Genomic DNA, 64560 nt, shown 5'->3' with positions numbered 1-64560 from the left:
CTCCCCAAATGCTGCCTGACCCGCTGTGCTTTCCCAGCACCACATGTTTTGTCTCTAATCTCCAGCATCTGCAGTCCTTGCTTTCTCCTCAGACATCAGGATGAGGGCAGTGCTGGGTACATTGTTTCCCCCTACCCCCGCCTTTCCAGAGCTTTGTACTTGGTGTCCCTGTGGACACAATCCACCTTACGTCTCAAACTAAGTGGAAGGTGGCTCGGGTGACTGCAACGGCACAGGTTTGGGGAATGGACCAGACCTGCACCACATACATCAACACAGAGAGTGCCTCAAACCTGATGACCAGGCAGTGGAGTGGGAGTGAAACTCCCAAGAACCTCAGCTTGGTAATGTGCCCCCTCCAAGTTTTTATGCACACTCTAGACCCTCCGAAACATATTCCCAGCACCTTCAGGTAACCTATCCTGACGGTGAAGGGGAGAAAGGAACGGTCAGACCAAGTCCCAAAGAGCAGGACCTCACTCTTACCTCGATGTATCTTGGCTGCCGAGGCTGGTTCGAACTGGTCAGCAGAGGCTCAGGAGTCTGTGCACTGACAATGGATCTGATCAGAAAATGGTGACGTCATCAACGTACAGGGAGGCTTTGACCTCAGGCCCCTGCTATCTGGAAGAGTCACCCCTCCTAGGCTCACATCCTTCCTGGTGGATTCAGCAAAGGGTTCTATCCAACACACAAACAAGGCAGGGGAGAATGGGCAGCCCTGCCTGACTCCAGATCTGATTGGGAAGCTTTCTGATTCCCACCCATTGATTGGGACTGTGCTAATGATGTTGGTGTGGACCAGTCAGATCCAAATACGGATTCCCTCTCCAAAGTCTATTTTGGAGTGCACATCTCTCATGTAGGTGTGTGATATCCTGTCAAAGGCCCTCTCCTGATCCAGACTGATGAGGCAGAAAGGACTACTACCACCACCACCACTTCTCCATCCCCGCACGTAGGAGAAAATATCCCCGAGGGTCTCAGAGCTCATCCTGTTCAGTACAGCACCGGTTTGGTCAGGGTGAAGCTCTGGTCCTACAGCAGACCTGACCTGGTTGGTGATGACCTGAATCAGGATTTTGTAATCTGCAGTCAGCAGTGAAATCGGTCACCAATTTCTGATTTCCCTGCTCTCCCCCTTTTCACTTGGAGACGAGATACATTTCCTTATGGATTCGCTCTGGCCGGAACCATACTGTCGTATCCCTCCAGCAGGTCCTGGCCTAAACAAGTTCCACAGAACAGAATACAAGTCAGCCAGTAAGCCATCCTTTCCAGAAGTGTTAATCTTTTCAAAGGACTCAAGATGTCAACTCATCTGGAGATAATGGCTGGTCCACCCTCTCCTGTTTGATATTGCCTAAGGTCTCTATGATAGAGGATGGAAATGCATGGGAGACTGCTCTGCCTGTGAGCTTCATGTCATTTAATCTGGCTTAAGTGAAGTTGTTGATCCTCAGGATGTCACAGTGAGATGACGCTACTAATGACCAAATATGGGGCTGACGCTGAATTATTTAGAATACAGGTCTCTTCCCATCCAACCCTCGCCCCACCAAAGTCTTCCACCTGAGGCAACCATCTCGTTTGCCCAGTGGCAGCACCTACTTTGACGGTGAGCAGAATGGGAACATTATTGTTGTTCCAGGAGACCAATAAAGTAACAGTGCTGGTGTTTGAATAGACACTATTTAGGGCTCTGCCAGCTAAAGTAGAGTTTATCACAGAATCCCTACAGTGTAGAAACAAGCCCTTTGGCTCAACAAGTCCACACCAATCCAGAAAATAATTGGAAACACTGCTGCAGATGGTTTCCTCATCTGAGAAAGCATGTTGGAAATGGAGAAACTGGGAAAACGGAATAGTCCTCACATGAAGCTGTGCGGTGATATCACTAGTCCCCATCACACTTCTCATTATCTCCTTCCAATCATTTATGTGTAATGGCTCACTCTAACTATAATATCTATTCCTGCAGAAATAGCTTTTTCACTATTATATTTGTATCCGGTCCATTTGCCTATTACACGTCATATAGAGAAACGTAAGAATGATGGCTACATGCGCAGGCTCTGAGCCACGTCACAGTCAATAGTGGAGAGAGATAGAGAGAAGTTTGATGGAGAGCAGTGACACAGACAACATAGTTCACAATCAGCTTCCTATAAGGACTCCAATTCATTTTCATCACATCTGCTCCAGAAATGTGGAAGCATTGAAAGTAGGATCCGGAGTAGGACACCTGGCCCTTCGAGCTTGCTCTATCACTCAATATGACCATGGCTGATCATCCAACTCAGTACCTTTGATTGCTTTGGCCCTAATAACAATATCTAATTATGACTTATTGAAAACATTCAATGTTTTGGCCTAAATTGCTTTCTGCAGCAGAAATGCCATAGGTTCACCCTTCTTTGGGTGAAATCTCTCTTAGTCCTCGTGCTAAATGGCCTTCCCTGATTCTGGAACCTTCCACACCAATGCTTCAATGTGACTTCACTTCCCCAAGGAGGACTCCTTGATTGTTAGAGACACCAGTCTCATCCATTCCATTATCAACACTTCTGCTCTCACCCATTTCTCTCTCTCTCTCAGAGGCTTTGCACTTCAATCTGCCAGAAGAGAACCATTGGGAGCCATGTCACTCCCCAATTTTCATTATAGGAATTTTTTGCAAATCTTGGTAATGACATTGTTTTCTGGCATATTGATGGTCATCCATATTTTCAATGCTGGTCAATTACTATACATTCATCTTTTGATGTTGAATGAGAAAACAATAGAATTTGATGATTGTATCATTGAGTTGATGTGGAAGACTGTGTGAATTGTTTTGTTCTCTGACAGAAATCATGTAAATCTTGTGTACCACTGATACAGGCCTTATATTCTGGACTGTCATCTTCCTTCATATCTCTTGAGAGTATGAGGTTACAGAGTTCTGTGGATGCCAGACAATATAACCAATGCCCATTCACTCATCCTGATAATTTTCAACCCAGGTGAAGCCACTTGCTTGCTTTTCCTCTATGGATGCATTTATGCCTTGGTAGCTTTTCTGTTAGGTTAACTGGATATCTTTCTACAGCCTGTAATCACTTCCCATTTTGTATTGAACTGCATATTTGCTGTTTTTTCACAAAAACCCTGTTCTAGATCATGTGGTACACATTGGTCTTCTCAGTTGTCTGGGAAATTGCTGCAAGAATTTGCAGAGGGAAATCTGAAGTTTCTACCTCTGTATCTATTTTTACTCTTTTAGTATTTGTGCATCTTTAAATTAATGAACCATAGCGATTACTGGTAAGTAATTACACATTTGCACCATTACACATGTCTCAACACATTTCATTCCTGTGCAGCCAGAGTTAACATCTCCATGAGGTGTATGAAAATCTATGCTTTTGCTCAGCCTGGAATTAATGAAGTTGATTTTCATATCAACTTTCACTTGTGTTGATATGGTGTATCTCAGTCTGGGTACATGTCTGCCCATCTATCAGATGACCTCTCAACAGTGTGTGTTTTTGTTTGTTCAATTATTCATTTCTGATCAATACTTTGACTGCATTTTATTCCTGGAATCGGTCACGATGAGGTTGGAATGTTTCCTCAAAAATGAATTCTGTTTACAGACATGACAGGATTGGGGATAACTCAGTTAATTGTTAATCAAACTCCTGCTTTAAGTCAGCCCTAAAAAAAAGTTAAAAATCACACACAATAACAGGTTATAATCAAACAGGTTTATTTGGAAGCACTAGATTTTTAGAAATTTAAAATTTTTAGAATCACTAAATTCACCTGGAGAACACTAGCCGCCCACTTCTAGAACTTGGATTTAATTATCCCATCACAACTTGGATGAAGCTCCAATCAGAATTGTTCATATTGTCGCAGTCTTTCAGAGCTGGGCCAGATGAGTGAAGCTTGGTTCAATAGCTGTGGGATACCAATGTGTGTCTCTGCACAGTACGTGAGGAGACTGCCAAATGACCTTAGATCCCAGGGAACAAGAGTCCATTTTGAACCCACACAAGCAAATCAATTCATGTTGTTTCACTGTGAGGGAGAGACGCTTGCTGAAATACCTGCACTACTGTGTGTTTTAAAATGCCAATGGAAATGTGGTGAGTAAGAATGAAAGAGGGAAAAATAGAAAGAAAGAAAGAGGGAGAGAGCAAAAGTAAAGATGAAAGATAGCATTAAAAAGTTTGAGTTTCTATCATTGTCCTAACTGAACCAATGGACTATGCAGATTCACTTTCTAAAATATGTTTAATCATTGTTGTTATGTGGAAAATGTGGTAGGTAATTTGCATATAGCAAGATTCCGCAGTTAGTAATCTGACCAGGTAATCCGTATTTTCCCAAGATCATACTTGAGTTTTAAATATTGGCCTCAGGCACTGTGTCGTATTCCCTTCTATGCCTCAAATATTGTCATGAGATTTTTTTCGATGTCTGGATGAAGAACAGATCTGGTGTCAGTTTAATGCTTCAGCTAAAAGCTTGCACATCTGACAGTGCAGCACTCCCTCAGTAGGGCACTCCAATAATACAGCACTCCCTCAATACTGACTCACTAACAGTGCAGCACTCCCTCAGTCCTGACCCTCTGACCATGCAGCACTCCTTCAATACTGACTCACTGACAGTGCAGCACTCCCTCAGTCGAGCACTCCAATAATACAGCACTCCCTCAATACTGACTCACTGACAGTGCAGCACTCCTTCAGTAGGGCATTCCAACAATGCAGCACTCCCTCAATACTGGCTCACTGACAGTGTAGCACTCCCTCAGTACTGACTCACTGTCAGTGCAGCACTCCCTCAGTAGGGCACTCCAACAATGCAACACTCCCTCAGTATTGACTCACTGGCAGTGCAGCACTTCCTCAGTGTTGGGTGGCATGGCGGCACAATGGTTAGCACTGCTGCCTCACAGTGCCAGAGATCTGGGTTCAATTCCCAACTCAGACGACTAACTGTGTGGAGTTTGCACATTCTCCCCATGTCTGCGTGGGTTTCCTTCGGGTGCTCCGGTTTCATCCCACAGTCAAAGGATGTGCAGATTAGGTGAATTGGCCATGCTAAATTACCCATAGTGTTAGGTGAAGTGGTAAATGTAGGGGTATGGTTGGGTTGCGCTTCGGCGGGTCAGTGTGGACTTGTTGGGCCGAAGGGCCTGTTTCCACATTGTAAATAGTCTAATCTACTGACAGTGCAGCACTCCCTCATCACTGACTCACTGACAGTGCAACACTCCCTCCGTAGGGAACTCCAGCAATGCAGCACTCTGTCAATACTGACTCACTCACAGTGCAGCACACCCTCAGTACTAACAGAGCATATGGATGGAAAATAGGGAGACAAATGTTTAATATGTATAGAGCATCAAATCACTAGCAACTAATAGACAACAAGAAAAACTATTTGTGTCCTCAACATTCAGTACAATCACTTTGTGTGTATCTCTCTCTCTCTTTCTCCTCTGCTTCTTTAGGATAATTGTGTCGCTCCTTCTCATGCGCCCGGCTTTCTGCAGCAATTCCCTGGATGGTTTCCACGGACAGTTCACATCTCTCAATTACCCTCAAGGCTACCCTGATAATGTGCAGCAGAGCTGGGATATCCAAGTTCCTAGGGGCTATGGCATCAAACTCTACTTCAGCCACATCAACATTGAGCCATCAGCCAACTGTGCCTATGACTACGTGCAGGTAACCCATTTAGCTAAGAGCAGCCTTTATTGTCATGTGCACTCGAATCAATGCAGTGTAATGTTTGTAATGTCACCCCTTGATGCCATCTTATGTACAGAACACCTAGTTACAGATACTTTAAGTGTTGTTGCACATTTGAAAGAGCGAAAAAAGACTAATACCGGATTACAGTGTTTAAGAGTCCAGAATAAGAATAAAATGTGTCTTTACAGTACTCAGGTTATACTCATTTTCCAACAGAAGTCTGTGCCCGTTGGGCTTCAGAACACAAGGCCATGCTGCCTCTAGGTGCTGGCCTCAGTCCACGACTCTCTCTGCTACCTGCTCCTGGACTTGACCATGACTCGCTCAGTTCCCAGCTCTGGGATTTGGCCCCCACTTACTCTGCTTCCCACTCCGGGACTCAGCCTGCACTCATTCTGTTCCCTGCTCCAGGACTCAGTCTACACTTTCTCTGCTTCCCGCTCCGGTACTCAGCTCACACTCTCTCTGCTCCCTGTTACGATACTCGGCTCACACTCTCTCTGCTCTTCACTCTGGGACTTGGCTGCACTCGCTCTCTTTCCCACTCCAGGACTCGGCCCAAGCTTGTCCATAGAGAGCACAAATTGCCAAATTGTTAATACAGTCCGAGTTGAAGTGATGAACATGAATTCAGTTGCCAGTTTTTCCTCCTAACAATAAGATAACTTGCTTGCCTATCCTTATATTTATTACTGCTACAAGTCTAAATTCTTGGTAATGATCTCTTTGTTTTTGTAACATACATCTCTATTACTTTAAGAACATGGGAACTGGAGTAGGCCATTCAGCCATTGAGCCTGCCCTACCCACTCCAGATTATTGCTGATCAACATCCCAATTCCACTTTAGAACCAGAAGTGGAAGCAGAAGAAGGCCTTTCAGTCCATTGAACATTTACTTTTCTCACAATAACAAATGATTCCCTTAATGGTTAGGAATCGGTCTATCTCAGCCTTAAATAAAAGTTATCGTCCAGCCTCAAGACTCCTCTGTGGTAAAGAATTTCACAAATTCACCACTCTCTAAGAGATACTCTACTTCCTTTTGTTTTGTCCAAGCCCTCTAAATGGAGAATGTTCTTGTATATTCAGTGCCAAGTCTCTATTACGGCAATTTAATCATATCCATTTACCTCAGTTTGCACATTCAAATCATGAACTTCTTTTGTGAATGATGCATGCTTTTATATGAAGTGCTTTAACTCAGCCTTTTGAATATTATTTTCCATTTAAACCTATTTGATTTATCTGTCTGCCTGCCTATCCATCAACTATCTCCATCATCTGTCTAATGTATCTAGAATGTGTTTTTATCTGTCCATCAATTTAATTGTCTATCTTTATGTTTCTTCACAGCCATCATATATTGTCTAGCTGTTTTTATATTTTTACATTGATCTTACGTATGTTTCCATTAGCCTTGCAGTCTATCCCTCAATCTCCAAATTTTTCAATGTAACTATTTCCATTGATTGTAGGTCTCTATTTGAGGGTCTCACAGTTGAAACTATGAAACTAATATTATTGTGTCATTTCATTTTCCCAGATCTTTTGTGATGAAGCTACTCATTCTCCAATTTGTGGCAATAGCAAAGAGGAGGTAGATTTCCAAGTCCCCCAAGAATACCACACCACAGGAAATTGGATGAAAGTCACTTTTAAATCAAATTTCTCCAATGAAGAACGTCATACTGGATTTGTTGCCCATTATGCAGCAGTTGGTATGAAGTTACTAGAAATTCACATACAGAATAGCATAAGGTTATTTGGGCTTTTAATTTGTGCTGATGTGTGTTTTAACATGATCCCTCCTCCTTTCTCTTCATTTCATGCCATCCTTCTATTCCTCTTTCCCCGTGCATTAAAGCAGGATGTATGTCTTGTGTCTGCGCTTCTGAGCATTTCTATGCTATTGAACTTGTGTGTATGAGTGTGTGTGAGACTGTGTGCATGTGTGTCTATGGTCATATGAAGTTTGTGTATGCGTGTAAATCTCTTCATATATCCCAGTCTGTGAATGAGTCTGTATGTGTGTGAGAATGCAGATGGGGGTATTTATGTGTTTATGTGTCTATATTGTTTAATTGTGCGTGTGACAGTGAATGTGTTTTTGTTGGAAACCTCCATTTTGCATTTTTCTGAGTACATATCTGTATCTGTATCTGTGTGCATTCGTGTTTCTATGTGTCCATTTGTCACTATGTCCAGTAATATTAACACTAGACTATTAATCCAGACACCCAGATACTAATCTGGGGACCTCAAAGTAAGAGCCTCTGACATCAATGCCACATTTAATAACGTGAGCAAACCTGGCATCAGTAGAATCAGGGTGGAAACTGTCCACTGGTTGGAGTCAATCTGGCAGATAGGACGATGGTTGTGGTTGTTGGTCATCTTGACTCAAGGAGATCTCTGAAGGAGTTACACCATATAGTGCTCTCGGCCCAATTACCTCCAGCTCTTTCATCATCACATTCTTTCTATTATCGGGTCAGAAGTGGGGATGTTCGCTCTCCACTGGCCTGCATGAGTGCAGATCCAACAACACTCAAGAACCTTGACATAATCCAGTATAAAGCAGCCTTTTGATTGATAGCACATCCATAAACGTTCAGTCATCCCACAGTTTTGAAATTCTCTTCCCAATGGCAATTTGGTCTATCTATAACACATGGATTTCAGCTGTTCAAGAAGGCAGCTTACCACTACCTTCCCAAGGATAATAAATGCAGATGCCACGAGTTATACACTCATCCAAAGATTGAATTTAAATAAAAAATGCATCAAGACCTGAACAACATGCAGGTTTGAGCTGACAAGTGCCAAGTAAACTCATACCAAGTTAATGTCCATCTCCAACAAGAAAGAATTTAACCAATCTCGCTTGACATTCCGTGACATGACCATTACCACTGTCACCATCCTCAGGATACCCATTGACTACAGCCTGAACTGGACTTGGCATATAAATGCAGTCGATGCAAGAGTTTGGAAGCCTGCAGTGAGTAACTCACATCCTGACAACCCGAACCTTCTCCACTCAGCACAAAGCACAAGTCAGGAATGTGACAGAATAGGCCTCACTTGCCTGGATGAGTGCAGCTCCAACAATGTGCACGGATCTTGATATTAACCAGGACAAAAGAAGCCCATTTTATAGACACGATATCCACCATCTTAAATATTTAGGTGTTTATCCAATGTCAACATGGTACACCATCGACAAGATGATCTGCAATAATTCATCAAGGGGCCTTGAACATCACCTTTCAAATGTGAAACATCTCCCACCTCGAACGTGAGCAGCCAATGCTGTTGAACACCACTTCTGTAAGCTTTTTTTTAATTCACTCATGGGACCTGGACATTGCTGGTTGGCCACCAATTTATTGCCCATCCCTGTTTGCCCTTGCAAAGGTGGTGGTGAGCTGAATTTTTGAACCTCTGCAGTAGACATATTGCATATTGGCACATAAAGCCTTTAGGGAGTGAATTCCAGGATTTTGACCCAGTGACACTGAGGGAACAAAGATACATTTCCAAGTCAGGATGGTGAGTAGCTTGGAGGGGAACTTGCAGGTGGTGGTGTTCCCCTTAAACTGCTGCCCATGTCCTTTTAAATGGAAGTGGTCTTGCATTTGGAAGATGCTGTCTGAAGATCTTTGATGAATTTCTGCAATGCATCTTGTTGACAGTATAAACTGCTATTATTGAGTGGCGCTGGTGGAGGGAGTGAATGCTTGTGAATGTAATGCCAATCAAGCGGTCTGCTTTAGCCTGGATGGATTAAGCTTCTTGAGTTTTGTTGGTGGTGCACCCATCCAGGCAAGTGGGGAGTATTCTATCACACCCCTGTCTGTGCCTTATAGTTGGTGGACACTCTGGGGAGTCAGGAGTTGAGTTACTCACTACAGTATTTCTAGCCTCTGACCTGATCTCATGGCCACTGTGGTGGGTCCGGTTGAGTTTTTGGCCAATGGTCACATCATTAGATGTCAAGTGCTAGTGATTAGATTTTCTCTTGTTAGAGATGGCAATTGCTTGGCATTTTTGTGGCCTGGATGTTATGTGCCACTTCTCAGCCCAAGTCTGGAGATTGCCTAGAGCTTGTTGCATTTGAGTAAGGACTACATTCACTATTGACATAGTAACGAATGGTGCTAGAAATTGTGCATCCATTGTTGAAAATCCCCACTTCTGACCTTATGTTGGACAGAATTATTGGTGAAACTGTTGAAAATGGTTGAGCCTAGGACTCTATCCTAACTCCTACGGAGATGTTCTGGAGTTGAGATGATGACCTCCAACAACCACAACCATCTTCCTATGTGCCAGCTATGTGTTTGCCCTCTGATACCCATTGATTCCTGTTCTGCTGAGGTTCCTTGATGTTACACTTAGTTGAATGCAGCCTTGATATCAAAGGTTGTCACTCTGTCCTCAACATTCTCCTTTCTGCAACATAATATCCTGATTTGGAACCATTCCTTCAATGTCACTGGGCGAAAATCCTGGAACGTACTTCCTAAGAGCACTGTGTCCTAACACGACCTGGAATGTAACAGCACGAGAGGGCACCTCACCACCTTTCTCCAGCACAATTGATGCTGACCTATCCAGCAATGCCCACGTCCTTTCAATGATTAATTAAAAGATTTTCACACCTATTTGTGATTCCTAATTCAGTCCCTGCCCAAGCAACATCACGGCAGTACTGTGAACAAAGATCAGACATCATGGCTGCTCACATCAAAATGGTCTCATCTTGGCATGCTGTGAGACCATGTGTGGTCTGAGGCCAGTATTCTTGACTATAATTGTCAAACTCTGCCCAATCAAATTTTCAACTTCACCAACACATCAGTATCTGTGCCAGCTGTCAATAGTGCCTTGTACACCAACACCATCATCACCACCACCATTCTGGCATGTGTCCCTTCCACTGCCTTGTGCATTTGGGATGGGAATTTCAGCATCATTGACATTCTGAGCAGTGGGTACCCTGGCAGTGCCCAACATCTTCTTCCCCCGGCACAAATTAAACTTAACTTGATGCCCCCATCTCAGAGCAGGATGGGTCAAATGGAGCTCTGAGGAAAGGTCACCGGACCTGAAACATTAACTATAATTTCTCTCCACAGATGCTGCTAGATCTGCAGAGCTTTTCCAGCAATTTTTGTTTTTTTTCTGATTTTCAGCATCTGCAGGTCTTTCAGTTTTCATCCAGAGGTTACAGGCTTAGACTGTCTAGTATTTCCTGTTATGGCAACGTGCTCATTCCAGTCTGGGTGTCGAGTTATCAGCCCAAACTCAGCTGCTGGCATAATTTACTGCACTGCTGCAGATGTGTGACAGTGTCCAACCAACCATAACTCCCAAGAATAAGAATACCAAGGAGAGGGCTAATCCTCTGTATAGAAATGGGTTTGAGAGTTGGGAAATTGCCCAACTCCCAGTTATTGTTCCCTTGACAAAAGCCTATATTTCAATTCTTGACTCTGTGTCTTTCCTCTTCCCTGTCCCACCCAACTGTCCCTGGCAATTTTGCTCTGCATCTGCCCAAAGCTCAAGGAGAGAAACCATAAAACTGACAAGTGACGTATACCTGTCTCTATCTCATTGTAGATGTCGATGAATGTAAGGAAGAGAATCCTTGCAACCATTATTGCAACAACTATATTGGAGGATTTAATTGCTCCTGCCGCCCAGGCTACTTCTTGCAAGAAAACCAAAGAACCTGCGGTAGTATAATAAATTTCTGTCTTTCACTTAAATATTTCATTGTGTTATACCACCATAAAGTTGGAATTAGAGTATGGAATGGATCCTATCCACCAATGCCCACATCCTTTGAATGATTAAATAAAAGGTCACCTCTATTTGAGATTCCTAATTCAGTCCCTACCAGAGCAACATTACGGCAGTATTGTGAACAAACATCAGACATCATGAGTGCCTGGCGATGGTGACTCACATTAAAGGAAAGGATCCATTTTGATTCACTGTCTCCATCCCAGTGCACTAAATGAGCCAATCAGCTAAAGCCTCAACCCTTCATCTACAACTTTGCAATGTCAGTTTCTTTTTGGTTGCTTCCTTGCTTTTCTTGATGTCAACATTTCACTGCTTTTGAAAAAAGCAATTTTCATCTGAATGTCAGCCTTGGTTTGTGGAAAGGTGCACACTTTTCTGAGCTCAAGTTAGTTGTGAGTTAGATCCTACTCCAGAAACTGAAGCCCAACAATTTAGGCAGGGAACTCCAATGCAGTGCTGAACTGTCAGAAGTGCTTCTAAATGTGATCGAGTCGTGTTCCCTTCTGTAATGCAAGATAACTGGACTGCCAAATCAGTCACATCAAGAACCTATGTGAAAAACCAGGAGCTCAATTTCTATTTTGATTGAGTTTTTAAAGGATTTAATATTGGCCCAGCGCAGCGGGGAGAACAACTATGTCATTTATGAGAAATAAAGAGCCTTTGGACTTCCTGAGGATGGGTGACAGTATCTTCCTGAGTCAATCCTCAGCAATTCTTATTTTTAAGAATAGGTGAAACTGATGCCTAGACCTGATTACTATCCCATTGAAGAAAGTTCCAATGTTACATCACCCTTGATTTTCCATCAGAGACAAATGTTTAATGACAATACTCTCTAAATGGCTAATAGGGATATAAGCTGAAAATGTGTTGCTGGAAAAGCGCAGCAGGTCAGGCAGCATCCAAGGAGCAGGAGAATCGACGTTTCGGGCATGAGCCCTTCTGGGTGCTGCCTGACCTGCTCCACTTTTCCAGCAACACATTTTCAGCTCTAATCTCCAGCATCTGCAGTCCTCACTTTCTCCTCGAAGATTTTAACCTACTGCGAATCCTCTTGCAAGGATGCCTTCCTTGAAGAAGCTCTCTTCCAGAAGGGCTCATGCCTGAAACATCGATTCTCCTGCTCCTTGGATGCTGCCTGACCTGCTGCGCTTTTCCAGCAACACATTTTCAGCTCTGATCTCCAGCATCTGCAGTCCTTACTTTCTCCCCATTGGGATATAAGACAATATCCTTTGACATTTCAAGTAACCTCCTGAAATACATCTGCTGAATACCAATAGAGATTTACGGTATAAAATGCCCCATGTAGGATATATACACCAATCTGACAGAGTAAAAGAACACGTAACAGAAATGCAATCCGATCTAAAGTAGCACTCCTTTTGAATTAACACTGATTACAGTTGTTATTCTATCAGTCTGATATCCATCCTGTGCTTTTCCAACAATAGTGAACTGCAGTGGGGAAGTGTTCACAAAATTCAAGGGTATCATCACCAGCCCAAATTATCCTGAAGCTTATGCAGAGAATTCCGAGTGCCATTACAGAGTCCAGATCGACCCAGGATTTGAGGTGATCCTGCAATTCGCAGAGGACTTCGAGGTGGAAGGGGATCCTTCAACTGGTTGTTTGTCCGATATCCTAAAGGTATGGCTATCTTTTATAAATGGCAAGTCCCTTAATCCCTACAGCAAGTTCCTAAAGTCAGAACTGGGCCTGTTCAGTCTCTCGATCTTGTTTCACTGCAAAAGGAGGAAGGCCATTCAGTCTCTTGAACTGTATTCAGTAATGGTTTTGAAAGGTTAATTTTGGAGGCGGCATTGTGGTGCACCCAAACTCTAACTCAAGATCCTGATGGGATCAGATGCACCTTCCCCAGCTCCTGATTATCTGAGTAATTATATCCAGCTTCTCATGTAACTTGTGCTGTTGTACAGTAAACTAAATTTCATTGTTAATACAAGTGAATCTTCTTGATGAGACTCACTCACAGTTAACTCATTAACACTATTAATGAAACAGACCCTTAAGGCAGTACAAGAGGAGCATTCTATATTCTCTAATAGTATTTGTTAACATGTATACACAAATAACATGTATACACAATATATTGGAATAATGAAGATGCTGTTACAACATGGCATAAACCCCTCTGCTAATTTTAACCAGCAACACTGGAAAGATTCAGTCTGTGCTATAATCTGTTAAAATTCAAGAGGCAAAGAACTATCTCAAAAGTCACTATTTAAAGTAAAAATTAACAACTTTATTTTTTAAAGTCTAACAGAGAATAATTAACTAATAACTACTTACAACTCCTTTCTCAAAACTATATTTTACCTACCCCTCTACAATACTGGTCCGATAAAAAAATCTGATATACAATTTACAAGAAAATATAATCACATTTCAGCACCAGTCAGCTTTGCCGAGTGTCTTCTGTAGATTTTCCTCTGTCTTTTTTTCTTCTCCTTAGGGACTCTGCTTCCCAGGTCTTTGACAGATAAAGGTACCTTTAAGAGAGCATATCTCTCTGCAAGCAGTCTCTCTCTAGTTGTTTATGCTAGTGCTCTTTGACACTGGGTGACTTGTCAAAATGTCTGTTATTCATAACACAAAACATTGGATCATTTTGTTGGTTTAGTGTTGTCAAAACATAATTTTTTTTTCAAATTCGATTGGATTTTGGCCAAAGTTGAATTTAGTTTTGTACCCTGGCAACACAGCTCTTAACTAGCAAATATTACATTGTTACCTTGTTCCAGACTCTCTGTGCTTCTCTAAGTCCTTGTTCGCTTTTCAATTCTCTTAAAGGTACAGTATCCCTACATCTTCATAACAAGGTCCATTCTGGTGCTTGTTATACAAAAACAAGAGACCCATTCAGCCCTATCTGAAAAATATTGAACCAACATGGATGGGAGGAGGATAATTTTAAGCTCCTTGAACCTATAACACAGCAAGAGAAAGGCCATTCATTCCCTCTTGAGCCTGCTACACAGGAACAGGAGGAGACTCTTAAGCCCCTTTCAAGACATCTACTTGACTGGCTTTCTCTTGATGCTCAGAACATGACATGAAGCAGCCCTTCAATCACTCTATCTCTAAGTGACAGAGTTTGAAGGCAAATTAACATAAACTAGTTTTGTCAGCAGGTCCAGGATTTGGAATGACAGTTCTGAGGAGAGACCTAAAGAAACTGTTGTTGGTTCCCTTTAAAGTAAAGAAAGCCAAGAAGGGATGTGATGGAGATGTTCAAACTCCTTAATGGTTTAGATAGAAGACAAAGGAAGAAATAATTTCTAATGGCTTTGATTTGATTTGATTCGATTTGATTTACTTGATTTGATTTTATTCATTGTAGTCATATGCACTTAATTACGGTGAAAAGCCTTGTTTAGCAAACAGTACAGGCATATCGTAGCAAATAAGGTAATACAGATCACAGAGCACTTAGACAGAGCAAAGCATTCAGGTTACAACTGCACAGGAGGTCTGCGAACCAAGATCAACGTTAATTGCAGTTAGAGAGTCCATTCAGCGGTCTAATAATGGCAGGGAAGAAGCTGTACTTGAACCTGTTGGTGCATGTGTTCAAGCTTCTGTATCTTCTGGCTGACTAAAGAGGTTAGAAGAAAGCATTACCGGGGTGGGAGGCATCTTTGATGATATTGGCAGAATTTCTGTGGCAAGGAGACATGTAAATGGAATCCATAAATGAAAAAAAAACAAAATTATTGGAAAAAGTCAGCAGGTCTGGCAGTTTCTGAAGAAGAATCAGAGTTAACATTTCAAGTCCAGTGACGCTTCCTCACTTCTGAAGCAGGGTCACTGGACGTGAAACAGTAATTTTGATTTAGTTTCACAGATGCTGCCAGACCTGCTGAGCTTTTCCAACAACTTCTGTTTTGGTTTCTGATTTACAGCATCTGCAGTTCATTCGCTTTCCACAAATGGAATGTTGGCTTGCATGATGGTCTGCGTTGTGTTTACAACTTTCTGTCGTTTCTTATGATCCTGGGCAGAGCACTTACTGTACTAAGTCATGATGCATCCAGATCTCCACGGTGCATCCATGAAAGTTGGTGAGAGCCCTTATGGACATACTGAATTTTCGTAGTCTCCTGAGGAAGAAGAGGCATTGTGCCTTCTTGACCGTCACATCTACATAGCAGGTCTAAAACAGATTGTTAGTTGCTGTCACTCCTAAGAACTTGACGTTCTCAAACTTCTCCACCTCAGCTACGTTGATGTAGATAGGGGTGTGTCCTCCTCCTTTCTTCCTGAAGTAGACGATTTATTTATTTATTTATTTATCTATTTATTTTCACCAACATTGAGGGAGAGATTGTTATCTTTGCACCAAGCATTCTATCTCCTTCCTGTATTCTGAGTCATTATTGCTTGATATCTGGCCTAAAACAGTAGTGTCATCAGTGAACGTGTAGATGGAATTCAGACAAAGTTTGGTGACACAGCTCGTGATGTTGAGGTAGTACAGCAGGGAGCTGCAATTGCATCCTTGCGGAGCGCTGGTGGTGAGGATTATCGATTATCGTGGAGGAGGTGCTGTTTTCTACCTTCACTGACTGCAATCTATGTGTCAGGAAGTTGAAGATCCAGTTGCAGTAGATGGTGCAGAATCCCAGGTCACAGAGTTTGGAAATTAGATTGGTTGGGGTTAAGATGGAGCTGTAGTTGATAAGTAGAAGCCTGCCAAAGTTATCCTTATCATCCACATGTTCCAGAGATGAGTGTAGGGCTAGGGAAATGATGCCTACTGTGGACCTGTTGTACCAGTCAGCACATTCCAAGCGATCAACGCAGGCTGGTAGGCTAGATTTCATATGAGCCATGACTAATCTCTCAAAGCACTCCATAATTATGGAGGTCAGAGCCACCAGGTTGTCATCAATGAGGCACATTGCATGCAATTTCCTTCGTACTGGGAGGATGGTGGTTTTTCTCAAGCAGGTGGGGACTTCAGATTTTAGCAAGGAGAGGTTAAAGATGTCAATGAGTATTCTTGCCAGCTGGTCTGTACAGAATCTGTGCATGGCTGGGGACTTCATCCGTGCTAGTCACATTCCATGGATTCACTCTCAAGAAGGTCAGCAGCATCCAAGGAGCAGGAGAATTGACGCCTTGAGTAAGACCCCTTAATCAGGAATGAAGCTTGTGAGCCAATGTGTTGGAGAGATAAATGGGAGGGGGTGGGGCTGGGGGAAAGGTAGCTGAAAGTGCGATAGTTTGATGGAGGTGGGGATTGATGGTGATAGGTCAGAGAGGAGGTTGAACAGAATAACTGGGAAGGAGGATGGACAGGTAGGATGGGTTATGAGGGTGGTGCCAAGTTGGAAGGTTGGAGTTGGCATAAGATGGGGGGGAGGGGAAATGAGGAAACTGGTGAAGTCCACATTGATGCCATGTGGTTGGAGGGTTCCAAGGCGGAAGATGAGGCGCTCTTCCTCCTGGCGTCAGGTGGCAATGGCGTGGTGATGGTGGAGGCCCAGGAGCTGCACGTCCATGGCAGAGTGGAAGTATTCAGTCACGTGGCAGTGGGGTTAGTTGGTGCAATGGAAACATCCAACCACATGGCATTACTGTGGACTTCACCAGTTTCCTCATTTCCCTTCCTCCTACCTCATCGCTGTTCCAACCTTCCAGCTCACCACTGTCCTCATGACCTGTCCCACCTGTCCATGTTCCTTCCCACCGATCTGCTCCACCCTCCTCTCTGACCTATCACCATCAACTCCCCACCTCCATCTACCTATTGCACGCACAGCTACCTTCCCCCCAGAACCACACTGCCTCCATTTATCTCTCCACCCCCTCAGCTCACAGCCTCATTCCTGATGAGGGGCTCATGCCTGAAACATTGATTCTCCTGTTGCACGGATGCTGCCTGATCTGCTGCGCTTTTCCACTCTCGACTCTGATCTCCAGCATCTGTAGTCCTCACTTTCACTCTCTTGAAGGACAATCTGACATGTGCAGTGGTGACCGAGGGAGTAAGTCATCCAGGGCTCTCGGGTCCGATGACGCCACTCCATTGACACTCTGCTCGAACTGAGCATAAACGACATTTGGCTCATGGGAAGGGGGCTGTGTTCTTTTTTCACTATTCTGTTCTGCTTAATTTTTTATCCCGTAATGTCAACGGGGGATTACATTGGGCAGTGACCTTAATTTTACTAGTTTTAAAATAGTGATGGAAAAGGATAGACCAGATCTAACTTTCCAAGTTCTAAACTGGAGGAAGGCTAACTTTGACAGTATTAGGCAAGAACTTTCAAAAGCTGATTATGTGCAGATGTTCACAGATAAAGGGATGGCTAGAAAATGGGAAGCTTTCAAAGATGAGACAACAAGAGTCCAGAGACGGTATATTCCTGTTAGTGTGACACGAAAGGCTAGTAGGTGTAGGGAATGCTGGATGACCAGAGAAATTGAGGGTTTAGTTAAGGAAAAGAAGGAAGCATGTGTCAGGCATAGACAAGAGAAATTGAGTGAATCCTTATAAGGGGAGTATACTTAAGAGGGAAATCAGGAGGGCAAAAAGGGTATGAGAAAGCTTTGGCAAATACGGTTAAGAAGAATCCAAAGGGTTTTTACAAATACGTTAAGGACAAAGGGGTAACTACGGAGCGAATAGGGCCACTCAAAGATCAGCAAGTCAGCCTTTATGTGGAGCTACAGGAGATGGGGGAGATACTAAACGAGTATTTTGCATCAGTGTTTACTGTGGAAGATATAGAATGTTGGGAAATAGATGGTGACATCTTGAAAAATGTCCATATTAGAGAGGAGGAAGTGCTGGATGTCTTTAAACTTATAAAGGTGGATAAATCTCCAGGACCTTATCAGGTGGAATGTAGATCTCTGTGGGAAGTGAGGCAAGTAATTGCTGAGCCTTTTGCTAAGACATTTGTATTGTCGATAGTCACAGATGAGGTTCCAGAAGTTCGGAGGGTGGCTAACGTTGTACCATTATTTGAGAAAGGAGGTAAGGACAAGCCAGGGAACTATAGACCAGTGAGCCTGAAGTCGATGGTGGGCAAGTTGTAGGAGGGAATTCTGCAGCATAGGATTTACACTTATTTGGAAAGGGGTGGACTGATTAGGGATAGTCAAGATGTCTTTGTGGTGGGAAATCATGTCTCATGAACTTGATTGAGTTTTTTGAAGAATTAACAAAGAGATGAAGGCAGAGTGGTGGATGTGATCTATATGGACTTCAGTGAGGTGTTCAACAAGGTTCCCCATGGGAGACTGGTAAGCAAGGTTAGATTCCATGGCATACAGGGAGAATTAGCCATTTGGATACAGAACTGGCTCAAAGGTAGAAGACAGAGGGTGGTGGTGGAAGGCTCTTATCAGATTGGAGGCCTGTGACCAGTGGAGTGCCACAAAGTGAGTTTGCAGATGGAGTTTTAGTGGACAGCGAAGAAGGTTACCTCAGATTACAACAGAATCTTGATCAGATGGGCCAATGGGCTGAGGAGTGGCAGATAGAGATTAATTTGGATAACTGCAAGGTGTTACATTTTGGGAAAGCAAATCCTAGCAGGACTTACACAGTTAACGGTATGTTCCTAGGGCATGTTGCTGGACAAAGAGACATTGGAGTGCAGGTTCATAGCTCCTTGAAAGAAGGTGCTTGGTATGTTTTCCTTTATTGGTCAGAACATTGAGTACAGGAGTTGGGACATCATGTTGTGGCTGTACAGGACGTTGGTCCAGCCACTATTGGAATATTGCATGGAATTCTGGTCTTCTTCTTATCAGAATGATGTTGTGAATGTTGAAAGGGTTCAGAAAAGATTTACAAGGATGTTACCAGGGTTTGAGGACTTTAGCTATAGTGAGAGGCTGAATAGGCTGGGGCTGTTTTCCTTGGAACGTCGAAGGTTGAGGGCTGACATCCGAGAGGTTCATAAAATTATGAGGGGCATGGATAGAATAAATAGACAAAGTCTTTTCCCTGTGGTGAAGGAGTCCAGACCTAAAGGGCAAAGGTTTAGGGTGAGAGGGGGAAGATATTAAAAGTGACCAAAGGGGCAAGGTTCTTACGCAGAAGGTGGTGCGTGTATGGAATGAGCTGCCAGAGGAAGTGGTGAATACTGGTACAATTACAGTATTTAAAAGGCATCTGGATGGGTATATTAATAGGAAAAGTTGAGAGAGATATGGGCCAAGTGCTGGCAAAAGAGACTAGATTAGGTTGGGATATTTGGTCGGCAGGGACGTGTTGGACCGAAGAGTCTGTTTCTGTGCTGTACAGCTCTATGATTCTCAGACTCTATTTCATGCCCGCTTTGCCACAGGCAGCGGGGCTTGGGTCTCTAACTCAGTATGGTATTACCTCTTGTCATCTCAAATCACCTTGCAGATGTTGTATCTGGATTTCCTGTAAAGGTCTGAGTTGTCTGATTTGAACGCCGCACACCTGATCTCCAGTTGGCAACGGGTTTCCCGGTTCATCCATGTCTTCAGGTTGGGGAACATACAGATTGATTTCTTTGGCACGCAGTCATCCATGCATTTGCTAATGAAGTCCATGCTGGTGGTGGCATCCTTGTCTGGGTTGGCTGCAGAATTCTTAAATATGGATCAGTCCACCGTTTCAAAGCAGTCCCACTGTCTCAGACCAGTACTGTCCTATTTCTATGCTGGGTCCTCACGTTTCTACTTCTGATGGTCAACTGGGAGGAGGAACACAGTGTTGTGATCTGATTTTTCGAAGTGCAGATGGGAAATGGAGCAGTAGGCATCCTTGATGGCTGTGTAGGATATTTGGCCCCTGGGTGGGACAGAAGATATGATGATATATCGATAGCACCCTCTTGCAGTTGGCCCAGTTGAAGTCACCAGCTATGATGAATAAGGCTTTGGGGAATTTCATCTCGAGTGGGTTTGTACTGGTGTAAATTTCTTCACTTCCTCCTAGAGTGGTCAGTGAACTGCTATCGGGGTGGCAGTGATGAACTTGCACAGCAGGTAGTAGGGATGACATGAATGGTCAATAACTTGATGCAAATAAAGGAGCCTGAGGGACAAGGCCAAGGAAGATGGGCCTTGTCTCTGTGCAATAACTGACTGGGATTTGGAATGCACTCCCTGTGGAAGCAGAATTAATTGTGGTGTTTAAAATTGAATTGGATAGATACTGAGAAAAAACATTGCAAGGTGAGAGGACAGTTTTTGTGAAATTAATGGGATTGCTCCTTGAGAGAGCCGGTTCAATCCTGATTGGTTGTCTGGCCTCCTTCAGTACTAGATTGTTCCATGATTCTGCAACTAATATAAATTTCCTGATTCCAGATCACATCCGGAGCAAAGGAATATGGCCCCTTCTGTGGAGATAGTGCTCCGGTTATTCATGAACTTCTGTCAAATGAGGTGGAGATAACTTTCCGCACCGATGATCAAGGAGAGAAGAAAGGGTGGAAAATAATGTACAAATCAACCGGTAAAATGTAGAATTTGCCAAAGTAACATGAACTTTGCTGTACAGGAGGCCATGTAGCTTGTGGTTATGCTTCACTACTCCCATTCTCCCACCCTCTCTACGTCTCACCCCATCAGCATGTCAATCTCTCCCCTTCTCCTTATACTCATTGGTAGTGAGTTCCGCATTCTCACCACTCTCGGGATGATGACATTTCTGAATATATTTATGAGTAACTGTCTAACGCTGACGTCCCCTAATTTTAGTTTCTCCCAAAAGTGGAAACATCTTTCTCAAGTCTACTCTTTTGAAACTTATGATTTTAAAGTTTAATTCCGTTCACAGCCCCCATGCCCAAACTTCTTGAGAAGAAAACCCCAAACTTGTTTTTTTCTCTCGTTTCTAATTGTTGCGTATCCTTTAGTTCAGGTAGCATTCTAGCTAATTATTTTCAATCGTTTCTTCAGTACCTTTATACAGTTCTCTACTTGGGCTACAGAGACTCGTTTTAAATTTGATTCTGAAACATGATATATCTAACAGTGCAATGCACCCAACGTACTGACCTTTCAACAGTGCAGCGCTCCATCAGCACTAGCTGTTCGATGATGCAGAACTCACTTAGTACTGACTGTACAACAGTCTCCATACTTTCCCTCAGTACTGATCCTCCAAACATGCAGCACTCTCACAGTACTGACTCTCTGACAATGCATCGCTCTCTCAGCTTTCAGCCTCTGACAGTGCAGCACTCTCTCAGTACTGACTGTCTGACCATGCTGCATTCCCTGAGTAGTGATTTTCTGACTATGCAGCATTCCCTGGTCCTTTGGAAAGGCAGCATTTCTTTAACACTGATCATTCAATAGTGTAGTACTGGGGAAGGTGATAGCCTTGACTTTTGATTCCAAGTAATGCTAGACTTTTCATTCAGAAATTCAAGTGATGTTCTGGAGACCTGGGATTAACTCCTGCAAAGGCAGATGGTGGAATTTGAATTCAATTTAAGCCTCGAGCGGTCACGACGAAACTATTGTTGGCTAAAAACCATCTGATTCGTTCATGTCCTTTAAGGAAGGAAACTGCTGTCCTACATGATCTGCAGCACTGTCGTTGATTCTTTAGTACCGCTCTGGCCAATTAGGTATGGGCAATAAATGCTGGCTGAACCAGCAAAGCCCACATCCTGCAAATGATTTTTATTTCCACAACTCCTGCAGTATGGATTCTCTGTCAGTGCAGTATTCCTTTAATAAGGAACTTATGATCTTCTGACAGTGCAACACTCCCTCTGTCCTGACCCTCAAATGCTGCAGCATTTCCACACTGGGAATGTGAGCTTGTCTCTAGAATGGGACTAGAACCCTCAGTATCATGAATTCTGAATGAGAATAGTAGCCACTGTCCCATGGCTGCTGCAGGAAGGAGACCCAGTGGTTAGTAGAGTCCAGTTGTGAAAACAGTTTCTATATCGTTGGCGATCTTGTACGTTCATTAAAATATAAAGAGGAGATGTAATGTCACACTTTCATAAAGTAGGGACTGCTTGTTTCAAAGAATGTAGGTCCGTGATGAGAGACTAATTCAAAATAATTGATGAATGAACCAGAGCAGTAGCTGAGAATGCATCCTTTTTATGAAGTGAGTTGTTATAAACTGGAACATGCTGCTTCAAAGTGCAGTTGAGAAAGATTTAGTAAGAATTTTCAAGAGGGAACTGATAAATTCTTCAAGTGGAAAATTATTTTTAAGCCTATAGAAGCAGGGAATAATTGGATTGCTCTTTCAAACAGTTACCAAAGACATGATTTGGAGATGCCGGTGTTGGACTGGGGTGTACAAAGTTAAAAATCACACAACACCAGGTTATAGCCCATGAGGTTTAATTGGAAGCACACTAGCTTTCAGAGCGACACTCCTTCATCAGGTGATGAAGCTTCACTCCAAAAGCTAGTATGCTTCCAATTAAACCTGTTGGGCTATAACCTAGTGTTGTGTGATTTTTAACTTTACCAAAGACATATAGGTTGAATGTCATATTGCTGTGCTATATTTCTCTGTGACAGTATTGCTTGTTTAAAATCTAATATGGTTTCCTGTGTGTTTTGTCTGCAGCCAAGCAATGTCTCACTTACATCTTGGAGCATAATGTTATTCAGCCGAATAAATCAGAGTATGATTATAAGGACATTGTACAACTGAGCTGTGATGTTGGGTTTGAGCTCTACATAAGTTGCATTCTCTTTAAACCAGTAATGAACATTGAGGGCTCTGTTAACTCTGGTCAACCCTGTTTTGATGTTTATTGCATAAACCTTTCATGCTGATTCAGGAGATTAGGAGCACAATTCCTACTCTGAAGTGTTGTTAAAGTTATATACTACATATATTATCATCATTTGGGATTTTGATTTTAAAATAGAGGCAGATGTGTGGTTTCAGTTCTGTTCAGGTTTTTTTTATATAAGATCAGAAAGTCATTTGGGAATACAGTAGTGATCTGAATACTTTATACACAAGCAGGTTTCAGTCAATTGTGTGACAAGACACATGTTATGTCAATGAATGATTTGTTTATACTGTTGTGTTTATACAAACCAGAAGCCATTAGTTTAGCTTTGACTTCAGTTCCAAAGAATCAGGAGTTTAGTTTGGAAGAGAAAGCTGTTTCCTCTTCGCAGGAGAATCAAGGTCAGGGAACAATCACCCTATCTGAAGTGTTTTCGTAGCATCAGGGAAGAATAATAGAATCCCTACATTGTGGAATGCCATATAGCCCACATAAAGTCTACACCTTCGAAGCGCACCCCACCCAGACCCAACCCCCTACTCTATAATCCTGCATTTGCCATGGTCAACCCACCTGCATATTGCTGCAAAGTGGAAATCAACACCTGTCTGACAATTAAACCCAAACCACTGACAGAAACTCACCTCGCCTCATAATCTCATTTTAAAAACGTGTGAGAAATGGTTTAACCTACCTCTTGCACCCAATCTGTGATAAAAGTGTGGCTAAATGAAATGGAATCCTTCACGCACTCTATAATTAACAAGTAACAATTTATTTATATATCTTCAACACTGAACAGACTAACAGAACAACTAACAAACTGAGAAATTCCTCTCCAACTACCTATTCCTGAATAAAACAAGATTGTAATAGTATGCTGTTCCAATAACATAGGTCCCATTTATCTAAATCCAAGTAATAAGAAAACAATAAATTAGATTAGATTAGATTACTTACAGTGTGGAAACAGGCCCTTCGGCCCAACAAGTCCACACCGCCCCACCGAAGCGCAACCCACCCATACCCCTACATCTACCCCTTACCTAACACTACGGGCAATTTAGCATGGCCAATTCACCTGACCTGCACATCTTTGGACTGTGGGAGGAAACCGGAGCACCCGGAGGAAACCCACGCAGACACGGGGAGAATGTGCAAACTCCACACAGTCAGTCGCCTGAGGCGGGAATTGAACCCGGGTCTCTGGCGCTGTGAGGCAGCAGTGCTAACCACTGTGCCACCGTGCCGCCCATAAACTTAGTCTCTCAAAGTTCACACAGAATGGACCCTTCTGAACTTTCTGTATGTTCTCCTGTCGTCTTCCTCTGGCTGAAATGCTTCTCAGACATTTTCTCTGATACGTTTGCCTGGAATATTATCTAAACGTGCCATGATACCTTAATGAATAGATAGTGCCTTTTGCTGAGAGTGTGGAGATTTCTTAGCCTTTGAGATGGCAGTTACCTCTCTCCTCTCTGTCCAATTATGCGGACATGTTAATTTCTTTACAACCAAATTGGTTCAAGGTTGTCAACACCATCAGATTTAAATTTAATTGGCTTTCAATCTCAAAGTGCTTGGTCAAATTAATTGGATAAAGTTGAAAAGACTTGTTGAGTTGGTAAATATGCAGCTTGACTTTTTGATACAAAATGTTTCATTCTGTAAACATGGACATTAACTGCTGTTCAGACATCCACCTTAACCTCTAAACACTGAAAAGAACACCATAATTTAAAGGGACCATGCAATGCTTTCCATCATACCAACTTCGCAACAATATCCCTCGGTGATTTTACATAGCCAATCCACCAAACCTGCACATCTTTGGAGTTTGGGAGGAAACCCACACAGATACAGGGAGAACATGCAAACTTCATGTAGACATTTGCCTGAGGCAAGAATCGAACCAAGGTCCCTAGTACTATGAGGTAGCAGTGCTAACCACTGAGCCATTGTGCTGCCCAAGTTTTACTTAGTGAAGTTTCATTTGCGAGCATTTGTATAGAAGTCTTCAAGTTGTTAGAACTGACAAAATAGTTTAGGTTATTAGAATTGAGAAAGGTTCATGTCATCCGACTTGGAAAGAAATCATCTAACTGGTTCAGCAGTCCAAGGAAACGAAACAGCTAAGAGTCAGTAAAAACTAAAGAGTTGAGATGGGAGTGATATTTCCCTGGGACTGAATGTCTATAAAAGGATTATATAAGGAAACATTGAGATGTGCTTTGCAGTTGGCATTGAGGTTTTATTTAACTGTCTTGGTATACATACAGTTTTATTTGGTTCTCTTTATTTTGCATAATGAACATATGTTCTGTTGTTAAAGAACATCTGTCACTTTACATGAAAATGTTTCAATGACTGACCACCATGGTGACCTACCACAAAAATTTAACCTATGAACTATCAAGGTGGGGTTCACTCTGGGATCTGACTTGACTTGTATTATTATTACATGGGACCATAAAGAAGAGATTTGAATGAAAGAAGTTCACCCAAAGCATCACTGTAATATTGATTGAGTGCTGCACTGTATTTCAGACATGAAATGGAAGTCCTATAGTTCTCTCAGAAGATGCAAAGGTGCCATGATCAATGTTTTAAGGAAGAGCAGCGATCCTTTCCCCTCTGTTCTGACCAGTATTTATTCTCCAATTCAGTTCACAGAAGAAAGTGGTCTTTATCCCGTTTCTTTTTGTGGAAGCATTCTCTTTGCAATTTTGCTGCTGCTTTCCAATAATAAAGTATGTTAGATTGTCCGGGGTGGGGGCCTGGGATGAAGGGTGATATTTATTTCTAGTCTTTATTTCATATCAAAGTACTGGAGAAAATCAGTGGGTCTGGCAGCATCTATGGTGAGAGACATTGAATTAACATTTTCAGGATAAAATGAGTTCCAAACAAGAAAGTTTAACAACAGAGTTCCAAACACAAGTCATCTTAGAATCAAAATATCTGTTTTTCTGTCTCCTGAGCAGGACCAAAAAAGACTTGGGGTATACACACACAAATCTTAGAAGGCTATGGTCAAGTTGAAAGCATTGTCAAAAAATTAGACTGATCTTTGAATTTATTAACTGAGAGACTGTGTACAAAAGCAAGGAAAATATGCTAAACCTTTTTAAAATGCCATTTGGGCCTTCACAGGGTGAAGTGTATTTAATTTTGGGTTCCAAACTTTAGGAAGGAGTCAAGGCTTTGCAGAGACATTTACCAGAATTGCATCAGGGATGAAGGGCTTCAGTAATGTGTACAGGCTGGTATATCTAGAACTATTCTTTTTGCAGCAAGGAAATATTACAGATGTCTTCCAAATCATGAAGGGTTTAAAGAGAGTATATAAAGGAGAAATTGTTTCTTGTGGCTGAAGAGACAGACTAACGCTAATTGGCAACATAACAAGGGGTGACATAAGTAACTAATGTTTTTAAACAGTAAGTGCTTTTCTTTTTGAATTCAAGGTCAACTGTTGGCACAGATACGTTTGTGTATTTCAAACTAACTTGGGTAAATAATTGTATTTAATGTAAGTGCAAAGCTATGTGAAAAGAGCAGGGAAGTGGAATTAATTGGACACTTCTATCAAACAGCCAACGCATTGCATGATGGACTTAATAGTCTAACTGAATCATAGACTGGTTTGTGTAACAGAAGGCAGGCAATTGGTCTATCGAGTCCAATCTGAATCTCTGCAAGAGCAAAGCAGGTAGTTATGCTTGCCACATTTTCCTGTGTAGCCCCGACTTTCTTTTACTCATTAGATAATTATCTAATTGCCTTTTAAAGGCCTCAGTTGAATCTGTTTTTACCATTCTGTCAGGAAGTACTGCCAGATCAAACCACTCACTGTGTGAAATATGTTTTTTTCTCATGTTGCTGTTATTCTTTTGCCAGTCACCTTAAAACCAGATTCCTCTAGGTCCTGCTCCTTCTATAACACACAACTTCTCCCAATCAACATTTTGAACAGCTCAATATAATCTTTTCTTAATCTTCACTCCAAGAATAATTGGACAAATATTTTCTACTCATCTTGAATACCTTCATGTCCTTCCTAAAGTGTGGCATCCAGAACCGGTCAAAACACTCAAGTCCAGGTTGAATAATTGATTTATAGAAGTTTTTTTCATCACTTTGCTGTTTTTCTTACTCAAGACCCCTGTTTATGAATCTCAAGTTTCTGAATACATAATTAAACAGTGTCTCAATTTGAGCTGCCACATTTATTGACTTGAGCACATATACACCAAAATTCCTGTGCTCCTGCCCTTAAGTTTGGACTTGCTCTCCACCTTATGCTGTCCCTCCGTATTTTAACTATGAACTTAAAAATCACACAACACCAGGTTATAGTCCAACAGGTTTAATTGGAAGCACAGTAGCTTTCAGAGTGACGCTCCTTCATCAGGTGATAGTGGAGGGCTCGATCGTAACACAGAATTTATAGCAAAAATTTGCAGTGTGATGTAACTGAAATTATACATTGAAAAATTGATTGTCTGTTAAGCCTTTCATCTGTTAGAATACAGTGATAGTTTCACTTCTTTCATGTGTAAATCACAAAACCTTTTTTTTAAAAAAGTTGCATTCTCGGGTTAGCTGTTAACAATGGTGATAGCTAGACAATATGTTGAAGGTGTTGGCCCCTGTGTTCTCTGTCTATGCCATGATGTTTAGATTGATTCTAATCTAAAAAGTGAGATAACAGAGTTTTACATAAATTCATGCAGTTTTTGAGCTCAGAGTTCTACATGAATGTATGCAGTTTTTGAGCAAAGTGCAATGTAATTCTGCAAGTACAAATTCACCCCACAAAATATATGTGTGCATGTGGGTCTTTGTCTGTCTGTGTGTGTGTGTGTGTGTGTGTGTATGTCTGTCTGGGGTGGGGGTTGTGAGTGTGAGAAAGTGTGTGTGTGTGTGTGTGTGTGTAGTGAATGCAGAGTGTCTTAAGTCTGTGAGGGGGTGCATGTGTGAGTGTGGGAGTGTGTGTGTCTATAAGGGTGTGTGTAGCTGTCTGTGTGCGCGTCTGTGTGTACCTGTGTCTGTGCGTATGTGAGACTGTGTGTGTGTAGTGCCATGGTGATCACCTGTAATATGACATGAACCCAATGTCCCGGTTTAGGCCCTCCCTATGGGTACCAAACTTAGCTATCAGCCTCTGCTCGGCCACTTTCCTCTGCTGCCTGTCCCAAAGTCCACCTTGGAGGATGGTCACCCAAAGGTCCGAGGCTGAATGTCCTGGACCACTGAAGTGTTCCCCAACTGGGAGGGAACCCTCCTGTCTGTTGATTGTTGTGTGGTGCCCATTCATCCGTTGTCATAGCCTTTGCTCGGTTTCCCCAATGTACGATGCCTCCGGGCATCCTTGCCTGCAACGTATAAGATAGACAATGTTGGCTGAGTCACATGAGTACCTGCCATGTACAAAGTGGGAGGTGTTCCCACGCGTAATGGTGGTATCTATGTCCACTATCTGACACTTGTAATTACGAAACACTAGTCTGCTTTAAATCATTTCACAATTCTCTGCACTAAATTTCGACAGCCACATGTCCCCCATTCCATAAACCTCTTGATGCTTGTGATATCCTCTTTCGATTTCACAATATTTCAAAGTTTTCCGCCATTCCCTGCTGGACTGATCCCATGATTCCGTACCCATTATTAAGGCTTGACTATGTCTGTCACACGTTCAGTCACCCTGCTCTCTGACTCCCTCTGGTGGAGCCACAGCTGATGACTGACTCCTGAGAACTTGCAAAACAATTCCTTGGTACTGCTTTAATACAATTCCATTAACTATGCTCTCTGTAGGATTCAAAGCAAAAAGTGCACATCAATTCCATCATGCTGCATTGCCAGAATAATGGGACGTGGAACAGTGACTCATACTTCTGCAGACGGAAGTGAAGTTATGTAATGTATTCTAGGCTTTTGCCCGAAACGTCGATTTCGAAGCTACTTGGATGCTGCCTGAACTGCTGTGCTCTTCCAGCACCACTAATCCAGAATCTGGTTTCCAGTATCTGCAGTCATTGTTTTTACCTAATGTATTCTAATAAGCTGCGGAATTTCTCTAGGTAAAAACAATGACTGCAGATGCTGGAAACCAGATTCTGGATTAGTGGTGCTGGAAGAGCACAGCAGTTCAGGCAGCATCCGAGGAGCAGTAAAAATCAACATTTCGGGCAATAGCCCTACTTCAGGAATACAGGCAGAGAACCTGAAGAGTGGAGAGATAAGTCAGAGGAAGGTGGGGGGTGGGGAGAAAGTAGCATAGAGTACAATAGGTGAGTGGGGGAGGGGATGAATGTGATAGGTCAGGTGGGGAGGAGGAGTGGATAGGTGGAAAAGAAGATAGGCAGGTAGGACAAGTCATGGGGACAGTGCTGAGCTGGAAGTTTGGAACTAGGGTGAGGTGGGGTAGGGGAAATGAGGAAACTGTTGAAGTCCACATTGATGCCCTGGGGTTGAAGTGTTCTGAGGTGGAAGATGAGGTGCTCTTCCTCCAGGCATCTGGTGGTGAGGGAGCGGCGGTGAAGGAGGCCCAGGGCCTCCATGTCCTCAGCAGAGTGGGAGGGGGAGTTGAAATATTGGGCCACAGGGTGGTGTGGTTGATTGGTGCGGGTGTCCCGGAGATGTTCCCTAAAGCGCTCTGCTAGGAAGCGTCCACTCTCCCCAATGTAGAGGAGACCGCATCGGGAGCAACTGATACAATAAATGATATTAGTGGATGTGCAAGTAAAACTTTGATGGATGTGGAAGGCTCCTTTAGGGCCTTGGATGGCGGTGAGGGAGGAGGTGTAGGCACAGGTTTTGCAATTCCTGTGGTGGCAGGGGAAGGTGCCAGGATGGGAGGGTGGGTTGTAGGGAGGCGTGGACCTGACCAGGTAGTCATGGAGGGAACAGTCTTTGCAGAAGGCAGAAAGGGGTGGGGAGGGAAATGTATCCCTGGTGGTGGGGGCTGTTTGGAGATGGCAGAAATGTTAGTGGATGATTTGGTTTATGCAGAGGTTGGTAGGGTGGAAGGTGAGCACCAGGGGCGTTCTGTCCTTGTTACGGTTGGAGGGGTGGGGTCTGAGGGCGGAGATGCGGGATATGGACAAGATGTGTTGGAGTGCATCTTATACTAAGTGGGAAGGGAAATTGTGGTCTCTAAAGAAGAAGGCCATCTGGTGTGTTCTCTGGTGGAACTGGACCTCCTGGGAGCAGATACGGCAGAGGTGGAGGAATTGGGAATACGGGATGGCATTTTCTGCAGGAGGTAGGGTGGGAAGAGGTCTAATCCACCCTCCCCTTCCTGGTCCTCTCCACCTCCATTAATGACGACTGACTTGACACTGACATTTTTTTTTTACAAACCCACCGACTCCCACAGCTACCTGGGTTACACCTCTCCCTTGTCCTACCTGCCTATCTTCTTTTCCACCTATCCACTCTACCCTCCCCCCCGACCTATCACCTTCATCCCCTCCCCCACTCACCTATTGTACTCTATGCTACTTTCTGCCCACCCCCACCATCCTCTCACTGCTCTTCAGATGCTGCCTGAACTGCTGTGCTCTTCCAGCATCACTAATCCAGAATGTGGAGTCTCTCTGTCCATCACTCTTCCAGTAATTACTTCCTTCAATCTTAGCTTATTGACCAAGTGGATATCTTCTGGTGCATTGTCATATCCCTACCTCAGGACTAGGAGGCAGAAGTTCAGGGCCCTGCTTGCTCCAGAGATGTGTAATAACATCACTGAACAAGTTGATTCGAAAATATCTACCTTTTTGATCAAATAATTGTTCAGGAAGAGACATAACAACAGGAGTCAGTCATTCTGCATTTCAAACATGTTCCCATGTTCAATGATGTTATGGCCTGCCTGTCATAGTATCTCCTTATGTGGCAGGCTGTTCTGATTTACGCACTAATGAAGTATCTTGAAGACAAGGGCACTTGACGTTTTGTCAGAACAGAACAGGAGGTGGACTAGCTCTTTGTTTGAGAATGGCAGAATGCAGACCGTGGTTCCAGAGATCAAAGCGGAGAATCAGTTTGTGTAGAGACAAGAGAAAGAAAAGGTGAGGTTGGATGCAAATGTTGCTGAAAAAGCCAGCATCTGTTGCCTATTCATGAACTGAGGAGCTTCTCAGCCAGTTCGGAGGGCAGTTAAGAGTCAACCACATTGCTGTGGGTCTGGAGTGACGTGCAGGACAGACCAGGTAGGTAGAGAGATTTCTTTCCCTAAAGACCATGAGTGAACTAGAGAAGGTTTAATCATAATTTACTATAATTTAATTGTTATTACTATTATGATTGTTGGGACTAGCTTTCAATTCAAAATTCACTTACTGAGTTTTATTTCCATGAGCTGCCATGTTGCTATTTAAATTCACGTCCCGAGAGCCTGACCTCCAGAATACTATATCATGGCATTACCATGATGCCTCCGTTTTCACATATAAATGCCTCATCTGTAGCTACATTGTCAGACTTGTATACAACAAGAAATAGTGATAGCTTTTAAGGAAAGTACCATCAGCGTAGGTTAACCTTCATACTGCTTGGCATGAACAAACTGGCAAAGGTAGTTTTGATGCTGTGGAACAATCCAGGAAACAGTTTATTAGTAATAATGAGTTAGCAGCATTAACTCATGATCCTCCAATGAAGGATCTTCTGGAAAAGAGTGACCATGATGAGTTAGAATTTCATGTTACATTTGAGGTTGAGAAACCTGATGTCTGAAACAAGTCTCTTAAACTTAAATAAAGACAGTTATAAAGGTACAAACACAGAGTTGGTTAAAACAGAGTTGGAAAATGGTGAAACGTAAATTAAAGAAACAAAAAATGTATAAATATTATTATTGAAGTTATGAACCTTGATAGATATCTCATGATTGATTGTAGCTTATTGCTCGACTGTTTCCCATTCACAGCTGTGAACTGCGGACCTCCCAGTAAACTGACAAATGGACGTGAGAACTTCACATCCACAGTTTACAGACACTGGAATACGTACAGTTGTGAAGAACCATACTATGAACTTGAAGGAAACGGTGAGACCCATTGTGTTCATGGCAGCCAACAAGTATCCACGCAGTCTAAATCATATTTTCAGACTTGGAACTTAGTCCATTCCTTGTAGTTTATGAAACATCAAGTGCTTGTGCACAAAACACAGAAAGCTAGTTTACAGGTGCAGCAGGTAATCAAGAAGGTTCATGAATGTTGGTCCTTATTTCACAGGGTTGAGAGTTTAAGAATAGGGATGTCTTACTCCAAGATGTACAAGGTGTTTGTGAAATCACAGCTGGAGTGCAGAGAGCAGTTTTGGTTCCTTGGGAAGGTATTATTTCATCGGAGGCAGTTCAGAGAAGTTTCAGTAAGATGATCCCTGGTGTGCAGGGATTGTCTTATGAGCAAAGGTTAAACAAGTTGGGACTCTGCTCATTGGAATTTAGAAGGAGGAGAGATGATCTCATTGAAACATGCCTGATTCTTAAGGGGCTTGACAGAGTAAATGTTGAGAGGATGAGAAGACTCACAGGAGAGTCTAGGACCAGAGGGAATGGTCTCAGATTTAAGGAGTATCAATTTAAGGTTGAGATGAGGAGGAATTTTTTCTCTCAGAGAGTTGAGTCTTTGGAACTCCTTGCCACAAGAGCAGTGGTGAAGAGTATTCTTGTGTATATTTAAGGCTGAGAAAGATAGATTGTTGATCAGCAAGTGAGTCAAATGTTATAGGGAATGAGCAGGAAAGTGGATGTGAGGAGTGTCTGATCAGTAAAGGTCTCATTGAATGGCTAAGCAGGCTCTCGGGGCTGCATGGCTTACTCCTGTTCCTATTTCTCATGGTCTTATGTATAACAGTTAATATCAATGTCATGATTTCTGGAACGACTGCTTTTAGAAGGAAAAATAAACTTTGAGTAAGAGGCCCATTTAAGACCAGGATGAGGAGGAATTTTTCCTCTCCGAGGGTAGTGAATCAACACAACTCTTTACTGCAGAGGGCTGTCCATGTTGAGTCATTAAGGTACATTCAAGTCGAAGACAGAATCAAATGCATTTCGCAACTCAGAACTGGGCATCTCTCATGGGTACTGGCCCATCGGTAGCAGTAGAATTGTATTCAATCACACTTAACCAAATAATGTGGAAAGTTGCCTCTGTCTGTCCTGCCCACAAAGTGAGAACAAATTGAATCCATTATCTAAATGTACAAGTCAAACTGTGTTACAATAGACTCCACTTGCCTAGATGAGTGCAGGTCTGGAAACTTGACATCATCCCAGAGAAAACATGCATCCTATCCATCAATTTAAACATCCACTTCCTCCACCAATACTGCACGTAGTAGCAGTGTGTACAATTTACAAGATTAAGCAAAACAGCTCATAAGAATCCTTCAACAGCACCTTCCAAACCCATAACTATCTGGATGGAGAAGGACAACAACTGCATGAAAACATCACCACCTGCTTGTTCCCCTCCAGGACACGCATCATCCTGACTTGGAAATCCATCACCTGTCCTTCACTGTCACTGGGTCCAAATCCTAGAACTCCCTCACTAAAAGCCCGATGTCAGTCAGCAACAGTCACAGAGCCAGCATTGATGTGAAGTGGATTGTGAAGAGGATGGAAACATGGGACTAGGACATCATAACTATTACAGAAACATGACTGAGGGAGGGACAGGACCAGAAGCTCAAAGTTCAGGGGTATAGATAGTATAGGAAGAATAATAGGCGAGGCACCAGAGGAGAGGAGTGGCATTTTTGATGAAGGAAAATGTCATGGCAGTATTTAGAGATGATATTCCTGGAGGGCCTTCCAGTGAAGGAAAACAGGGGGAGCTGAAAAAAAAGAGTGTGATCACTTTGCTGGGATTGTACTATAGGGTTCCCAATAGTTAGTAAGAAATTGAGGGTCAATTTTGTAGGGAGATCACAGATAGCTGTAAGAATAATAGAGTTGTAAGACCTGTGGGCTCACCCATCTCTGGACTCATAGCAGATACAGTGGTGCAAAGATTGGAACAAACAGCCCTACCACAAATCCAACCCAAACTCTGGATCAGGTATGTAGATGACACATTTGTCATCATTAAGAGAACAGCAATCGAGAACACACACCAGATTATGAACACCATACTCACAGGGATCAGATTTATGAGAGAGGAGGAAACCAACAATCAACTCCCATTCCTGGATGTGATGGTCCAAAGAACACAGAAAAGTGAATGCACCACAAAAGTGTATAGGAAAGCTGCACACACCGACCAGGTGCTGAACTACAACAGCAAACAGCCAAACACACACAAGAGAAGCTGTATTAGTATTCTGTTCAAAAGGGCGATAACACACTGCAGCACCCCTGACCTACGAAGGGGAGAAGAAGAATACTTCTACGGATTATTTGCCAAGAACGGATCTCCCCACAACTTCATCTGCAGATGCCTTACAAACAACGTGACAAGGACATACCATGACCTAACTCACTAGTCACGCTACCTTACATAAAAGACATCTCAGAACTGGCAGCCAGACTTCTCCGACCATCAGATTCATGACAGCCCATAAACTGACAGCCCACGCTCAGACAACAACTCACCAGGACTAAGGACCCTGTGCCCACCATGTGCAAGACAAATGTGATTTACAAGATTCAATACAAAGGCCACGCAAAACACTATATAGGACAAACAGGCAGACAACTAACCATCCGCATCCACAAACACCAACTAGCCACTAAACGCCACGATTAGCTGTCCCTAATAGCCACACCCACAGATGACAGGGACCACAAATTCGACTGGAACAAGACAACGATCACATGACTAGCTAAACGTAGGACAGCCAGAGAATTTCTAGAAGTATGACACTCAGCCACGGAATCCGTCAACAAGCACATTGACCTGGACCCAATATACCAGCCACTACAATGAACAACTGGAACTGGCAACCAGAAGCAGCAGGAACAAAACCAAATAAATTCCAGAAGATGCAGTACAGCAGCACTTCACAGGAGGCTCCATAGCACTGAAGGTGTCACCTAGACAGGGGACAAAACATCTGTAAATCAACTTTCCAGCTTGACAATCATACCCACAACCATAACAACCAGCATCCGAGCTACAAGTCTTTATCTTAACCTTGAAGAGTTGTACTAATAGAGGATTCGAATTTTCCAAACATAGACTGAGACTGCCATAGTGTTGAGGGCTTGAATGTGTTGGAATTTGTTAAGTGTGTTCAAGAAACCTTTCTCAACCAATATGTAAATGGACCTACTAGAAAAGGACCAAAACTTGACTGTTTTGGGAAATAAAGCAGGGAAAGTGACTGAAATATGAGGATCTTTTTGAAGCTGCTGGTTACCACCGTTTCAGAACTGGAGCTGTGGGTGGGCTCACTTTGGGGCTTTCGCAATGCTGAGATTATCTTTACAGCACGCTTAGTGAGGTACTCAAATCACACCAGGTGAAGACTGCAGAAGGGGGTAAGTGACAGCCAGGAAAAGTAAAAGAAGGCAGGTAGAGCAGGATGCACTGTGGCCAACCCCCTCTCTAAGATTTATACCTTTTTGAATACTGTTGGGGGTGGAAGCACAGTCATCTCTGGGGATACCAGTGATAGCCAGTTCCATAGAACCACATGTTGCATTGCAGTGTAAGACAGGACGAAGAAGAGTGGCAGGATTGTATTGATAGGTATTTTGAGGTAGTGATAGATTATTAGTAAGGGGAAAAACAGTCATTTCTGAGGCAGTTAAAGAGATTCTAGGCTGGTGTGTGACCTCCCTGGTGCCAAGATCGAAGATGTCACGGAGATGCTACAGGGCACTCTGAAGGGGGAGGGTGAACAACCAATGGTCATCATATATATTGGTACTAATGAAATTAGTGAGAAAAAGGGCTGATGTCTTATATGGTGACTATAGAAAATTCATTGATCAGATGAATACATGGTTGAATAAATGTTGTAGTGGGGAAGGATTCAGATTTATTGACATTGGGATAGGTTCTCTGAAAGGTGGAACCAATACAAACGGGATCAGCTGCATCGTAACACAAATGGGACCAAGGTGTTTGAAAGGTTGTTAGAGTTTAGAGTGGAAGGAGTGGAAACCTGGACAGATAGACAGAGGAGGAGCAAAAAAATAATACATGGGGGATAGTATTAGATCCAAAGATGGGGCATGTAAAATTGTCAGAAAAGCATCAATTGTCAGAAAAAGCTAGCAAAAATCAGTTTAAAGTAAGTATTACAGTGGACCACTTACAGGATCACAGTGCCAAAAAAATCTGCAGCATGGAAAATGGCCCTTCAGCCCACAGTGTCCACACCAGTCAAAAACAATACCAAACTATTTGGTGGATTGGTCTTGCTAAATTGTCCATTGTGACCAGGGATGCACAGGTGAGATGGATTAGCCATGGGAAATGCGGGGTTACAGAGATAGTGTGGGAGTGTGGGTCTTGATGGGATGCTCTTTGGATAGTCAGTATGGACTCAACGGGCTAAATGGTCAGCTTCCACACTGCAGGGATTCTATGACTCTATTCTAATCCCATTTTCCAGCAATTGGCCCAGAGCTTTGTTGTGTATGCAAATGTACATCTAAATGCTCTTATGAAAGTTTCTGCCTCTGCCACCCTTAAAGGCAGTGAGTGCTCATGAGGCCAATTTAAGAAAATTCGAGAGTCCCCAAACACTACATGAACAGAACTCACAGTCAACACTACAGCACTGCCTCCTGAGCAACTTGCTATAAGTAGAAGATAGTTACAGAATATGAATGATGTGCGTTAAAATCATGATCACCCACACTGGACCAGGGGCAATGGTCCCATGAGCCCATTTGGGAAAAAGGATGTAATTTTATGCAGCCTTCTCTCTAATAGATAGCCCTCTCCCTTTACCTTTTTCTCTCCACCAGCTGTCTTTGAATGCTCAGCTGATGCCGAATGGGTGGACGTTATGAGTGGCCAGCCGACCATGCCCAAGTGTAAACCAGGTAAATATTTAACAAAATACATGAAGAGAAAAACAACATGAAATCATTAAGTAATACCACCAACATGGAGTCCACTCACCTGTCGTGCCTCTATTGCTTTGTATGTAGACATTTTTAATTAAAAACACTCCTCACTGCCCCTTCCCCATTGCCTAAAAATGTAGATTAGATTACTTACAGTGCGGAAACAGGCCCTTCGGCCCAACAAATCCACACTGACCCGCCGAAGCACAACCCGCCCATTTCCCTACATTTACCCCTTTACCTAACACTACAGGCAATTTAGCAAGGCCAATTCACCTGGCCTGCACATCTTTGGACTGTGGGAGGAAACCGGAGCACCCCCATGCAGACACGGGGAGAATGTGCAAACTCCACACAGTCAGTCGCCTGAGGCGGGAATTGAAGCCGGGACTCTGGCGCTGTGAGGCAGCAGTGCTAACCACTGTGCCATCTCCTCCTCAGAATGAAATAATCTGCTTCCATTGACTGGTCAACCAGTTAATGATCTTGCATAAAAATCACACAACACCAGGCTATAGTCCAACAGGTTTATTTGGAAGTACGAGTTTTCAGAGCAGCACTCTGAAAGCTAGTGCTTCCAAATAAACCTGTTGGACTATAACCTGGCCTGGTGTGATTTTTAACTTGGGAAACCCCAGTCCAACACCAGCATGTCCAAATCATTAATGATCTTAAGTAACGTGCCATCTGAAAAAAATTTCCTTCTGCTGCAGCTTCTTTTCCCATCATATATCTACTCATCTACTTACCAAATGTGCTGTTATAGAGACATTAGATTAGATTAGATTACTTACAGTGTGGAAACAGGCCCTTCAGCCCAACAAGTCCACACCGCCCCGCCGAAGCGCAACCCACCCATACCCCTACATCTACCCCATACCTAACACTACGGGCAATTTAGCACGGCCAATTCACCTGACCTGCACATCTTTGGACTGTGGGAGGAAACCGGAGCACCCGGAGGAAACCCACGCAGACACGGGGAGAACGTGCAAACTCCACACAGTCAGTCGCCTGAGGCGGGAATTGAACCCGGGTCTCTGGCGCTGTGAGGCAGCAGTGCTAACCACTGTGCCACCGTGCCGCCCACATTACTTTCTTGGGTTTTCAAAATCCCTCAATCTTGAACACCAGAATGAAGTCTCCTCTTTATCTTCTCAGCTCTGGGGAGAACAACTCCAGCGCATACTGGAATAAATGTATCATCGATAGTCAAAGGTGAGGTGCTGGAAGACTAGAGGTTGGCTTATGTGGTGCCACTGTTTAAGAAAGGTGGTTAGACAAGGCAGGGAACTACAGAGCAGTAAGCCTGACATCGGTGGTGGGCAAGTTGTTCGAGGGTATCCTGAGGGACAGGATGTCCATGTATTTGGAAAGGCAAAGACTGATTAGGGATAGTCAGCATGGCTTTGTGTGTGGGAAATCATGTCTCACAAACTTGATTGAGTTTTTTTGAAGAAGTAACAAATAGGGCAGATCGGTAGATGTGATCTATATGGACTTCAGTAAGGCATTCGACAAGGTTCCCCATGGGAGACTGGTTAGTAAGGTTTGATCTCATGGAAAACAGGGAGAACTAGCCATTTGGATACAGAACTGGCTCAAATGTAGAAGACAGTGGTGAAGGGTTGTTTTTCAGATTGGAGGCCTGTGAACGGTGGAGTGCCACAAGGATTGGTGCTGGGTCCTCTACTTTTCATCATTTATATGAATGATTTGGATGTGAGCAGAACTGGTAGAATTAGTAAGTTTGCAGATGACACCAAAGTTGGAGGTGTAGTGGACAGCGAAGAAGGTTACCTCAGATTACAACGGGATCTTGATCAGATGGGCCAATGGGCTGAGAAGTGGCAGATGGACTTTAATTCAGATAAATGCGAGGTACTGCATTTTGGGAAAGCAAATCTTAGCATGACTTATACATTTAATGGTAAGATCCTAGGGAGTGTTGCTGAACAAAGAGACCTTGGAATGCAGGTTCATAGCTCCTTGAATGCAGAGCCGCAGGTAGTTAGGATAATGAAGAAGGCGTTTGGTATGCTTTCGTTTATTGGTCAGAGTATTGAGTACAGGAGTTGGGAAGCCATGTTGTGGCTGTACAGGATATTGTTTCGGCCACTGTTAGAATGTAGTATGCAATTCTGGTCTCCTTCTATCTGAAAGATGTTGTGAAACTTGAAAGGGTTCAGAAAAGATTTACAAGGAATTTGCCAGTGTTGGAGGATTTGAGCTATTGGGAGTGGTTGTATAGGCTAGGGCTGTTTTCCCTGAAGCGTCGGAGGCTGAGGGGTGACCTTATAGAGGTTTATAAAATCATGAGGGACATGGTTAGGATATATAGACAAAGTATTTTCCCTGGAGTGAGGGAACCCAGAACTAGAGGGCATATATTTAGGGTGAGAGGGGAAAGGTATAAAAGAGATCTCAGGGACAACGTTTTCACATGGACGGTGGTACGTGTGTGGAATGAGCTGCCGGAGAAAGTGGTGGGCTAGTACAATTACAATATATAAAATGCATCTGGATGGGTATATGAATAGAAAGAGTTTGGAGGGATATGGGCTAAGAGCTCGCAGGTGGGACTAGATTGGATTGGGAAATCTGTTTGGCATGGACAAGTTGAACCAAAGTGTCTGTTTCCATGCTGTACATCTCTATGACTCTATGAACTTATCCAATCTCTCATCAGTAATTATAAGTTTCTTGTCCTTCGCACAAAGCAGCTGTTTCCATACACTCTCAGAGAGTTTCATATCCTTTTGAACATAGTGCCCAGGATGAGACATCATTCTCCAGCTGGGATCTTAGCAATAAATTCAGAACAGTTTATCAAGGCTTTCAGGATTCTGTCCTTCCCAGAGAGTTGAGCACAGATTTTGCCTGGTAATCAGAAATGGGGATGGCTTTGTACAATGGGCAACACAGTAGATGCTGTTTAAAATCTCTTACAACTGCAGTTTCTTTGTTTTATTTTACAGAAGATATTGTTTGGGTCCATTTTAATTGAACACATAGAGGGGATTGTAGTGTGGCTCTTGATGTAACACCATCCGACTGTGTGCTGCCCCCAAATCAAACATGTGCCAGGGTTTCGGTTTTGGGTAATTAATATTTGCAAGTCTTGCATTTGAGTGAATATGAGAACTTATTAACTGCTCTGATTTTCATCCCTTCACAGTTTGTGGGATGAGCCGACTCTCCTCTCAACCTGGGCGCATCTTCGGTGGCAGACCAGCTGGGTTGGGCGATTTTCCCTGGCAGCTGCGTTTGATCATTGGTGGATCTGCATATGGGGGTGGAGCCCTGATATCCGATGGCTGGGTGCTGACGGCTGCTCATCTCTTTGACAATTCGCGTCAGGTGAATATCCATGGTGGGATTGTTGACATGAGACATAGGTCACGAGAAAATCAACTCCCTGTGGAAGAGGTAATTGTGCACCCAGACTATAGGAAACTAGTCAAAGAAGCACAACCCAACTTTGATCATGACATTGCCCTGATTAAACTCAAGCAGAAGGTCAAACTTGGAGAAAACTTGTCCTCTGTGTGCCTGCCTAACCCAAAAAAGGCTTCATCACTGCAGCATGGCAAACTGGGCTACATTTCAGGGTGGGGAAGGACGGAAAGACATCAGAAGGCTGTCTTCCTGCAGTATGCTGCCATACCTATCGCTAGCATGGACCACTGCACGGGTTCAAACTTTGAGGAACCGAAGCCAATTTTCACCTCCAACATGATCTGTGCTGGAATAAGTGGTTTTGACTCCTGCCAGGGTGATGCTGGGGGACCCTTTGTGTTCAAGGAGCCCCAGGACCAGAATCGTTATGTGACCAGGGGCATTGTGTCTTTTGGACCCAAGAATTGTGGCATTAATGGGGTGTATACTGATGTGGAGAAGTATCTGGACTGGATTGAGACAACCATAAGGAAATACGAAAGCAACGAGGAGGACTGAACTAATCCATTGTGCTGTCAATCACAATAAAGTGTAATGGTGAATTTGTGTATTTCTCTCTTTCTTGCCATTTCCCTTTCTGTCTCTTTGTATTCCTCTTTTACTCCTCCTGAGAAACAGGAAGTCAAACCCTTTTGTGGAACTCATACCCTTCTTCCTATTTCTCAGTCTCTTTCTCACACAATCTCTGTCTTCAAATCTCTCTCTCTCTCTTTCCATTTCCATATGTAAAGTTAATTGGAATAAGCTGTGAAATAGTTCTGCCTCCCATTTAAAATGATGGAACCCCATTCTTGTGTGTGTATGTTTTTATTTGTTTCAGGTTTGAGAAACAGAGAATAAATGAGATAGGGAGGGGGAGAAGGGCATGAATGAGAGGCAAAGGGGCATAGAGAATAAAACAGAGAGGGGGTAGAGATAGAGAGAAATAGAGATTATATATAGAGAAGGATATGGTGGAACAAATGGAGATAGATTCACGCAAAAATATACAGCGCACACACAGGTGGAGATATATTTGGAAGGCAAAACAGAGAATGAGAAATACACAGCTATATACAGACACAGAGAAAGAGAGATGCACACACAGGCAAATGGAGAGAAATAGAAATTTAGGGGGAAAAAATGGGCAAAGTTGCACAATGCTTTTGAAGTAGAAAGTTGTGTCTTAGCAATTTCCTGAATTTGAGGTCAGAAACTTTTCTCAGAATCAAAGGTAAAGAGGCCAGCTCAATCTCGGACTGTTACCAGGGATAGATTCAGTACCCAAGGAATAGAGAAGTGAATAAAAACAATAAATTAAATCTTATCAACATCTAATTGGATGAAATTTCTGCTCATCCAGAACTGAATGTTTGATACTAGTCTGCAAATTAACAAATTTGGAGCAGTCAAGAGAGATGTTGGTGAGGTTATCTGCATACATGAGAAAACATACATGAGAATACATGTGCCTCAGGTGACATTGGTTCCAGATGGGGCAGAAAGATTTTTAGGTTGTAAGTAACTATGAGTAATAGTTTAGAATGGAGCCAAGTGACAGTAGTCCCACCCAACTGGACACCAGAGGAGAGGTACTGGAGGAGGATTGTGTAATTGACTGGAGCAAAAGCTGCAGATGAATTGAGAAACACAGGAGGGAAAGTTTACCACCTCATAGGATATTTACCATAGGAAGTCAGTAATGACTTTGATAAGAATTATTTCTGTGACATGCCAAACGTGATTGGATGAATTCAATAACAGAGCTCCAAAAAAGACAGTCATGGATTTGGAAGGTATACTATGCTGAAGAACATTGGAGAAGAATGCGAGATTGGATATGCATGAACAGAGAGCTCAAGGATTGATTCTTTGAAGAAAAGGGATGGTGATGGTTGATTTAAAGGAGAGACCGGCAACACTGGAAGAGAGAAATGCATTTGTTATATCATTTAAAATTGGGAACCCAGGAGGAAATGTTGGATGATCAGCAGTTTCGTGGGAAGAGAATCAAGAGGATAAGAATAGTTTATATGAACAAATAGAGCATGAGAGGACACAACAAAGATGTGAGTTTGGAAGTAGGACATTGATGAATAAAATACAAGGCCGTTGAGGTTAGTGGCAGGATGGATGTGGCAGAGATGACATCAACTGTTGCATTCTCCATCGCAATGCTTCTATACCCAGAATCCTATTCCCAAACAATTACCATTTTCCTCTCAGAGTATAAATTCTGGTTTCCTTTTATTGGTACTTCTTGCAAATTGTGCTGATGAGTACAAGATGAAAACTTTCAACAAAACGTATTCTTTCAGTAATATCCAGGTTCTGAACTACCATTGAGTTGAAAATGCATTATAATATTATTTTCCAGTTACAGATATACAATGTATTATTGAGGTGCCAAAGGGAATTGTGAATGGAGAATAGCATGAATATTTGAGTACAGGGGTAGTTAGAACAAGAGAAGTCAAGAAAGACAACTGTATCAAGGAGGCAGAAAACTGGAAAAGGCATCATGCTGTAAAGTTGAGTGAAATAAGGGTTGAGGGGAAGGGTGAGAGCAGTAACAAATTAAAAATTCTATATATGAATGCACGAAGCATTAGACACAAGGTGGATGAGCTTGAGGCTCTTTTGAAAATTGGCAGATACGATATTGTGGGGATAACTGAGACGTGGCTTCATGGGGACAGGGCCTGGGAAATGAATATTCAAGGCTACACGTGCTATCGTAAGGATAGACTGACGGGCAGAGGGGGTGGGGTGGCCTTGTTGGTAAGGGAGTTATATTCAGTCCCTTGCGCGGGTGGACCTAGAGTCAGGGGATGTAGAGTCAGTGTGGATAGAGCTTCGAAACACTAAGGGTAAAAAGACCCTCATGGGAGTCATCTACAGGCCCCCAAACAGTAGTCTTGATGTTGGAGGTAAGTTGAATCAGGAGCTGAAATTGGCTTGTCGCAAAGATGTTACTACAGTTGTTATGGGGGATTTTAACATGCAGGTAGACTGGGAGAATCAGGATGGTATCGGGCCTCAAGAAAGAGACTTTGTGGAGTGCCTCAGAGATGGATTTTTAGAGCAGCTGGTGCTGGAGCCGACCAGGGATAAGGCGATTCTGGATCTGGTATTGTGTAACGAACCAGAATTGGTCAGTGACCTCGAAGTGAAGGAGCCATTGGGAAGTAGTGACCATAATACAATAAGCTTCAATCTGCAATTTGAGAGGGAGTGGGTACAATCTGAAGTGACAATATTTCAGTTCAATAAAGGGAAATATGGAGCTATGAGGGAGCAACTGGCCAAAGTTCAATGGTTCAATACCTTAACAGGGAAGACCGTGGAGGAACAATGGCGGATATTTCTGTGTATAATGCAGAAGATGCAGGATCAGTTCATTCCTAAAAGGAAGAAAGATCCCAGGAGGAGACATGGGCGGCCGTGGCTGACAAGGGAAGTAAAGAAACATATAAAGTTAAAAGAGAAAAAGTATAACTTAGCGAAGATAAGCGGGAAAACGGAGGACTGGGAAGCTTTTAAAGAACAACAGAGGATTAGTAAGAAGGAAATACGCAGAGAAAAAATGAGGTACGAAGGTAAACTGGCCAAGAATATAAAGGAGGATAGTAAAAGCTTTTTTAGGTATGTCCAAGGCAAAAAAATGGTTTGGACAAAAATTGGGCCCTTGAAGACAGAAGCAGGGGAATATATTACTGGGAACAAAGAAATGGCAGAGGAATTAAATGGGTACTTCAGATCTGTGTTCACTGGGGAAGACACAAGCAATCTCCCTGAGGTAACAGTGGCTGAAGGACCTGAACTTAAGGGAATTTCTATTTGCCAGGATTTGGTGTTGGAGAGACTGTTAGGTCTGAAGGTTGATAAGTCTCCGGGACCTGATGGCCTGCATCCCAGGGTACTGAAGGAGGTGGCTCGGGAAATCGTGGATGCGCTGGCGATTATTTTCCAGAGTTCAATAGAATCGGGGTTGGTTCCTGAGGATTGGAGGGCGGCTAATGTTGTGCCACTTTTTAAGAAGGGTGGGCGGGAGAAAGCAGGAAATTATAGACCAGTTAGTCTGACCTCAGTGGTGGGAAAGATGCAGGAGTCTATTATAAAGGATGAAATTACGGCACATCTGGATAATAGTAACAGGATAGGACAGAGTCAGCATGGATTTATGAAGGGGAAATCATGCTTGACTAATCTTCTTGAATTTTTTGAGGATGTAACTCGGAAGATGGACGAGGGAGATCCAGTGGATGTAGTGTACCTGGACTTTCAGAAAGCTTTTGATAAAGTCCCTCACAAGAGGTTAGTGAGTAAAATTAGGGCGCACGGGATTGGGGGCAAAGTACTAGATTGGATAGAAAATTGGTTGGCTAATAGGAAACAAAGGGTAGTGATTAACGGCTCAATTTCGAAATGGCAGGCAGTGACCAGTGGGGTACCGCAGGGATCCGTGCTGGGACCGCAGCTTTTTACAATATATGTAAATGATATAGAAGATGGTATCAGCAATAACATTAGCAAATTTGCTGATGACACAAAGCTAGGTGGTAGGGTGAAATGTGATGAGGATGTTTGGGGATTACAGGGTGACCTGGACAAGTTAGGTGAGTGGGCAGATGCATGGCAGATGCAGTTTAATGTGGATAAATGTCTGGTTATCCACTTTGGTGGCAAGAACAGGAAGGCAGATTACTACCTCAATGGTATCAAATTAGGTAAAGGGGCTGTTCAGAGAGATCTGGGTGTTCTTGTCCACCAGTCAATGAAGGCAAGCATGCAGGTACAGCAGGTCGTGAAGAAGGCTAATAGCATGCTGGCCTTCATAACAAGAGGGATTGAGTATAGAAGCAAAGAGGTGCTTCTGCAGCTGTACAGGGCCCTGGTGAGACCACACCTGGAGTACTGTGTACAGTTCTGGTCTCCAAATTTGAGGAAAGACATTCTGGCTATTGAGGGAGTGCAGCGTAGGTTCACGAGGTCAATTCCTGGAATGGTAGGATTGCCTTACACGGAAAGACTGAAGCGACTGGGCTTGTATACCCTTGAGTTTAGAAGACTGAGAGGGGATCTGATTGAAACGAAGAGGATTATGAAAGGACTGGACACTCTGGCAGGAGGGAACATATTTCCGTTGATGGGGGAGTGCCGAACCAGAGGACACAACTTAAAAATACGGGGTAGACCATTTAGGACAGAGATGAGGAGAAACTACTTCACCCAGAGAGTGGTGGCTGTGTGGAATGCTCTGCCCCAGAGGGCAGTGGAGGCCCAGTCTCTGGATTCTTTTAAGAAAGAATTGGATAGAGCTCTTAAAGATAGTGGAGTCAAGGGGTATGGAGATAAGGCTGGAACAGGATACTGATTAGGAATGATCAGCCATGATCATATTGAATGGCGGTGCAGGCTCGAAGGGCAGAATGGCCTACTCCTGCATCTATTGTCTATTGTCTATTGTCTACAGATGATTGAAACACAGAAAGTAGTGTGAGATGACTTGGAGAACCACCATGATTGGAAAGTTTACATGGACTGAGAGATTCATGGAACATTAGAGAATAGGGACCCCAGAAAACATAATCAGTGGGAGGTCTGAATCACTGAGAATGAGATTTTCTCAGTGAAGACGCTGAGTGAGGAAAGCAGTGAAGAGATCTATATAATAAAAGGTATCTGTAGGAGCAGCAGAGAATAAAGAGTGAGAAAAAGAGTGGAGGAGGGTGGAACAAGGCAAGATGCTGAAAGGAGCATAAAGTGCAAGTGGATTAGACAGTTAGGCCAAAGTGTGATCATAGAATCATATAGTACAGAAGAGGCCCTTCAGTCTATTGAGACTCACCAACAAAAACTACTCTAAGTTTACTTGAGTTCCATTTTCCTGCAGCTTGTCCATAACCTTGAGTATTCTGATAATTTAAGTGGTTATCCAAATATTCTTTAAAGATTGTGAGGTTTTCTTCCTCAACTATCCTCCAAGATAGTACATGCCACATTTCCACACCAGATGATAAATCTTTTCTTCAAATCCTCTCTAAACTTCTTGTCCTTTACCTTAAAGCTATGTCTCCTTGTTACTGCCCCTTCAACAAAGGGGAACAGTTACTTACTATCCACCCTGTCCATGTCCCTCATAATTTGATTCACCTGAGTCAGGTTCTCTCTCAGCCTTCTCTGCTCCAAATAAAACCACCCATTTTAACCAACTAACCTACTCCATTCCACCCCACATGAATCTCTTCTGCAGCACCAAGTGCAATTACTTCCTATTGTGACCAGAACTGCATACAGCATTCCAACTGTGGCTTAGGGGAAGTATTGCACAACTCCAACGTAACCTCCTTCTTCTGATAATCTATGCCTGACAGCTAAAGGCAAGTTTCCCACATAAAGTCATAAAGTCATAGTGATGTACAGCATGGAAACAGATCCTTCAGTCCAACTTGTCCATGCCAACCAGTATCCCAACCCAATCTAGTCCCACATGCCAGCACTTTGCCCATATCCTTCTAAATCCTCGCTATTCATATACCCATCCAGATGCCTTTTAAATGCTGCAATTGTATCAGCCTCCACCATTTCTTCTGGCAGCTCATTCCATACACACACCACCCTCTGTGTGAAAAAGTTTCCCCTTACGTCCATTTTATATCTTTCCCCTCTCACCCTAAATGTATGCCCTCTAGTTCTGGATTCCCTCACTCCAGGGAAAAGACATTTTGTATTTATCCTATCCATGCCCCTCATGATTATATAAATCTCTATAAAGTCACCCCTCAGCCTCTGATGCTCCAGGGAAAACATCCCCAGCCTGTTCAGTCTCTCCCAAAAGCTCAAATCCTCCAACCTTTTTCTGAATCCTTTCAAGTTTTACAACATCCTTCCAAATAGGAAGGAGACCAAAATTGCATGCAATATTCTAAAAGTGGACTAACCGACAGCCTGTATTGCCACAACACGACCTCCCAATGCCTCTACTCAATGCTCTGACCAATAAAGGAAAGCATACTGAAGGCCTTCTTCACTGTCCTACCTACCTGTGACTTTACTTTCAGGGATGTATGAACCTGCATTCCAAGGTCTGTTTGTTCAGCAACATTCCCTTGGACCTTACCAGTAAATGTACAGGTCCTGCTAAGATTTGCTTTTCCAAAGTGCAGAATCTCACATTTTTCTAAATGACACTCCATCTGCCATTTCTCAGCCCATTGGCCCATCTGATCAAGATCCCATTGTACTCTGAGGTAACCTTCTTTGCCGTCCACTACACCTCCAATTTTTATGTCATCTTAAACTAAATCTCCTACGTTCACATTCAATAATTTATATAAATGATGAAAAACAGTGGACCCAGCACTGGTCCTTGTGGCACTCCACAGGTCACAGGCCTCCAGTCTGAAAGGCAACCCTCCAGCACCACCCTCTGTCTTCTTAACAACCCTATTAACACAACCTGCTATCTTCAGGGATCTGTAAACAAGCACCCCAATATCCTTCTGTTGCTCTGAGCTTTCTAGTATCCTACCATTCATGGACTTCTCCCTTAGTTTGTTATTTCTTCATAACTGTATCACTTAGCAGGTTTAAACTCAATATGATGATGAGTTTTTGATGATTTGACTGTCATGTGTAGTGAGGAAAACAGTAAATTAGAGTAAAATATTATCATTGTCGCCACAATCTGACACCATTTTTAAAAAGTATAAGAATCAGGAAGCAATAAAAATAGAAGCTATAGCTTAAAGTGCATCTATCCTCAGCTGGCTCTTTGTCAACAAAGCCTGCACCCCAATCATTCCCCCACCACCTCACTGCTACCTACACCGGACCCAACCGATGTTGAGGTTGCCACTCTCCAGGCACCATCTTTCACTGCTGGGCCAATTCTCCTCCACTACTGCCTTACTGTTACATGCACGGACCCACAAAAGCTGGAGTCTCCTCTCTTGCTATTGGGCCCACCTCACCAAATTAAACATGATGGCCAATCTAGAAAGGAAAAGAAACAAAAAGAAAAGCAGACAGACTGAATGAGTCCTGGGCTCAGGAACTTTATTCCACTATCAGTTAAAAGTTTTTAAAAAATGAGAAAGAAGGTAATAAGAGGGACAAATGGATGGAGTGTTCAAGCTCCAGTGCTCAGGAGCCTGAACACTTGGCTGCTTACACTGCCGCCATCTTGACCAGAATTTTGCCATTGATCTGCCCATCAGACCAATCCGTTTATATCTTTCTTTAACCGAAGACCTTTCTTCTCACTGCCACCAACCTGAACAATCTTCATGCCATCTACAAACTTTCCTACCATCTCTCACGCTTATTTTCTTCAATATCTATATCACGAACAATAAGAGATCCAGTACTAATCGCTGTGGCATGCCACTGGACAGCAGCACCCAGAGACACAAATAGCTTCCTACCACAACCTTCTGCCTCCCTGATTCCAGGTCATACATGTTTCAGAGTGGGCACATGATATTCTGAAAGGAGAGGGTAGGTAGCCAGAGATTGTGGTCCATATTGGGACTAACAGCATCGGCAGAACACAGAGATGATGTCCTGCAAATGGAGTTTAGGGAGTTGGGTAAGAAGTTGCAAAGCAGAGGCCAAAAATAGGAAGATAACATAGTTAAATGCAGGGGCTAAAGAGCTGGTGTAGGATGGATGGTTTTAAATATCTAGATGATTGGGATCACTTCCAGGGTAGGCGGGTTCTGGATAACAAAAAGCGAAATTGCTAGGAAAGCTCAGCACGTTATCAGCGTTCATCTTTTGGGTCCAATGTCCCTTCCTTAGAATGGGTGGTAGCTTGGAAAATGTTATTTTTTTATGCAGAAGATAGGGTGGATAGAGGGAGAAGGAGTAAACAATAGGTGGGTATAGTGCCCAAAGAGAGGGGAAAACAGTTGGACAAACAAAGAGTGGATTACAATCCTGGCTAGGAGGATGACTAGCTGTTAGTGGAGTCTGTTAGTGGCTAACAATGAGTTGTGTGTAATAGCAGACTATGTGATAACATGGCCAGGTGTGTGGGGTTGGGGTAAGGACATAGGAGAGTTCAAATCCTAAAGTTATTGAACTCGATATTGAATCCAGAAGGCTGCAGGGTCCACAACTGGAAAATGAGGTGTTTTTCCTGCAGCTTATGCTGAGCTTCATTGGAGCACTGCAGCAAGGCTGAGAGAGAGATATTGGCCAGGAAACATGGTGGTGTGTTGAACTGACAGGCAACTGGAATTTCAGGGTCATTTTTGTGGGCAGAATGTCGGTGTTCTGAGGCATCACTCAGTTTAACATTTGTTTCCCCAGTGTAATGAAGTCCACATTGTGAGCAATGAATGCAGTCGACCAAGTTGTGTGAAGTGCAAGTAAAAGATTGCTTCACCTGGAAAGTATATTGGATATGGAGGATGGAGGAGGTAAATGGGCAGAGATTGCAGAAAAAGGTACCAATGAACTGTGGGAGGAATGGGGGTGGGTGTTGGGAGTGAACCATGGGAACAGTCCCCCGGAAGACAGACAAGTCAGGGGATGGGAACATGTATCTGATGGTGGCACCTCACTAGAGGTGGCAGAAATGACAGATAATGATCTTCTGGATGTGGCTGCTGGTGGAATAGTAGGTAAGAACAAGGGAAACCCTATCGCTGTTGTGGGAGGGAAGAGACGGGGTGAGGACCAAAATGTGAGGTTGGGTCAGACCTGGTTGACGGCTCTGTCAGCAACAGTGCTGAGGAATCATCAGCTGAGGAAGAAGATTAACATTCTGGAGGCTCCCTTGTGGAAGTTGGCCTCGTTGGAACATATGTGTCAAAGAGACAAGAAGAATTGAGAGAATGGAATAGAGTCTTTCCAGGAAGCAGGGTGTGAGGATGTATAGTCCAGGTAACTATGGCAGATGGTGGGTTTATAGTGGGCAGTCAAAACCAGAAATAGAAACAGAGATGTCGAGTAAGGGAAGGAAGGAGTCAAGGATGGGCCAGGTGAAAGTGAGGATGGGTTAGAAACTGGAAGTGAAATTGATAAACCTTTCCACTTCTGGATGTGAGAGGAAAACAGCACCAATGCTAATACTGATATATTAGAGAAACAGTTGTGGGTGGGGGGCCAGAATAGGACTGGAACAAGGAATGTTCCAACTAGCCCACAAAGAGACAGGCATAACCACAGCACATGTGGGTACCCCTGGCCTCCCCGTGACCTGAAGGAAATGAGACGAGTTAAAAGAGAAGCTGTTGAGGGTGAGGATCAGCTTGGCTAGGCAGAGGAGGGTAGATTAGATTACTTAGATTAGATTACTTACAGTGTGGAAACAGGCCCTTAAGCCCAACAAGTCCACACCAACCCGAAACCCCTACATTTACCCCTTACCTAACACTACAGGCAATTTAGCATGGCCAATTCACCTGACCTGCACATCTTTGGACTGTGGGAGGAAACCAGAGCACCCGGAGGAAACCCATGCAGATACAGGGAGAACGTGCAAACTCCACACAGTCAGTCACCCAAGGCGGGAATTGAACCTGGGTCTCTGGCACTGTGAGGCAGCAGTGCTAACCACTGTGCCACTGTGCCGCCCACTATGCCACCGTGCCAGTAGTGGTAGGTGGCGATGGTTCAGGCCTTTCCTCCAGGAAGAAGCAGAGAGCCTGAGACCATCCTGTTGGAGGATGGATGTGTAAAGGGTTTGCACGGCCATGGTAAAGAGGAGGTGGCTGCAACCTGCAAACTGGAAATTCCAAAACAGACATAAAGCAATAGAGGAATCATGGATGTAAATGGGCTGGGACTGGACTAGGGCCGAAAAGACCCAGTCAAAGTAGGAAGAGCTGAGTTCTATAGGGCAGAAGGAGGTGGAAACAATGGGTCTGTCCAGGCAGTCCTGTCTGTGGATTTTCAAATGGAGGTAGAAGCATGCTGTGCAGGGCTGGGATACTCTCAGTTTGGAGGCAGTGGTGGGGAAAGGCGGGGGGGGGGGGGCTGCGGAATCATCAGATGAAATAAGATTAGTGACCATAGTAGATAAAATGGCCTGGTGTTCCATGGTGGAGTCACGGTCCAGGGGGAGATTGAAGGAAGTATCTGAGAGTTGGCCCTTAGCCTCTGTAATGCAGGGATCAGTATGCTGGACTACAACAGCACCACCCTTATTGGCAGGCTTCATAAAGCCAGGGTTGTATCTGAGCACACAGAGTGCAGTCGGTTTGGGGACAGAGAAACTGAGGTGGCCAATGTCACAGCCAAAGTTCTCAATGAACAGACAGAGTGCAGGGAGAAGGCCAAAGAGTCCAGGTGGAGGATGGTGGATGGGAGGGGTGGGTGGAAGCGAAGGGTTCTGTGGGAAGAGGAGAGGACTCTTGCCCAAAGAAATGGACACAGAGGCTAAGAATGACTTTGCTGAGAGTTAAGGTCAGTAGGGATGGTGAATACCCAATAGGAGGTGCAGTTGGGAAGGGGATGGAGTCAGGGGGAAGGGGAGGAGAGGAAGGTTCCAGAGGGTCATGCGTATCTGAGTTGTTTCGTCTTGTGGGCCTTGATGCCTGAAAGGAAAATAAACAGTTTATAGTTAACACGGTAAAGGAGCTGGAGGAGGAGGAGGAACTACAGAGTGGTGCAGTCCTGAGTCAGTGTGATGTGATGCTGTTGGAGAGAGAGATTGAGAGTGCGCAAGTGATGACACATGGCACTGAGTGTAGATCTCAGGATGCAGCGGGAGTAGCTGTCTGCGGAATTAGTGAACATCACAGAGATACTTGTGATTCTGGCTGGATTCAAAGCATGAAGGATGAACCTATATGGGGTGAGTCAGTAAGTAATGTGATGTTACTGTGGAAACAGATTTTAACAAATACCTGGTCAAACGCCAGGTGTGAGAGTGAAATTAATGACAGTGGACAAGAGAAAGGTTGGAGCGGAAGTCCCATCAGAGAGAGGAGCAGAATTCTTCAAGACGGGCATGCCCAGAAGAGCTAAGAGAGTGAGCAAAATACTAAATAAAATCCAAAAGAGCTTTGGTAATGTAAATCAGAAACAAAAACCAGAAATTGCTGGAAAAGCTCAACAGGTCTGGCAGCATCAGTGATGAGAAATCATGGTTAATTTTCCAGGTCCAGTGACCCTGCCTCAGAACTGATGGTAGCTAGGAAAATTTTGGTTTTTATGTGGGAGAGTGAGTGATGGGAGGAGGTAAGGAGTGAATGATAGGTGGGGACAAAGCCCAAAGACGGAGAAGCACAATTGGACAGACAAAGGAGGGGACAACGATCTAGCCAGGAGGACCCATGCGTGCCCCCATGGCCTCCCCTCTGAGCTGAAGAAAATGAGAGGAGTTAAAAAGAGAGGCTGTTTATGGTGAGGACGAGCTCAGCCAGGCAGAGGAGATTGGCAGGGTGTGGGCACAGTTCAGGCCTTTGTTCCTGGAAGGAGCGGAGAGTCCTGAGACCATCCTGATGGGGAATGGACGTGTAATGGGATTGCACAGCCATGGTAAAGGGGAAGTGGCTGGAGTCTGCAAACTGGAGACTCCGAAACGTTGGACCTGTCGAAGAAGGATGGGTTGCACCTGAACTGGTGGAGCATCAATCTCCTTGCACCCAGTTTTACTGGTGCTATTTGGGAGAGTTTAAACTGGTGTGACAGGGTGTAGGGACCAGCGCAGTAGGTCAGCATGTGGAGTGATTAAGAAGAAGGCACAGGTTAAGTCAAGTAAGTCTGACAGAAGAACACACATTGCCAGGTTAATTGACATGGTAGGACTGGCAGTCTGCAGTGTATTGATTGTAATGCAAAGAGTAAAATAGATAAGATAGATAAATTTAAAATCTGGATTAGCACCTGGGATGATGATATTGTTAGCCATTACAGAAACTCATTTGAGAGATAGCCAGGATCGGCAGCTGGTGACTCTGTTTTGGGCCACTGAATGACAACTCTGTTTTGGAGGCTGGGGCCAAGTGTCCGAGGTCAAAAGCAGGGAGGAGAGGGGGAGGAAGAGAAAATCAAGAAAAAAAAACAGCTGTTCCAGTTGGAGTGTCCTTCTCTGCTGCCATTTTTCTGGAATTACAAAGTACAAAGAACAAGGAAAATTTACAGCCCAGGAACAGACCCTTCGGCCCTCCAAGCTTGTGCCGATCCAAATCCACTGTCTAAACCTATTGCCCAATTCCTAAGTATCTCTCTCCCTCTGCTCCCCACCTACTCATGTATCCGTCCAGACACACCTTAAATGAATCTAGTACTTCTGCTGGCATTGCGTTTCAGGCACCCACAACCTCTGTGTCAAGTACTTTCCCCATGTATCCCCCTTAAACTTTTCACCTCTCACCTTGAATGCATGACCTCTTATTATTGAATCCCTCACCCTGGGAAAAAGCTTTTCTGTATTTACCCTGTCTATACCCTTCATGATCTTGTAGTCCTCAATCAGGTCCCCCTTCAATCTCCTTTTTTGTAATGAAAACAATTCTAACCTACTCAAGCTCTCTTCATAGCTAGCACCTTCCATACCAGGCAACATACTCATAAACCTTCTCTGCACCCTCTCCAAAGCGTCCACATCATTTCGGTAATGTGGCCAAACCAAAGTCTCATTCAATTTTAACATAACGTGCCAGCTCTTATACTCAATACCCCATCTGATGAAGACAAACATATCATAAGCCTTCTTGACCACTCTATCTACTGTGCAGCCACCTTCAGGAAACAATGGACCTGAATGCCCAGATCTCTCTTCTCATCAACTTTTCCCAAGGCTCTTCCATTTACAGTACAGTTTGCTCCCAAGTGTTATTGGGAGCATCTCTCAAAGTAAAATTACACTGAGTAGGGGTTACTAACTGAAGGGGAACAACTTACCCCAATAGTCTTGCCTAAGTAGAAATATCCCTGACTATAGAATTTAACTGTTTGTGGGGAACTGAATTAAATGGAATGTCTGACCGCAGTGAGAACTAGTACCATAACAGTCTGAATCATGCAGGATTTCAGTTATATTACATTCCTCATTTCTGTCTGTCCACTGATGGAGTTGTCAATATAGTTTGTAAATATACAATGGATTGCAAGTCAGAAAACCTTTGCAACTGGTTGTATATGTTTGGTGCTAAATTTAAAGAGTGAAATGTCCTATTGGAGTGAAAAATGAAAATGGAAGAGCAAAATATCAATTCAATAAAATGCTCTATTGACATATTCTATTGTCTCAAATAATATTTTTGGTAATGATTAATCTTCCAGTAACCTCAAGACAAATTGTGGGACATAGTTACACTAATTTATTATCTGTGCTTTAACAAGGATGAATATAGAGCTGGAAATGTTGGCATGATTTCACATCTGTATGTGTCAGATGTAGATTAACAATTTTGAATCTGTAATTCATAATCTTTCCATTTTAAATTTTCAGGGATTGCTGCTTTTGGTTTGCAATGTATGTCCTCTTTTGGAGGAAGAAGGTTTGATGAGGAACGTGCATCAATCAGTTTTAAGGAAATATATAAAAATAATAATATTGAATATAATAGGAATAACAATGTCTGTTTCAACAAATAATGAAATTTAGGACCTTCGGTTTTATAATTATGGTTTATAATTTTTCTTTATTCATTCACGGGATGAGGGTGTCACTGGCTAGGCAGAATTTATTGACCATCCCTAATTGCCCACAGGGCAGATTAGAGTCAAACATGTTGCTGTGAGTCTGGGCTCACATGTCAGCCAGACCAGATAAGGATAGCAGTTTCTTTCCCTAAAGGACGTTAGTGAATTGAGTTGGAGAGCCTTAAGAAGAATTAACAGGACAGAATACAGAACATTTGAGATGGTATTTTCATAAATGATGCAAGTCTCTTGCATTATCTAGTATTCCAATCCTAAATGAGTATTAATAATCTACATGTTAATAAACTCCAGTCGCAGTCTGTCTTATTAGTAAATATGATTTACATATTTGAATCATGAAGTTATTTATATTCTGTATACATCTGCATACAGTATCACTATCACAGCTTGCAAATCCAATTTCCAGAATTGTGAGAATTTTTGTCAGATAATGACAAACATTCTGACACTGCCAGGAGCCCAAACTCTGTCAATTGTTGCTTTATTTCTGTACCATAGCCTCTGACCTTCCGACAGAACCACATATTCTGATGTAGGACATCAAATTCAAGATTGTTGAACTTGCATTTACAAAATGATTAGATTACTTACAGTGTGGAAACAGGCCCTTCGGCCCAACAAGTCCACACCGCCCCGCCGAAGCGCAACCCACCCATACCCCTACATCTACCCCTTACCTAACACTACGGGCAATTTAGCATGGCCAATTCACCTGACCTGCGCATCTTTGGACTGTGGGAGGAAACCGGAGCACCCGGAGGAAACCCACACAGACACGGGGAGAATGTGCAAACTCCACACAGTCAGTCGCCTGAGGCGGGAATTGAACCCAGGTCTCTGGCGCTGTGAGGCAGCAGTGCTAACCACTGTGCCACCGTGCCGATTGATTACCTGTTCCTCAATCGGTCGCACCTATTTTTACAGTTAAATTTTAAGTCGTGAGACGTTCAACTCTTAAACATATAAATTATGATAACATATTCATAATAAGGACCCCTAGAAAAACTAGGCTCAATGAGATTACAACTGTCTTTGGTTTCATCCTGTCTAAAGGTGAAAATGGTTGTGGCTGCTGGAGGTCAATCATCTCAACCATCATGCATCTCTACAGGAATTCTTCACAAATGTATAATGGTCCTAAAATCTGCAGGTGCCTTATCACTGTCCTTCCCTCCATCATAATTTTGAAATTAAATATGTTTGGTCATGATTGCACCATGTTCAGTATCATTTACAACTCCTTAGGTAATGAAAAGATCTGTGAACAAGTACAGAAAGATACCACCTGGTCCGATAATTGACAAGTAGCATTCACATCCCAAAAACATGACACAATGGTAAATTCTCAATTTTTGGAAATGGTCCATCTCACAAAGGCTTATTATGACATTACCATCACTGAATGCACGGCTATCAACATGCTGGGTCATTGACAAGAAAATGACTGGTCCAGCCATATAAGTGCTGTGGCCACAGGAGTATGTCAGACTTTGATTACTGTAGCAATGTGCTCCCTGCCAGCCACCATCCAGAAAGCATTGCTCAGGTGAGGGCTGGAATGCTCCCAACAAATCTGGCTGAGTGCATCTCAATTGAAACACTAAGTAAAACACTCACAAAGCTCCACATCATGCAGGACAAGCACTCAATTGATTAGTGTACCAATCACCACATTCAGTACTCATTCCCCTCATCAATGACATGCCTGAATTGGAATGAATGCCACCTCCAAGTTGCAAAGCAGTAAGGCTCCAAGTCTCTTTTGACAGCAGCTCACAAACCCCCATGACCTCCACCATCCAGAATAAATACAAGAGCAACAGATGCATAGAAACACCTTCGCATTTCAAGCCAGGTTTCATTCTCACTTGGAAATATAGCATTGTTACATCACTATTATTGAGTCATAGTCATAGAGTCATACAGTACAGAATCAGGAAAATAACACAGTAGTTGCTGGAAAACCTCAGCAGATCCTTCAGCATCTGTAAAGAAAAATCAGAGTTAAAGTGTTGGTGCAGTTCTGAGGGAGGGTTACTGGAGCAGGAACGCTAATTCTGATTTTTCTTTACACATGCAGCCAGACCTGCTGATCTTTTCCAATAATGCCTGTTTTTGTTCCTGAGTCCGGAGACAGTCCCTTTGGTCCAATCAGTCCGAGCTGAACTTATCCCAAACTAAACTAGTCAAGATTCGGAGTTGCTGGTGTTGGACTGGGGTGGACAAAGTTAAAAATCACACAATACCAGGTTATAGTCCAACAGGTTTAATTGGAAGCACTAGCTTTTGGAGTGCCGCTCCTTCATCAGGAGACAATCACCTGATGAAGGAGCGTCGCTCCGAAAGCTAGTGTGCTTCCAATTACACCTGTTGGACAATAATCTGGTGTTGTGTGATTTTTAACCTTAAACTAGTCAAAACTACCTGCACATGGTGCATATCCCTCCAAGCATTTCTTATTAATATACTTATCCAAAGGTCTTTTAAAAATTACAATTGCTCCCACACCCACCACTTACTCAGGAAGTTCATTCCACATGCAGACCACCCACTGTGTAAAAAAAATGCCCTTCATGTCTTTTCGGTAAACATTTTGCCCTCTAAACAGTTGTCCTCTAAAACCTCAGGCAATTGCAGATGTTCACAAAAGCAGATCTCCATCCCCATCACAAAGGCGAGTAGATCTGGACAATGAATACTGGTCTGGACAATTGTGCTCACATTCCATGAGTACTTTCAAAAATAAACACCATTCCCACATCTGCATTGGAAAGATCATTTTGCTTTGGTTGTCTGTGCTGCAGGATACTACACTGATTCTAGTGGTGGACCTCCTAACTTCAAAATTGGATCAAATTGGGAAGTTGCATACTTATGACAATGGACTCAGTCCAGGATATGCAATCTGAGAGAGTGGTATAAAAAAGGAGCAGTCATCAGCACAGGGTAGTTGGCTGTGCATAGGGAGGTCCATTTTCTTTAATTCTTCGAAGGGATGTGTGTGTCGCTGGTTAGGGCAACACTTACCAACCTTCGATGATTGTCCAGGGAGCAGGAAATAGTCAACCAGTTTGTGGGTCCTGAATCACATGAAGCCACACCAGAGAAGGATGACAGATTACCTTCCCTAGAGGATATTCGTGAATGAAATGGGGCGTTAGGTGTGCTTTCTTACATTGGTCAGTGTATTGAGTATGGAGTTGGGAAGTCATGTTGCGGCTGTACAGGACGCTGGTTTGGCCACTTTTGGAATAGTTTGTGCAATTCTGGTCTCCTTCCTATTGGAAGTATGTTGTGACCTTGAAAGGGCTCAGAAAAGATTTACAAGGAAGTTGCCATGGTTAGAGGATTTGAGTTATAAAGAGATGCTGAATAGGCTGGGACTGTTGTCCCTGAAGTGTCGGAGGCTGAGGAGTGACCTTATAGAGGTTTATAAAATCATGAGGGGCATGGATAGAGATGGATGAGCCCAGAACTAGAGAGCACAGGTTTAGCGTGAGAGGGGAAAGCTCTTAAAGGGACCTTAGGGGCAATTGTTTCCACGCAGAGGATGTTGCATGCATGGAATGAGCTGCCAGAGGAAGTGGTGGAGTCTCATACAATTTCAACATTTAAAAGTCATCTGGATGGGTATATGAATAGGAAAGGTTTAGAGGGCAATGGGCCAAGTACTGGTAAATGGGAATAGATCAGGTAAGGATATCCAGTTAGCATGGACTGGTTGGACCGAAGGGTCTGTTTCCGTGCTATTTATCTCTATAATGCTATGAGTCGATATCAACTGAGAACAGTTTAATCGTCATCATTGAATATCAGAATTCCAGATTATTATTGAATTGAAATTCCATCACTTGGATTGTGGACGTGGATACCAGCTCCCCAGAACATTATCCAAGTTGCTGTATTAACATTCCTGATGAAGGGCTCTGGCCCGAAACATCGATTTTTCTGCTCCTCGGATACTACCTGACTTGCTGAGCTTTTCTCTGAATTAACAGTCTAGTGACAAGGTCATTAGGCTAACATCTCCCCTAATCTTTAGCACTGGCCAGGATCCAGAGAGGTTGTCTCTGTTGTACAGCCACAATGCAATGTTTGGGTCTCCTAGAACAAGCTATGGGACAATTCTGGTGATTTTCATAGGGAGAGCTGGTTAAACTATGGGGATACGTTGCCTCAGCATGTATTTAAAATCTGATAGCAGAATCTCCACTCACAAGGAGACGACCTCAGAGAGGAGCTTGGGTATTTGAGCCTGGACATCTGTCAGGAAACTTTGCTTCATCCCAGATAAAGTGTCTGATTTTTAAATCGGAAAGTTGCAATGAAAATTTCTGCATCTATTCAGATTTGATTTGAGAGAGGGCCATGGTGTAGAGTCTTGGACAGGTGTGGGGAGGGGGGAGGGGTGTGGTCTTTGCCATGTATTGAACTTCTTCTAGGGTGGCTATCCAATCTGGGACATGATGATTTGATTTAAGACAGCACAACAATGCCCCTTCTTCCTCAGGCAGCTTGTGAAATTTGTCATGTTCATAAGGATCCTCACCAACTACGATAGATGCATCGTTGAAAGCATACTGCCTGGCGCATAACTGTCTAGAATGGTAACTGCTCCGCCCAAGATGATAAGAAACTACTGAAAGTTGTGTGCATAGCCCAGGCCATCACAGAAGCCAACCTTCCATCTATGGATTCCATTTACATGGCTTGCTGCAACAGTAACATCATCAAGGAACTATCGCACCATAGTAATGATTTCCTACTACCTCTTCCATCAGGAAGAAGTTACAAAGCCCGAAGACATGCATGAGCAGGTTCAGATACAGCTTTTTCTCAGTCATTATTACACTATTGAATGCACCCTCTAGTCTCAAATAATACTGATGTTGTTAATATTGACGTTGCCTTATGCATGCTCTGTGCAATGTAATCTGAATACCTCTGTCTAAGTTTCTTTTTTAGCTGCACATCCTTGTTTACTAAGAACTGTCTATACATCTCATAAACAAAGCTTTTCACTGTATTTCAATACATATAACCATAATTAAATCAATCAATCAATCACTCCTGAACACCATCACGGTTCAGATTGTCAGAATGTTCAATCTGGTGAATGAGGGAGGAACTCAATGCCCGATCATTTGTTTATCCATATTGTGCAGGAGATCCATTCTTGTACACTGAGGAGTGATTTAATGCCCTGTACTGTCGTTCATATGGTATAGATGTACAATTCTGGAAGTAATCGGAACTTGGAGACTCCAAGACAATATACAAAAATGTTGCAATCAATGTCCATTTTCGGTGCCTCCCATTCTTTGTTCTACTCATCCCAGGCATCTTTGTGTGAATGCTGTCATCTTTAGGTTACTCAAACAGGCTAGAGTATCCCTTTAGAGACAATAAAAAACTGAAATTACTGGAATATATAGTAGACAGACAGGAGGCTGGAAGAACACGGCAAGCCAGGTAGCATTAGGAGGTGGAGAAGTCAACATTTCAGGTGTAACCTATAAAGCAGACAAAATCAACTGCTGACAACCCCAATAAAACATTGATCACAAAAACATAGTCATGTACTCAATCTGCTGCTCATGTTCTTCCCTACGTCTTTGAAAAATGCAAATGATTCATTTAAAGGTGAGTTTGCTGCTGTGGTTTAGATGCTTCAAACTTCATAAGAAATGGAACAACAATTATCTTTGTTCTAGAATCCATCACTCACAATCTGGGCTCAGGTACAGCGAATGTTTTACCAGTAACTTCAAGTCTCTTTTTTGCCTTGTCTCTCACAGTTAGTCTGGTGGTGATTGTGATCCTAGCTCGAGGCAAGTGTGGTGTTTCTACATGCAGCATATGCTACCTGGTGGCCATGGCAGCTTCTGATCTACTGTTCATTGTTGTTACTGTCATATTTCGCCAATTTCAACATTATTATTTTCCATAATGTTTCCTGCACATCACTCCTGTTTGTAGTGTTATCTATGCCCTGAGCTGCTGGACTATTGATTGTTCTGTCTGGTTCACTGTTGCCTTTTCCATTGATCGATTTGTCGCTATTTGCTTTCAACAGATGAAAACTAAGTATTGCACAGAGAAAACTACAATGATGATGCTAGTAACAATCTGCAATTTCTTTTCTTTAAAGAACATTTCAAACTACTTTCGATATAAACCTGGAAAGATGGTCAACAATATTCAGTAGTACTGTCGTACAAGGTACAGTTATTTTAAAGATCGTCGATGGGCAAGTTTTGAATATTTTGAACATTTTTTAACACCACTTCTCCCATTCACTTTGATTCTTTTTATCAATGGTCTAACTGTCAGACATACCTTTGAAACTATGAAGATGCGTGAGGGACTGAGAGGTCAGAGAAAAACAGAGAATGACCCACAGGTAGAGAGTAGAAAGAAAGCAATGGTTCTACTCTTTGCCATATCTGCCAACTTCATATTTCTCTGGTTTGGGCGTATTTTACTTTTCTTTAATGTTGGTTATACCTTGGATTACACTGCTTTGCAACTCTTTGTACAAATCACATATATGCTGCGGAACTTAAGTTGCTGCACAAATGCACTTATTTACGTGGTGACACAGAAAACATTCAGATACCAGTTAAAGTATGCAGTGAAATATCCTGTTATAAAAATAATTCAATTGGTGAATACATCCATGTAACTGAGACACAACATTAAATGCAGCAGATGATGGAATGAGGAGTCCAAGTGAGGATTGGAGCGAAAGGAGAAGGAAAAGTAGCAATATGATGACATGATGTGGAGGTGCCTGTGTTAGACTGGAGTAGACAAAGTTAAAAGAAAATCACACAAAGCCAGGTTATAGTCCAACAGGTCTATTTGACAACACTAGCTTCTGGAGCACTGCTCCTTCATCATGTGTTTCTGGAGCATAAGGCACAGAATTTATAGCAAAAGAATACAGTGTCATGCCACTGAAATAATAATTGAATAAACCTCAATTATTGTTAAGTCTTTCATCTTTTAGAATAGGTTGCAGGTTTCAGTTCATTAATATGCAAAACTCAGAACGTCTTCTAGGATTGAACACATTCTAGAAAACATTGATCAAGACTTTTGATCCAGTCCTTCAGAGTTCCATAAGTGCTGTCATCTGACATACTTCTCACGTAAGTGACTTTTACTGCCTTCTGAAGATTCACAAGCCAACATACCTGGACGTCTCATCGTATCAGGCAATGGGATCCTGTGTGACAACTTCTCTGACTATGCCAAAGGCATCTTGAAACCTATTGTACAGGGGACCCCCAGCTTCTGTCACAACACTACAGATTTCTTACTCAGCAACTCAGCACCTACAGACTTGTCAAACCAAGCACATTCTTCATCACAATAGACGTTTAAGCACTGTACACCGGCATCCCTCACAATGACAGCATCTTGGCAACAACCTCAGTACTCAATACCAAAAACTGCCAATCTCCGAGCACCATCCTACAACCATTCCACTTCAACCTCACCCACATGGTTTCATCTTTGACAACCAGTTCTTCATCCAGACACATGGAACAGCCATTGGGACCATATTTGCACCCCAATTGGCTAAGATTTTCATTCACAAGTTCGAAAAAGATTTTGTTGCTGTGTTGAGTCGACCCAGGGAATTCCTTAAGAACACAATCTGTAAGCGTCTCTTATGGTTCGTCCTGGAGATCATACTCTTTGGTGGTCTGGAATAAAAAAAACTCTTACAGACAGTTTAGTTAAACTTTAATCATGCCTTTCATTTATTAATAGCATCACTGTTACAGCTTAACACTGATACCTATAAGTTAAGCTAACTGGATTCTAATAATCCAGGAAAGTAGAAATCGCTCTTCTTTCAAGAGCCCTGGCCAGCTACATTGTTGTACTATCACAAACAAACTATCGTTATGCACTACTTTACAAAGGCTGTATTGTCACAAACACAAAATTTAACGAAAGCACTGCATGTTCTGAACTAGACAGATAATAATTCGGGACAGAAGTTAATTAATACTGAGTTTCGCTCCCCGGTCAGAGTTAAACATGAATTATTAATTTCACAGTGGAACAGCCGGGAATGTTATCATTCGTTGTCTTGTTCATTCAGAATCGCTGATGTTAAGGCAAATGTTCTTATTTACCTTATCTTTCCTGACATATCGTTTTCTAGTATGCATCAAATGTGTTATGTAATTCAAAATTACATTTTAGTTTAAATGTTTAAGGACAACATTGAAGGCTATTTAGTCAATTTGTATTCTTAATAAGTCAAGCCTCCTCCAGCGAGTCATAATCCGAAGGAGCAGAATCTGAAAAATACTGGATTTCAGCATGGAAGTTCAGGCAGGGTGGTAGAGAGGTAGATAAGGGTCGATTAACCAGATTCCTCTTTGGCTTAGGCAAAAAGCAATATACAGTCCATTTCATGTATAAGCGGATGACAATGTATATTCCTAGGATGAGACCAAGGATTATCAGTGCGTCGTACATGATCCATCTGCACAGCGACTGTAGTCAGCAAGTAACACTCCATCCACATGAATCTAGCGACAATCTTCTCTGTGTCTTTACATATTTCGTGATAACATTTGTGTTCTTCTAAATGTCTTTTGAGAAATCACCGATGTCGGTGCAACATTGCGGGTCAATGACTGAACAAGTGCCTCTTTCTTTAGCAAGGAGGAAATCTAGCACTAGACCATTTTGAAGTGTCATTATCCGGGCCTCCTCTAACTCTTTGTTCCCCACCTTCAGAACGTGGATGGTTGAATTTGCAAGGTTTTCGATGTCATACGCAAGGTCACTTATCTCATCAATGGCCATCTCAATACTCCAGCCAGGAATAAGATCTCACAGCAACCTGGACCACCAGGTTTGTTGATGGAAGAAATTGTGTAAATCTCGTTTTGTTTTTCCTCTACTTTTGTTCTGTACTGATTCACATGTTGGTGGGCATTCCATTCATCAACTACTTCAGGTACTTCATGGTGGGGGGTAATAAGTGGTAAGGTCACAACGTCCGTACGAGTCATTGGGCAAATATGGGTAGGCTTGGTTTTTGTACAGCCAATGAAGGCTTAAAGGAGTTTCAAGGGCGCACTTCTGTGAGGGA

The 64560-nt window shown here is 43.0% G+C and overlaps 1 protein-coding gene across 3 annotated transcripts; it reads left to right on the top strand.

Moving 5' to 3' along the window:
- Nucleotides 1–4037: 4037 nt before the first annotated feature.
- Nucleotides 4038–41617, top strand: LOC140454430 (complement C1s subcomponent-like). Of its 3 annotated transcripts, XM_072549153.1 has the most exons (11): nucleotides 4038–4133; nucleotides 5510–5726; nucleotides 7299–7473; nucleotides 11381–11497; nucleotides 13027–13223; nucleotides 20904–21051; nucleotides 23146–23282; nucleotides 29144–29231; nucleotides 32262–32381; nucleotides 37269–37346; nucleotides 40549–41617. In XM_072549153.1, exons 1-11 carry the CDS (start codon nucleotides 4117–4119, stop codon nucleotides 41325–41327), a joined length of 2073 nt encoding a protein of 690 aa, XP_072405254.1. In that variant the 5' UTR covers nucleotides 4038–4116; the 3' UTR covers nucleotides 41328–41617. The 3 variants fall into 3 exon arrangements, with proteins under 3 accessions (XP_072405254.1, XP_072405252.1, XP_072405253.1); XM_072549151.1 differs by lacking the exons at nucleotides 23146–23282; nucleotides 29144–29231; XM_072549152.1 differs by lacking the exons at nucleotides 11381–11497; nucleotides 23146–23282; nucleotides 29144–29231.
- The last annotated feature ends 22943 nt before the right edge of the window (nucleotides 41618–64560 follow it).

This window comes from Chiloscyllium punctatum, chromosome 29, assembly GCF_047496795.1.
Source record: "Chiloscyllium punctatum isolate Juve2018m chromosome 29, sChiPun1.3, whole genome shotgun sequence".
Taxonomy (NCBI): Eukaryota; Metazoa; Chordata; class Chondrichthyes; order Orectolobiformes; family Hemiscylliidae; genus Chiloscyllium; species Chiloscyllium punctatum.
Note: the sequence above shows the minus strand (reverse complement) of the source record. Positions and strands in the feature narration are given on the sequence as shown.

What these genes read in the sequence shown, in the direction of transcription:
- LOC140454430 (XM_072549153.1), top strand. An exon ending in GTGCCTATGACTACGTGCAG is followed by an intron (nt 5,727 to 7,298) that starts GTAACCCATTTA and finishes TCATTTTCCCAG; the next exon opens with ATCTTTTGTGATGAAGCTAC. An exon ending in CTATGAACTTGAAGGAAACG is followed by an intron (nt 32,382 to 37,268) that starts GTGAGACCCATT and finishes TCTCTCCACCAG; the next exon opens with CTGTCTTTGAATGCTCAGCT.